We start from the raw sequence: 53,822 nt of genomic DNA on the forward strand, positions 1-53,822 counted from the left end.
ATATATATATGACCGGGGTTATGACCGAAGTCTTTTAATTACTAACACAGAATTTTTAAAGTTGGGCTGTTTAATATATCATAAATCTAGTCAGTGAGCTTGATCACTCCAAGCGACGGACATTAGTGCACGAGAAAGCAGAATGCATAATGAGATAATTAGAAAAAGAAACCACTTATGACCCTTCGAACTAATTGCGATCAATACATACGGTACATATTCGAATACACGAACTTGAAGCCGAGAGTTCACAAGGCATACCTACTTGAAACGATTTTCGAGGCTACAAAATGACGCACCGGGCGATGTTGGCTATTCCTCTCAAACATACATCGAGAGAATTATGACATCGTTTATTCAAGATCACACATTTCTGTCTATTTACAACACCCATTTCTTTTTCTCGTAAGCCGCATTCCCATCGCTTTTCTGGTAAGCTTATGTCCGTTAATGGCAATCAGATTCATTTGGCGCTGCCTGTTACATGGCTTCCTTCTTGCGTTCCCCCATTTCTTTGTTTTATTGGCTTCTTTGTAACGTATCTAAAAAGTACTTTTGATTGAAAATAGAGTACGAAAGGCTACCCTTAAGGGTCGTTCAATATATGAACATAAAAAATTAAATAATGTCATCGGGATAAACAGATATCTCAATACAATTCAATCCTGCTGTTTCACCTGCTAGAACCACGACCTTATTACAGCTCACGCTGTATTCGGGGACTCCGAACTGTTTTTGATCAGATGTAGTTCTTCAATGCGACATTGAAAGCACGTGTATGGTCACTGCGAGGGCGAAGCTTCTCTAGTTTTTTATTAAGTAGTTGAAGTAATTTACAAAGCTGAATACTTTAACCACTAAAGCAATGTCTGCGCAGGACTGCACCACTGTTTCATCCTGCATGCATTCTCACTTTTACGACAGATCTTTGAATCATGCGCCATCAGAAATGCATTCGCTTCATCTCTGACTTGTTTGGTGCACCATGCAGTAGTGTCACGACAAAGAAAGCGTTGTGTTGTGTCGTTGAGTGCAATAAGGGCAGCAAGAAACAATGTGGACAGGACAGACGCTTACCTACACAACATGATGCCCGAACTGGCGAAGAAGTCAACGTTTCTAAAGAAAGCATTGGCGCATTTGGGTAATACGCATACCACTTCAAGCCAAGGCATTACATGAGAAGTCCCATCTTTATTTTGAGATAAAAACAAACTGAAAATAAGTTAATTCGGGAAGTAACAATAACTTTCCCTAAGTGGGGATATTGTGTATCGCACAGTTGAGACCTTGTGGAAAGTCCACGGTGCAATCATTATCTGTTCGGATAAGTAGACAATAAAGTAGCCTACACTTGTTGGTTTCGCGAATTTTATGTTAAAGCCATGTAATGACAACCAACATTTTATGAACAAGGTATTAGTGTCATTGAAGATGACATTCAATGCACTATGTGTCTTTATTTTAGAATTCGAGGGAGGTCGTTGTATCCTTCACACAAGCAATAACGATACCGCTCGAGACGGGACGAATATTACGCAAAATGTCATGCAAAAGTAAAGGATCAATTTAGTTGAGGTGGCGATGTGTACTCAGTTCCCAAGTACGTAATTAATATGCGTGTCAGCCAAGATCATCTAAAGCTTCAGAGATATAGAAAGAAAGAGATAAGCGGAAGGGGGTTGCACAAGAAGCAGGGAGTTTAAGCGGACGCACTTCGAAATTTTCAAGAACCCGGGCTGCTCGTCAGCAAACCACACGGAAGTGCGAATACTGAAACAGATATGTCTCTTAAAATTCATATGTTTATGTCATATTAGCGTCCATAACCTAACAGAAATAGCGAAGGCACTGTACTGACTATAATTTTGCCAGTCCAGTTAAAGTTAGCGGCATCGTTCGTCCGTAATCATATGTCTCTGAACTTTCCGTGGAATAACACCTTTAAATACTCGACGGGGTGCCGTGAGTTGTATATCTATTTGAGAGATTAGATCCGAATTTAACACATTTTAGTACATGCTTATTGACAACCCCGGTACACTTTCGCTCAAACAATATATCCGTTGAGGACGAGCCATCTGTGGCCTCCGTGGTATTTCCTTGAAGCGTACAGTCTGCGAAAACTTTCCTTCCTTTACCACCAAAGATACCACGTAGCCGCTCAAATTTGCTGCCGCCCTCTTCCGCCGCTGCGTTCTGTCTAGGGACGCGCGCAAGACACTCCGCTTGCGGCCTTAACGACCTCTGCTTTCCACGTAACCCCGCAATCTGCCGGCCTTTCCACGGTCGTCCGACGTCTGCGGGGCCATTGCGACCCCTCGGCGAAACCCCCGGGGGGCGCCGCGCTCCGGCGGCCGATGCCCGCGTGTTGTGCGGATGCGCGTCGGCAGGGCGATTGGCGAGAGGATGAACGCCTGAGTGTACTTTTTGCCTCCTCTTCTCCCCCTCAATTTTGCAACGCGAATGCGCGTGTGTGTCTGCTTGCGGTTAGTGGCGGGCTGGTTTTCCGCGAATGCGAGCGCGCGCCTCGCGCCGGGCAAGAGTACTGCACGCGCTTTTGAAGGGCAGCGCTCGCTTTTGGCGGGAAAGGCGTTCGCACGTGCCGGATAACGCTCGCGACCGAAGCGGTCTGCAGCGGCCTCGGAACATCAAATTCCAAGTCGGGTGTGTTGGCGCGGGCTCAAGCTTCTTCCATTTGTCTCGGGTAAGCCTTTCTGTTTTTTTCATTGCGGTCTCGTAATTACGAAAAAGAAGAGAAAACTGACGGAAGAAGAGTACTATTTACAATAAGTGCGCATTTGCATTCTCGATGCCTTATAACGTGTTCTTCTGTATAATTATACTTTTTGATATATTTACTTTCTCGTTTGTTTTCTCTTACCAATGCGCTGATTTGTTTTTCTGCTACTATTTTTTTATTTTGCTGCTTTAACCCTCGTTTTGCTCAGATTTTTTTCTTCCTTTTAGAACCGAGGGTCCCGTTGCAGTCATTGACTTGGGGCCCTCGTCTTCATACTATTTGTTACCTACTCATCGTTATTGAAGGGAGAATAAGCTGAATTGAACTGGAGTCAACTGTCTCGCTGGAAAGGAAGTGCATGGTGGAAGGCTTGAAAACCCCTGTTGTCAATATTATACACCAATTCCTTCTTAACTTGGCCTTCAGACCAAGGACCTTTATCTAAGCGGCATGGTTTCTTAGGAAACTAAAATCATTTGAGACAAATCTGTGAGCAGAGACGGAACATTGAGTGAAAAGGAAAAAAAATGACTGTTTAAATAACAGTGCAAATTATAGAACACGTAAACGCTTCTAATAAATTTATAATTACCGTGCCCCAGCACAGGAGTTATAGGTGCTTGTGTATACTAAGTAATTCACCTAAACGACACATTAAAGCACATACCAAGTTACGAGAACATTTCTCTAAGTGTGTCCTGCATGTGAAGCTGCACCTCGGGCGCCTCACTACTATATAAGTGTGGTCGCCAGCAAGCATGCTTGTATAGACATGAATTAAACTTGAGAACAAACACGAAGACCACGTTAGCTCTTCCAAGGTACTGTATACGAATATATTTTCCGTTTTGGAGCTAACAAAAAGGAGGCAATTTCTCACTGTTTAATAGGCAAAATACCACGGTAGATTAGCGAATGACATTGTCGCAGTTGTTAATTTGGAGTGTCGACCTGGTTTGTTTTTGTCAGTAAAACGGCATGTGAGAGAATAAACAAGAAGACCGTAATATTCTTTCTTTATTTTCTTTGATCGACGACTCCTATATGCGTTGACCCCATATAAACGCACGCGCTTCAGGGAAGATGTTTAAATTTAAATTTCCACTCTTGTCCCATCCTATGTGATAACGGTATCAGAATATGGGCTGCTTTTCTGTAATGACGATATTGTCACGCGGCTACATTACGTGTGGCAAGTATTAGGCTCAGAAAGCAGCTGTCGCTGGTCAAGCGAAAATTAGTTATCTGATTGTCGAAGGGCATGCAGACAGGTGCCGGCATACTAGCACTTTTATTGTCAAATTATAAAATTTTTAAGCTTACACGACGTGTTTACCTTGTTTATTCACATGCTCATGTACACCACGTTTGCGTCCGCAGCTCGGCGGTTCCCTCGCAGAGCTGTTCAAATACTGGGAAAACATAAAAAGCAAGACATCATTTTTTTTAAAATAAGGTAGTTGTCGCCCGACAAGCTTGCTCCTTGGAGGCATTGTTAATGAGGAACAAATATTGTCTCCTCGGCAGCTACCGCAGAGTGGCATAAACGCCGCAGCAGTAGAAGAATTGCAACGTGTACTAAACTGTAGAAGAGTGGAATAAAGTGCAACGTCGTGCGAGAAATGACAACACAATGCCACTGCATGTTAAAGAGAGATTGGCAGCCAGCTTGCTTGATTACATTTATCAGGACCAATTGGTCACAAGCCACTCGAATCACAAGAATGGATTTTCGGCATGCGTAAAAATGAATTCGAGTGCAAACAAACAGACATTCTGAAGTCGTAAGCGACAGCATGTGCGAAGGTTAGAATGAGCGCTCTCCACTAGAATTGCCCCGAGGGGCTGACAATTGAAGGGTGTCAAAGAAACATGAGCAGGAAATAAGGACCGTAAAATAAAAATCCCATGTAAATCTTAAGAAACAGCATTCATTTTAGGTATAAAGATTCGGGGAAAAGCGGGTGCGGCTGATATTCGTGTTGAGAATGAGAAAGAAATAGAGTTTCGGCGGCCATGAATTCGGGATGGATGTTATGTTGTGGTTTTTTAATGTAGAGAGAGAGAGAGAGAAATATATTTAATTAAAGACTCATAAGTCTTCCAGCGTGTGCATAGTCGTGTCTATGCTAATCTGTGTGGAAAATGGATTAGGAATTCAAAGGCTCAAAGCCAGAGAGAGAGACAGAGGGCAGAAGCAAATAAAAGCGTGTAAAAATATGGACTTGATATATACCTAGAAAATTATGTTCACTGAGAGACATTATAAATTATGGCAATGAGAGAATGCAGTACGGTGGTTCTAAAGTGTATATACAGCATTTCATAAAGCTTGTCAAGCAAGCTTCTGGAAATGCACCGAAGATTAGGTAAACTTGTTTTGTCGTCGAGTATCGTAACAGAATGGGCACCAGAGGAAAGGGACACGCAGGGGAGTTCACGGCAATGTTTCATGACGGTAGTTTGATGAGATTAGGAAATTCGCGGGAATGACTTGAAGTCGACAGACACAAGACGGGACTAATCGGAGGTTGCTACTGTGACCTTCATCCTACGGTGGACATAAATCATGATGATAATTATGTTGATGATTCTCAAGTTGCTTAGCGCCCACTTAACTTTGTGTGCTGAGTTGCCAGCTCCAGAAAGTCTGATTTTCTTTGCCGCATCACGCAGTATATTTCTTTTATTACGTGAAAAATAACAGCTAAGTCCATTCAATATGCGCTGGTATTCTTTGTTCTTCTTAGTCACGGGCATATGCTTGAATTTACTTGTAGCATTCATAAAACGCAGCATCAGCGATTGACAATTTTCCTTGCGATGCGCAATACACTACCTTGTTATCGAAGTGATTGTACACACAATTCTTGGCCCATCCGCTAATGACCTTCTTGTGGCGACATTTGTATCGGCGAGGATATTGCCGATTCCAAAATTTTGTCATTAGGGCAGTGCCGGTGTCGCTTCTCTAGCATTGCCTAGGCATACTTAAGCTGCTATTATGAGCAATTGCCAGCTTCATTTGTATGTTCGTTATGTCGGCTTTATATTGTTATTGTGATTTACACTGCTTTACAGGGCCGAACGAGTTAACGATTTCCGATTTCCGGACGCAAAGGTTTAGCAGCAATGAACTGGAAATTTTTGTGCCTTGCCTTCTCTTCCGTCTACGTGGTTTTATGCGCCACGCGTGCATCAGACGCTGCTACGTTGCCGTCTTCGATTGTGCAAGCAGAGGAGCGTGTCAACGAGCTCGTCAAGATTCTCTCCGACATCAAAAGTAAGGATGCGCTCGTTTCATCTTGCACAGCATACTCCGCGAATATGGACGCTACCTTCATGTGAGAAGCATCGAGCGTAATTCATGCACTAGCTTTAACACTCACACAATGGTGCAGCACAAGTACATGACAAAGCGATACTTATAGGGTTGAGGCTCCAGGATCTCCCATGAGTAAAACAAACAGTTCTGATTATGTTTCTTCCTTACCTGTCATTCTGGCTATAGTGGCGTTTGGCATTGGGCTTGTAAGCCCGACGTCGCGAGTTTGGTCCGCGACCCCTAAGTGTGTACACATTTTGATGGCGGCGAAATCAAAAGCATTAGTTTACCATTCAAAGAGTGAACATTAAAGAACTCTACACTGCAAAAATGTTTACACCATTGAATGTGTTTTCTTGTCACACTGGTAACCCCCTTACCGTTAGGGCCTTACAAAAATTTATAGAGGACGACAACGAAGCTCTAGACTGACTTGCGAAAAAAAAAGACGTAGTTGAAAAGTGTGCAATCATTCTGACAGCCTTGAGCCGACAGAAATATCCAACAAGAGAATTTTATATGGAGCGATATGAAACTCTGCTTACTTGGCACAAAAGACAAATTTTGGCATCAGCCCACAACTTCCGTGCCACGTCTTGGTTTGTCAGCTTCTTTATTGACTCTCTTCGCAGAAAGCATACGGCCACAGAATTGCGCCGACCACCTGCACGGGGGTCAGACGACGACTGGTCTCTACAACGTCTTCCTTCGTGCGGATGACATCACAGGGAAGGTGGTTTACTGTGACATGGATACAGACGGAGGAGGTTGGACGGTGGGTGCGCGGCAATTTATTTTCTCTTGTGGGAGAATGCTGCTTTAAGTTAAAATATTAAAACAGAACGCTGTTTTTTAAATTTATGACGCATACCTTGGCTATGTTTAGCCGCCAAGTGGTTCATTTAACAGTTTCACGTGGGCCTGAATTTCTCTCAAATTTTTATGCCTTTTGCTCATTCTCGGCATCGTAACAATTTCTCTGAAATTCGAATATTCGCGCTCTTCCAGCAGAAATATGGGTGAAGCAGTCTTTATCATGCCGAAAGAGTGGAAATGCAAAGGTGATTTCAATTAGGTGCACTCACGTGTCCGAACCTATGGACCGTGAAGAGAATAAGCACCGCATTCATCATACTGTCATTTTCATGCTCTACAGTTTTATGACTCTGTAGGAATAGATCGGTATAGTCAGCCATTAACTAAGTATGCTTGAGGTTTTATTGAGTATGTATATTTTTTTTTATTTTATGGTATTTGGTGGGCGAGTTAAACTGAACGAACAAGGATAAAATACAGATCTCCGGTTGATGTCTTCTTTCCGTTTCTTGAGCAATGTTCAAAAAGTCGTCACTTCCTGTTAGCAGCGATTTTTTTTTCACATTATACCGTGATTAAGCAAAAATAAGACAGTTATATAATAGCAGCACTTCTATTTTCTGCTAACTTTGCACGTTACGCAGGTGATACAGCGGCGCGGGCAATTCGGGAACGGCGCCTACTACTTCTATCGAAACTGGACGGAATACGCCACAGGCTTTGGTGATCCAACTAAAGAATACTGGATCGGTAAGGACGCACAAGTGTTGACTACGCCGCATGTGTTGGAAATAGTCTCATTTATTTATTTTGTATGGTATATTTCTCCTTATTATTACCATATCTCCTTCATTGTGTACAACTGATCCATTCGGTAATATTTACTATATTCTTCTTTATCACAAGCTCTAGACATAAAACATGTATTGATGGGTTAATTTAAGCTGACGGAGGGGTTTTTAGCTAGGATTGCTAACTCTCGAGTGGATGAAAACGCCGTGACGTGGAGGGAAGGGGGAGGGGGGCTAGCGACAACCGACTCTTTGTCTACCAGGAGCTGTCAGTGTGTAATCCCAACAAATATGAGTATTTTTAGTCAAACCGCGCCGTGATTTACAATAAGAAAGGTAGAGATATAGGTGTCTCGCTACCACCACTAACAAAACGGATAGAAGTACAGTGGACCGTGGAAGTATAGATCACGAGCAGTTCCACAACAAAAACCAAACCACTTTATGTTTCTGACAATGTAACAGAACACAAAAAAGAAGAACGGGCGAGCGAGCTCTCATAACTACAAAAAAAAAAAGGAAATCTGGTTTAAATAATGTTATCCAGACAAAAAAAAGCTAAAGTCAGGGCGGTTGCCCCTTTTGACAAGGTCAAATCGGTAGAATGCACATACGGTCAAGTTTCGGGACGGTCCTGCTAAATTCGGGACGTTTGCCAACCTTATTCTGATCGTCTTTTACAATATGGCTGCCCATGTTGCACGTATTGGCCCTGGTAATCATGGCCACAAAATTAGTTAGTCGGCACTGCGGAGGCATGTGGTCCCATTTAGAGAAACAAGCAACGCACATTATGATGGCCATGGGGACAAATTATGATCCAGTTGGAAAGGGAACATTAGGGAATCAACATCATCACGCTTCTCGGTCAACTTGGTCTCTTCATGGCGAGTAAAGAACGCAGGCAAAAAAAAAATGTACCTCACCTTCCTTGACGAACATGTGCTAAGTAGCGATATTCACGCAATACACAAGTCTCAGATAACAGATATTTATTAGCATATGTAAGGGAAGGACGAAGAAAAGACGTAGACGTAAAAGATGCACACAGTCACTGTCGCCAAATGCGTGAGCTGCAGAGCGAAACAAGCAGAATCTTACTTCGTTAGTATAACTGCAGTATCAGCCAGTAAACATATTTTCTATTGTTGAAGACTGAAAATGAAAGTAAGAGTTGAACCGTGCTAAGCATTACGAAAAATAAATTCTTTGAAAACACATGATCTTAGAGTTAGGCAAGACACCGTGAAAGCCACGGAGAAGAGAGCGAACAGCAAAAGCAGTCGCGACCAACTGCTGTGTTTCAGGAGAAAGGAAAATAATCATTCATAGTCTGGGCATGCGCTGTTCTCTGTCCTGTCAGGTTTGTCGGCGCTACTTTAATTTATTTGGCATCATGACCCGACTTATCCAACAGCACGTCTCCATACAACATGTTTTATCCGTACGTAAAATTTGCAGCACACTTTGCTGAACCACTGCATCCACCTTTGGCTCACTATTAATTTGGCACGCTATTTCAGTATTATAAATGAAGCCCAGAGCGTTCCTTTGGTAACACCCATAAAAAAAGGCAACACAGTTTTCTGTTGTGTATTGCAGTTAGCCCTTCCGTGTTGTTGTTCTATTTATTATATTTTTCTACAAAAGCGACTAGAACAACGACACGATCCGTGTTCTCTGCAAAGACGACATCGCTTACACAGGCACTGAAGTAACATTTTAATTTTCCACATTCTCATTAACAGGCAACAAGGCGCTGCACTCTCTGACATCCGATTTCGACGACATGGAACTGAGGGTCGTCCTGAGGAACGATACGGGCGAAAGCGTTTCGATCGAATACGACAGTTTTGAGGTCGGTTCGGAGGAGGAGCACTTCAAGCTGGAGTTGGGAAACCTCCTCGGTCCACCTGGTACGTATAACAATCTATGTAGAGCAGGCAGTTCTAGTATAAGGACAGTGTTGCGTAGCGTTGTTCCGTATACATGTGTAAAACTGATTTTTAACTTATCCATAGAAATTGTCATGAAACGCCCCTAGCTAAAGATGCAAAACTGCTTAGGGACAAGACCATTAGGCTGATGTATAAATTCATTACCATGACCACAATTTAAAGGCATGCATGAAACTTTTATACGAACAATATATACTCAGTAACCTATACATATGCCTTTCTAGTGGTACATTCGCGTACATACCTTTCTTATGGGCTGCCACCTTCTTGAGGTGTTCCAATTAATCACATTCCGAGAATATATATATATGAAAGTTACAAGGGTTTCTGATTTAGGGTCATTGCTTCTTATTTAAACATATATATGCTAGTTTCAACGAATAACTATTGGTCAGCTACATTTGAGCATCAAAGTTAAAAAGCTACAAGTTATGGCAGCCTCTGAGAACCAACCCTCACAAATTCTGACAGCGAATATAACTTCTAGACTAGCAGCCAGCAATTTATTGCTATGACGGGAAAGCTCGACCCTTAACCTCTGTAACGACCTTATTTCTGAGGAATGTAGTGAGACATAACTATATCTGGACCAAGGGCCGAAATAATGTGCTGTTGCAGAGATCGAACAATGGGCTATACAGGGTGTTTTTTTTATAGAAAATACAGAGTTTCTATATAAACGCTATCAGAACATCGAACGTGTCGTTTTCGCAGACGTGTTCCCAATTGAGGCGGACATACTTTGCCGCTTATAGCGCCTGCTTCATAAGGCTACTTAAAAAATAATAACAAAATGCATCAATTACTTCTTTTAGTGCTTTAGGGGCAGTTTAAATGGTGATCTCGAAGGCTGTCGTACGTAAATGCGTCCTCATTTTTTTTTCAAAACCTTGAAATGCTCACCAAGTTCGAAATATTTATTATCGAACTTCAGCGTTAAAACCATGCGATCTCAAAACTGAGCGCCACATGTGGGCTGATAAGTTCGGCCCCGCTATCATATCACACTGCACCCCTCCGTGACGGCAAGCGCGAGGAAGATGGGAACCGAGCGTCTGGGTCAGTCGTGGCAGCTACTGATTACGGCACGCTTTGCATGCGAAGCACGTTCGGGTGCGTGTCGGTTCATGACTAGCCGCGGCATGCAATCATTCAAACTTCGCTCCCGCACTTCCTTAGGGCGCGCTGCCGTCTGACGCGCAGTGGGGGGTGCTCCATCTCGACATTGCCTGGATTGAGCTTTGGACTTTTCACCACGAATATCTCGAATTAGGTGCTATTTTCAAGCTACATGATATAGGTGTGCGTGAAAATGTCACAGCCTCTAAATCTCTTGTCTGACATCTGCGCCCAAGGCTCTTATGAAAACTTAGTTAACTAGCGTTTGTTAATTAATCTTCTGAAGCGCACGTAATCAGCGGCAAAGTATAGAAGTCTCGTCTAGAAACTGGAATGCAAGAACGCCACGTTCGCTGTACTTACTACTTCTTTTATGTGAGAAAATCTGTATTATTAAAAAAATACCCATCATAACGGATCTACGCGCTGAAAAATAGCATGTTGACATAATGGCCTGGAACGAAGTTGCTGCGTACGCGAGAGGTGCATTTTGCATATTACAGCACCGCGGTTTCGCAGCGTTGAAGGCGCAAACAATGTATGTTAGGAACGTAATAACAGTGCGGCTTATTTGTTTCTTTCTTTTTCTTTCGGGGGGGGAGGGGGGTGAACCAAGCAAATTGAGCATTCGACATATTTTTTCACCCTTGAAAATAAGAGTCACACACTAACTACAACTGAACATATCTCTGTTCGCATATGTGGTGGAGGTCATTTCTCTTAATCAGGAAAAATTACACAGGTGAATGTAATTTGTACCTTTGTATGGCCAGCAATCTACGCTGACTGCACACTGTGATTGTAAGAAAGTAGAACAGGGTCTGCTACCACGAGAGGTGGCCAGCAGCGCACCATAAGCGCTGGATACTACACAAACATATGAGGAATGATCCTATGTGCACAGCCACCTCCACTGCCATGACAGATGAGCTGGTTAACGGCAGTGTTTTCTAAGCAATTACGCAACGAAACAACAAGCGACACCCATGTATTCCTAATGTAACAAATACTCTCCCTCAAGCGCATAATTGCTTTAATAAGCGCTTTAAGTTTCCAGAAACGTTCAGGCCGTTCGGCTATTCGCCTGGATGGAAAATCATGGTCACTGCCTTCTCTATATATTCTTTATTTCTAAATCTTTTGTAGCTTGATTATTTAATAGAGAATCGTAGAGGATACATTTGTGGAAAATTAGATTATGTAGCCTTTGCTTTGCCACAATATGCCAATATGCAGCGTACTTGCGCCATGCTGCACACTCCCTCTTCCTTCGCCTCTCCCCCCCTCCTACAGACATGGCGTAATTGCACGGCAACAGTATAAAGTGACTAGGCTTCGCGCTAAAATGGATTTCAATTCCCTCGCTTACGATATACGGATGAACAAAAACGTGTGTTTCATAGAAGCTTCATAAATCTCCCACTGCCTGTTCTCCTAGCTGCAGTTAGATATGATGAAGGCACACTATCGATATGATAAGAATGATTAGGCAGACTCAACATGCAAGTTGCAATCTACATCAAGTTGAGTTTTGGTTAAAGGAGTAAGTAGGGGCGCTGTAACCTAAAGCCAGTCCAAACTTTGCTATTCCAGTTCTGAAATCAGCTCTTCACGATTGGCGGAAAATATTTTGGGCCACCCCCACTTCACCTGTCTGTCACGCGATGTCACGAAAAGCACGGAAACGCCTCATCTGAAATGTTGCATGCGCACTGATTATGCATCGTTAGGCCGAACGAAAGAGACATTACTATTTCTGATTTGACGCTTTTTTTGCCATTAGCCATCTGCTACTGTTCAAAAGTTTCGGACGGCGCCCACTTCGCCTTTCTAACACGCACGCCACAAAACCGCGATAGCTCGACACGTCATAGCGACGTCCACAAATTAAAGATGCTATATTATGCTGAAAAAAATTATTTTTCTGCTGTAGAGCCGGAGACTGCCCCGTTCCGAACGGAATAGAAAATGGCGGCCCACCGATCACTCAGACACCGTTGCTCGCCCCTGCCGGAGAGCATGGATTTATTTGCGTATAATAAAACTTCTTGCATGGCCGTGTAACGTTATCGAGCCCTTTCAGGAGGTATATTGCATCGTTCTGGCAACTCTTCTTTGCTGAGGATCCGCTTTAGCGGCATTTTTAACTGTCCGTTGCACGCAGCCGCGATTTTAGACAGGCCACCGCAAGCTAAAGCAAGGTGTAGCGGATAAATGGCAGACGCAGGTACCACCCTCTTCATCCGGTTGTCTATTTTCGCTGTGCTGGCTCAGCCCCATAGAAACTCTCTCCACTTGAGTGGGCTCTTCACCTCTTGTCAGCCAACTAGATAAGAAAAACCGCTCAATGCAAACAAATGTTAATCTCCACAGAGAAGAGTGCGTTTCATTGGGCTGTTAAGACAAAGCTGCGAGTCACTACTCGGTGCTTGCGTAAGGCAGTTACGTAAGTTTGACGTCAGGAGATTGGAATAAAAACAGATTGGAATGGTTTTACATTATAGGGTTCCAGGTGTTGTACAACACGTTTCGATGAGTGAACTTGTGTTTATATTTTGCTTTATGCAATATGTAACGCCAAGCGAGGCTTTTTTTCTGATCCACTAGGCCAATCACAAACTGAGCCGGAAGGTAACCTCCAAATAAGGCATGCTATATAATTAATTGCATTGCATACAGTTGTGTTTATTTTTCATGCTACGCCACATGGAATGCGTAAAAATAAAAGAAGAACCTGAATGTTATGCACTATTTTATATTGAAGTCCATGTGATCTGCAGATGCTTTTGTGTTGGCATAATATCTAAGTTTATTAAGTGGTTTACTGTTTTAAAACGCACTACAAAGGTGTGCTAGACTCACTGTACTGCCGGTCTTGGAGCATTGCTCTTGGGTATGACATGCGGTAAAACTACGCGAAATTGCAAGGAGGTGGGACAAAAAAATAAAGCTACGCTTTGGAAAAATCTTAAATCTCAAGGTTACCATTTACTGGCAACGCAGCTTTCTCCCAAGCTGAGCGCGTCAGTTTACAACAATATTACGTTGGAACACGCAGGCTGGGACTCTCTCAGGGACGGCCACAACTGCGCTTTCACAACTTTCGACCAGGACCACGACAACGCGCCGGACAACTGCGCCATAACATTCCGCGGCGCATGGTGGTACAACAAGTGCCACGCGGCCAACCTCAACGGGCTCAACATGAACGGCTGGCACGAGAGCTTCGCCGATGGCATCGAGTGGAGTCAACGTGGAACTCCCGGTCATCTGTACCACTACTCGTACCCGAGCGTCACTATGATGGTACGCCCCGCCGGAACGCAAATACAGAGGCGAACCAACGTGCTTGAGAGAGATGAGGGAGACGTTTAGCCTGTGTGGTTGGCAGAAATTTCGGATTCCCGCGGACGCGTCTGCCAGCCAGCTGGACTCGTCGAGCTAGTAGACCGACATAGCTGAGCAATGTTTACGCTCCACTCCGCTTAGGCTTTGCCATATCAGGCGCTGCTGATGCTGTTTTTTGAGAGCATGTCTAGTTATACCCGGGAGGAATATCTCGGACGCCTACCTCATCTACCTTTCCCCTATGCCCCTTCCCCTTTTCCATTTCATCCATATGACTTCCGTGAAGGAGCGATCACATTCCAAAAGAAAAGAATTTTGACAACCACCACCATCCGGCGGTAGAGATAAGCACGCTCGTTTAGGCGCCGCTCGGAGGCGGCTCTCAAAAGTTCAGAGCTGGAAGACCAGCACTAGGCCGTCCGGCAAGCCGAAGATGCCGCCCGAGTCTAAGGACTTCGAGCCGCCACCTCAGGCCATAACTGCAAAAACTGCCAGTCCATTCTTACTAATAAAGTTTTTCTTCTTTTTCACGTTTTCTATGACCGCAGACTCGAGCTTCGCTTCACGTTTTGTTTCTCGGAAACTGGAGCTGTGCAATGCAAGCTTGGTTGCAAAACAACAAGGAAACCAAGTTGATATTCGGGGAAAAAAATCAGTTTTGTTCGGAATATTGATGCATCTTTAACGTGTACACCCCATGTTGAGGCGTTAAAATCTCGCGGTTTTGTGACGTGAGCGTGACAGATAGGCGAAGTGGGCGCAGCCCGCATACTTTTCTCCCATAGCAGGAGGAGGAAGCAGGGACAGACGGAAAGACAGGTAGGTTTGACCAATAGCAGAGGGATAATGGCGAAAAGACGCCGAATCAGAAATACTTATTTTTCATCTGTTGAATGCATTCATGCCTAATCAGTGTGTACACGTCATATCAGATGGAGAGCTACCACGGTTTTCCTGACGTCGCGGGACAGAGAAGTGAAGTTGGGGTGGGTTGAACATTTCCTGACCAGTTGTGGAGGATTGGTTGCAGATTTGGAGTAGAAAAGTTTGGAATAGCTTTATGTTATAGCACCCAAGAATCGAGATTTGTTGAGACGTTTGGTTCCCAGTAGCTATGCCAGTAGTTGTGATTCGGTGCGCGTTTGTTCGCTTGCCCTGCCATGGTTCTGCTTGAATAGCGAGAGCACTAAAACCAACTGCGCAGTTTGACGTGTGATCTGGTGTTGGGCCACCAGGTTGGCTTCAAACGCGCTGCGGTATGCTCCCCCCCCCGCCTATCTTTTTCTTACCTCGATGCAAAGTGAAGTCTCTCGAGGCACGTTCGTGGCGTGGCATCGCAGCCAATGGGAATTTAGGTGCCGTATTACTGCTACAAGCACTGGCTTATTCGCTCAATAAACCATTAGACTGTTTCGCATCAAAGCAATTCATAATATCACGTTCGATTAGAAACGAAATTATGGGTACCGTTCTGTTTGAACATCACTCGTTCGAAGCAGTGTGCGCCTATTGCAGTTTTTTTTTATGTTGACAATTGACATTATTTGTAGGGATGCAATGAGGATGTTGTAAGAAAGAGCCAAACAACATGTGAAAGGGCCGTAAAGCAAAGACCGGGAAGAGACCGTGGTTTCGCTTGGATGTTCACTGTGCCGAGGCCAAATTAAACGAACCGAGATGAAATCCCACGTGTGAAGGACAGCTGCAGCACGAAGGACAATGAACAGGTTTCAAGTAGCTGCCATATGCCAGTGCTACTCTGTTTTCAGACTACTATAGGGAAGTGTGCAGGCTCACCAGACCTAATGTAGAGCCCGTTTCTTTAAAACAGTCATTGTAGTTCGTAATTTACTGTTCCCAACTGTTGTGCGAAAGAATAAAGTATACTAAGATAACTGAGATCCTACACACCATTGCATAGCAGTGTTGGCCCGCTGATGAGGAAAAGAACAAAACCAAATCTATCTCCCTGGTACCCGCCGTGGCGGCCTAGCGACTGTGGCTTTGCGCTGTAGTGCCCGAGGCTCCCGGATCAAATCCCAGCCGCAGCGGCTGCATTACGATTGGGGCGCAAAGCAAAAGCACCCGTGTACCGTGCATTGGGTGCTGGTTAATGAAACTGAGGTAGTCGAAATTAATCTGGCGTACCCCATTACGGCGTGCTTCATAACCATTTTTTGACTGTGACATGTGGAAACCAGGAATGTATTGTTTTGATTTGTTTTTCTTATTGGTCTGTTCCTAAGACGCAAAACAGGGGTTGTTTATCTATGCACAGCTATGCTATTGTAACGCGGCGGCGTAGGAGCATAGAATAAAAAATTGCAACTTTAGGGTGGGGATACTGCACTTTCCAAAGTGGTACGAAAATAAGAAGCGGTAGCGCATGCAACTTACCGGGGTGGTGCTGCTCAAACCGGAAGCGTAAATGCAAGCATAATTTTGTGCAATATCCAACATGGACGCTTTCTACCGGTATAGCTTACGCTGGTACGCGCCGTGCTCGCTCTGCTGGCTGTGCGGCATGCCTCATGGCCTGGGCTGCCAAGTAGCATGTGCGTTCTAATTGCGAGGAAACGAAAGGGACTCTGACGCCCGTACAAACATGCCACAAGTGAGTGAACAGGACGTGCGACTGCATTGGCTGAAGAAAAGCAGTGCACCTTCTCGTACAAAAGCACAAACAAAATGTCAATGTACGCTGTCAATACGCTGAAACAATGTCAATACGCTGAAATATGTCAATACGCTGAAACAATCTACGCGAGCTCGTAAACTGCTCACTTTCGTCGTTGCACACGTCGGTATGGTAACAAGCGAGAACCAGTGGCGCGAGTAGATTGGACAGTGTCTCGCCTGTTTGAACCAACAGTCGTCGTTGAAGATAACTTGCATTGCGTAGCAACGGGGTGACGCGGCATCTGCTGCCGCACCCAACAGAGCAACAGAGACTACCCGACATTCTAGCATTACCTCCTTTCCAACCTGCACGTTTCCTTTTGTTCCTTCGGAGCCGCTAATGCGTCGCACACACTTGGTGGGCCACTTGCTCTCAAGTGGTCAAGTGCTCTCAAGTGGTATGTACGTGGTCGGTTTTGTGGGAATCACCATTCCGCAGCCGCTTTTGCGGGCCTTACCACCCATGTAGCTGTCAAGTTCATACACTTCGGTTTCGACAGTAAGCTTGTATGCTAGTCCCCGTTCACGCCAAGTCACGACTGAGGAAGGCTACAAGCACTCTTTGCTCATGGCTACAGCGAGAAAGCACGAACACAGAGCACTAATCACGGTGCGTGTAAACAGGGAGTTTATGTCGCTGTGCGGACTGCAGGAGCAGGTGCATACCTCGAGAGACCGTTGCCCAATGCAACAGACCATGCCGCCACATACGAGCAGCGTAACGCGGCGACCACAGCCAAATACGACCGCAGCAAAACCAGATTCTGCAATCAATCACTTCAGTATATCTTGCGCAAAAGCCCAGGCTATCAAGCAAGTAGTGGAATCCTCAATTAGACCAGAAATTAAATATGGGAATGAGAAACTTTACACTCAAGAAAGAAAACACTCTACTCTACAAGCAATGAAGGCCAAAAACATTAAGAAAAGTCAAATGCTACATAGCACACGGTGCAAAGGTCAATGTAACACACATGCTGATGCCACATCAGTTAATTCAGGAGAGGTATTGCAGATGAGAACGTACACAAGAAAATACTGATAGACATATATTACGCTGCTAGACATTGACCGGTATGAAGTACGAGCAACGAATTCGTTGACCTTTATATTTGGATGAGGAAGATGAATCTAATATTCCTAAAAAGAGTGTGGAATGAAAAATATTTCACTCGTATCGAAAAATTTATACTCGGCACAAATTGACGTTGACACGATCAGGAAGCTAATTATGGAAGGGCAAACCGACGGAAATATTTTAGTCAGCGTCGTCCGTGCTTCTTCTTGGGCTGCAGGTGCTTCTGAATGTGAAAAAATTTCGTTAGTTGAGGCACCTCGATGACTCGCCAATATTCGTGCTGCTGGAATGATGGCTGCGCTCTTTCCAGTCTTGAGACAGTCCTCCGTAGACCTGATATCTCATGCGAATACTTCTGGAGCAGCTTCTTTGTACGTGGTGCAAAGTCTTACGAATTCGTGTCCAGCCCTTTCTAGTTGTATATGGGGGCTCCTGTGATGAGGAACAAGATATGCTCGTTGCACGCCCTGTTGGAGCAGAACACTAGCACATGAGATACTATACAGATTAGCCAAACTCATGTAGTCTTTTCTTTTATGTTTGAACCAATTAACACGACCCGTAAATATACACAATCATTCATATCATCTGCTGCAAACAAGTGACAGTTATCTCAATACTAGCAAGGCAACACAGCATATATCAAGCAAAATTATTTATGAACTCGCTGTTTACCTTGGAGCCGCAAAAATCCACAGAATGTGCTTGTTGTAGCAGGCAGTGGCTCAGTGTGTGGATCAGTGTGTGGTGTGTGTTGCTTTAACAGAAATTTTGACTGCATAAAAAATTGAAAAGAAGCACAATTTTGCAACGCGATAATGCAAAAAGCTGTGAAATTTATATTGTAATGGTTTGTCATTGCAAAACACATAGACGTTTACAATGTTTGTTGTAGGGTGTTTAAGCAGCTTGTTAATTAAATAATTATTGCAACTTTCCATCAAAATGATGTCGATCTAACTATACAATACTCTCAACAGCTTAGGTATTATTAGGCTCACAAATGAGATCATTTTTGCTCTCACTTATACATTAGAAGAGAGCACTCTGCCGGTTCCACAAGCAAATGCATGAAGAAGACGAAGCTACTAGAAATTATGCATTCTTTTTCTGCAGGAATGTGATGCACCGCTTCACTACTGCAAAAATAAATGTCTTAATAACTAAACTGAACAGCAAGAACATTTGGAACCAACAAGCAAGAAATATGGGTAAATCACCATGAGTGCAACTGATCAATACATTTAATTCAGAACTTTTACTTTGATTTTCGAAAGGCTGATTCGGTTTCTGTGGATAAAAGTTGGCGGCAGACTCGGAAAAGCATATATATCTATAGTGACGAGTTGACTCAGCCGCCCATCGCCACGGCTACGATATGGAAGATGTGATACGCACTCCAATATAGCTCTCTTTCGTGATTACGTGCACAAGGGCGGCGTCTCAACAAAAGGTTTATTTCGGAAACAGCAACGGAGGGTCGTGGCTGTACATGTACAAAGCAGGATCTAGTTCGTCAACGTGTCCCCGCCTTAAAGTTAACAAGAAAAATTCAACGAGACGAACAATGTTAAAAAACGTAATCCAACGATTCAAGCAGCGATGTTAAACGAGTCACCGGTATTGCTGTCCAGCAGAAAAAAAAGTTGAAACCGGCGCCCGTTTCGATGAAGACGTGTTTTGCACGGTTGACGGCCGAAACTTAGCGTTTGGGTTTGTATCTCCGCTCACGAAAAACATCACTTCAACTTTAGTTAAATAACGCGAGCGAACAAGGTACAATAAACTGGTTTGAGCACAAAGAAAACACCAAGCAATAAATGCGTGCCTGCGGTGCACGCTAATATAAAGATTTGAATCCAGGCCAGAGGTCACGTTGGTGGTCGATGATGCTGAGCAGTGTCTTGCGTTTATATATTTTCATACTTTCAAGGCCCAGGGGCATTAGAGAGAGGAGTGGTGATTATTACAAACAAATTCGTTAAGAATATTCTTGAAGTTTGGGGCGTCAGATATGGCAGTGATGGAGGCAGGGAGGTGGTTCCAGTCATTCGTCGTTTATAATGAAGAAAAAAACAAAGTACCGAAGAGTGCCATGTGATATTTAAGAATTCCATAGGAGTAAGAACCTTGTACCACTTGTACAATGTTATATATATATATATAGTTCTATACATATGTGTACAGAATAAAGGATCAGTGGTGTTGGGCTGCTGAGAACGAGGTCGCGGGATCGAATCCCGGCCATGGCGGCCGCATTTCAATGGGGCGAAATGCGAAAACACCCGTGTACTTAGATTTAGGTGCACTTTAAAGAACCCCAGGTAATCGAAATTTCCGGAGTCCCCCACTGCGGCGTGCCTCATAATCAGAAAGTGGTTTTGGCACGTAAAACCCCATAATTTAATTTTTTAATAAAGGATCAGGTATGACGGATACAAGGATGTGATTGATGCGGTGCCACCCAAATTGATGTCAGTTGTATTTTATCTAGGCATCGCTAAAGGTGTTCAGAATATTAGACATACTATCTCGTGTACAATCATTTGGTACTGTAGACCTGGTAAGTTATGTGTTTTATATCTATTCAAATAGGGCTTGCTGTTATTTTTTTGTGTCAAGCGCAATAAAAGATTAGATGTAATTCAAGGCTTCAAGTGCCTGGTAAGCTTTTCTTTCTGCACTTAATAATCGTAACAGATGATGGAAGCACATCAGTAACCAGGCTCTGAAATTGTGCAAAGGTGATTTTCGTATCGTATTTGGAAAGTACAGGCTTGCTGTTCATCTTTTGCTACTTTCGTGCGCTACGAAAACACCGCCGTTATGTTCCTGCTTACATCACAAGGAAAGTGTTGTCAAGGTCGGAGGGAAGTGTGCCCTTGATTTCTCAATTTTAAGTTCTGCTCCCAGCTGCTGCAGCTTAACCTAACAAAAGTCATGCAATGACCAAGCAGTGTCATCAAAAGTTTACGGGAAGACCATGTAGCGACCGTCCGTAACTTCCTTGTCCCCGCCATGGGGGTCATTGCCCCTTGCTCCGGAAATTCGGACTTCCTCTCTCCAACCTCCTTCCGGAAGTTGCGCGATATTCTGGGGCGCATAAATTTTCGCAGGCCCTTCATACCATTCTGTGCGCATGTTCTTCAGACGCTTACCGACCTGCTGCGCTGCGACTCCAAAGAAAAGAAAAACAGAAACGCCTACCCTCCACTGGTCCTCGGAACACGAACACATCTTCCAGGAAGCCTAAACGCGGTTGGCGACTGCAGTGTTGCTGATTCATCCGTTGTGGCCGCGCCAACTCTCCTTATGGTAGACGCGTCGACCACGGCAGTGGGTGCCGTACTCTAGCTGGACGATGACACAGACTGAAGGCTGCTTGGCTTCTCAAAGTGCCTACAATCTACAGAAGCTCACTACAGAACCTTCGGGAGGAAGATAGAAGTTGGCCATATAGTGCGCTGTCAAGGATTTCCGTTTTTTTTTTTCTTGAAGGCTGTAATTTTTACATTCTGGCAGATCACAAGCCGCTAAACTTCGTTTTCAAGAAGAACAGTTCCTCCTACTCAAAACGTAAGCTTAGGCATCTTTCCTATATCCCCGAATTTTCTACGGGCTTCCGCCATATATCTGGGACCGAAAATCAGACAGCTGACGCACTTTCGCGAATAGCTGCTGTGCCACTTCATTTGGGCCTAGTTGGTACATGAACTTACCGTTACAGCGCAAACACCTAAGACGATCCACAAAAAGAAAGACACGAAAGCGCGAGTGTTTGTCGTGTCTTTCTTTTTGTGGATCGTCTTACGTGTATGCGCTGTGACGTTAAGTTCAGAACTGTGCCTGCTGGCCCTGTGGATTTCGAAGCTCCAGCCACCGCCCAGCAAAACGACCACGAGCTGCAGCAATTGCGGCAGAAAGGGTCGTCGCTCCAGCTTGTGGGGGTGCCGCCTTCTCACATGGCAACATTGGTCCTGTACGAAGCATCTGAGGCAGCTCCTCGCCCATTCATGCCCCATTACTCTCAGCGGCCAAGATTGGATTGAGTGCACGCTTTCAGCCATTCCGGCACTAAAGCGACACAGCGGCTTATCACAAACCGCTTTGTCTGGCCAGACGAAGCGGTGTGTGGCACTTGTGTTCAACGATGCAGCCATTTTGACCACCAAAGAGGCGTTTTTATCCCGTACATTTAGGCTTGGTGGGGCCTCTTTCACCCTGCCAAGGTTTCAGGCCCCTCCTCACGCGTGTCAACCGGCAATCAAGGTGGCCGGATGCAACGCCTCTACAAGACATCACGGCCGACAGAGTGGTGGAAGCATTTCTTGCTAGGTGGGTTTGGCGGTACGGTTGCCCTTTGCGTATAACTACTGACCGAGGTCGACAATTCTAAAGCCCGTTTTTTTTTCTGCCCGGGCGAGACTGCTCGGCACGTGCCTTCATAACGCCACGGCTTACCACCCACAGAGCAATGACATGGTCGAGCGTCTCCTCCGACAACACAAGGCGTCATTGACCAACGCTCGACAGACAGCGCTGGGAGGAAAGGCTACCCATAGTACTTCTGGGGCTGCGAACAAGAATCAACGATGACCTCGGAGTCACGGCAGGCGAGATGCTCTATGCGTCGGCAATCCGCGTTCCAGGCCAGTTTTTCGGCACCTAGCAAGGCACTCCACCAGCAGCCGCGAAGCACTGGCTCGACTAGCTTCGAGCTATACCACCACGTATCGCCCGTGGGCAGCCTGTGTTCAGTTCCCCGACAATTTACGCAACCACGCACGTCTTTCTGCGACGTGACTCTATTAATCCACCATTGACTCCTTCCTATGAAGGTCGCTTTCGTGTGGTTTGGCGTTACGCGGAAACCTTGAAGATTGAAGTTCGCTGCAAAGAGAGACAGTGTAGTGCTACCACGTGAAAAAAGCCTATCTTAACATTAACACTTCATTCCTTCCGCCGTTCATAGCTAAGCCTTCGGCATTCTAAGAGGGGGGGGGGGGGGAAGTAGCCCTTGTAGCGACCGTCCATCACTTCGTTGTCCCCGCCATGGAGGTCATTTCCCCCTGCTTTTTTCTTGGAGCAGAAGAGAGGCTGCCCGACTGGATTGCCAGCACTGTCACTCGGTAAACCTGCTTTTACTTTTAAATAAAGCCAGTCGACTCTCTCTTCTCAAGGTTTCAAAACGTGTATTCCCTGCCTTCACCAAACCGAGCTTCGAACCACACGTGGCCTATAATTGCTTCCTGTTTCATTTTTGGCCATTGGAACGAATTAGTTACGCTATCTATATAAACAATACTATAAATTCGTACATTCGTAAATTCGTACATATACTATGCAATGAGCTGGTATAACTGAGTATATATTGGCTGCTTCGTAAATTGGGCGTTATGAACACGTTTGTTGGACAGTTTGCTTACGGTGTTCTACAATTCAGCATGGCTACCACCGTCTGGCAACACCATTATAATCCGCAAACTACTGTTCACGTGGACGACAAAGTGGGGTAATCTCTCAAGTAATCTTTATCCCATATTCAAGATAAGCTTAACAGCGGTGGTAGAGTAGTTGCTAGGGCATCGGGCTTCTAAGGTCGAGGGTGCGGGATGAAATGCTCCCGACCGCGGTGATAGCGTTTCGACAGGGGTTAAATGCAAAAAGGCCCTCTTGTCGTCGATTAGGTGCACGTTTAAGAAGCCTAGATGGCCAAATTGTTTCGGAGTCACCCGCTACAGCGTTCCACATAATCAAATCGCAGTTCTGGCATGTAAACCCCATAATTTATTTTGAAGGAACATTTAGCACGCAAGAATTGATACTAGTCAGATTTCAGCAATTCATAACACCAAGCATAAATTTTAAGGCTACCGTTACGATCAAAAACCACCTTTCTATTGTATTTCACCGTGCAAATTTTCCATTTATGCCGTGCGTTGAATGTGATGCAGGTTAGCGCATGCTCACATTAAATAGAGAAGGTTAGAACGGCAGACAACAAAGCAATTGGTAGGGATCTATTCTACGAAAGGACATCAGGCAAGGCACGGACGCCCGAGAAGAAGAAAATGAAAACTTATACATTGGTTGTTGGCCACCATTAATGTTGCGCGTTTGTTTTACTCTAGCTCTCACTCGAGAAAGTTTATTGTCAAAGTCGTCTTCCGAATACGTAGTACCTGTGTTCAATAAATTTAATGTTTATTTATTTAACCATTTCATAAACAATTTCGTAACTATTTGCTAGAGCACGAGAGGCCCTAGCAAGTCGCCGGAGGGCGCAGGTAAAATAAAAATTGTATCAGGCTACGCAGGACGCAGAACAGACGCTTCCGAGGACGATAGGCGCACTCCTGGCGTCTCTGCCACGCAGTCATGTTTTTCCACAATAGTAAAAAAAAAAAAAAATAAGCGGCCACTGGCGAGGTAATATGTTTTCCAGCTTAATGATACTGGTACAAGCTGCGAAATGTTTATTTTTAAAAAAAATCTATAAAGCAGGAAAAGGCGCGTTCCTCTGCGATTCCTGATCTAACGCAGCCTCTCAATGTTGCTTGTCTACGATGGAATACGAGGCTGATCAAATGCGAACAGTATTTGTGAAACAGAAATGTTGTCGATTAGCATTTAATTTAGACGTGTATATTCATTATTAGAAGAACTACTGCACCATGAAGTGTAACCACTGACTTTATACAGCGTCATAAAAGTGCAATATGTAGTCTGCGTGAAGATCTCGTATAGTTGTTGTACTTGAACACGACCATACGCGCTATTGAGGGTAGGGTATCTTGCAAGCGTCGAAATCCCGCCTAGCTTGTGCTGGCGCACGGCAAGACGCCGCCGCTCAGTTAAAGAGTCGCTATGTCGATGACACTATACCGGTGTGTTTACACACAGTGCTACCCTGTTCCCAAGCGGTGAACACCATCGCGCTGATACGTGTTACGTGCTAAATTGCTGTGAACAGAAATCAATGAAACGCCACCTATTGTGTGTTATTATTTCTCTGACAACAATTTCTCCGTGCTTGTGAAATAGAAGTAAGGAGAATATTGGTCTTCGGCTGAAGGGGGACGAACGTGTTTTGCGGTTCATTATTTCCGTCACTGGAAAAACTTCGATTTTCTACCCTACACAAGAACTTCCTGGCGCGCAATATAATGACCGACATGTCAAAAACCTGGAACATTCTAACCAGAAGAAAAGATAAATTCTTTACCTTGGGCCGCCATTTGACTGTTTCCTTTTTCTAAGCAACTCTACTGCACCAGAAAGTCGCTATTGATTACAATATTTTCTTGCCATGATTGCTTCGCACTTCTTGCACGAAAGCAGTTTCCCATGTGAAATCCTCATTCAGCCTGGGCTCACTAAGGTGGAAGCAGGCAATGGCAAGAGCTATGCAGAAATTTCACGAAGACAGATGTTTGCTTGGAACAAGGAGGTCCTAAATTCGCATGCATGCTCCCATAAACACCCAGTACTCGTGCGCTGCTGTTACTTTGCATAAAGCTGAAAAAGCAGAATAGCAAATACTCAAGGCTATAGATACAGTAATATTATATGGCTGAATCAAATTCAGCGTACTACAGTGCAAGTGAGGTATTGAAGTGCTTATAGAATAATCTAGTGCAGATATCATCCAAAACGCAGCACACAATTGCCAGCTCTTTCAACGGATGTTTAATCAATGTATTTAGAGCAGTTCATAATGGCTTGGTTTACTCACAAAAGGGATGGTTCTCGCGAACTGCTCATCGAAGTAGTGCGAGTGGAAAGGCATATGCCATTTAAATGTCATCTCGAGCGTAATGGACACAAATGTGTTCAATCACGCAGCAGCAACGCTGAAAGAATGCATAACATCGCGTGTAAGACCATAGAATTAAAGAAAATGTCGGTTGGCAGATTCAGTATGGCGGAGTTATTATTGGACAACGTAAGCTCATTAAGGAGATCTTGAAGTCAAGCTACACTATTTTACTTATCGCACTGAAATGTCACCTACTCGTTATTGTCGTGGGGAAAGCAGGTAACTTCATGTCGTCGATGTTTTGATGAAATTCAATCAGCAGTTGTTGTAAAAGTACACTAGAGTTATATTTCATTTTGTGAATCATGACTTATATCATTAAACACAATTTTCTACAATCGGTTTTCGGAAATTTGTAGCGGACTTAAAGTACGCTGCTGGATTTATAGACTGAAAGCCCCCGTTTCACTTGTGTGCATTGAAGGAACGATTCAGAGGCGTGGCGTAAATGGTATGGTATGGTAAAATTTTATTGAAGTCCTGCAGATCGTGAGTCTACATGAAACGGGCCGCTCCCACGTGGGAATCGGAAGGCCGAGCCTCTTGGCGGCATCGTCGGCCTGCAGGGCAGCCCAGAGTTGGTCAGCCAGAAAAGGGCTTCGGAGAACAGCCTCCCATCTGGCCGAGCTGTTATCGATGATAGAGCGTAACCGGGCACACCGCCAGAGCATGTGGTCTAACGTGCCTATTTCTCCACAATCGCGGCAAGTAGCATTGATGTAAGAGTCCGGATAGATTTTATGTATAAGACCGACGGATTCGGATACGTATTCGTTTGTAGTTGACGGAGCGTTAATGCTTGAGCTCTATTGAGCCGCAGATGAGGAACAAAGTAGTTTCGACGGCTGAGATAGCAGTGTTCAGTAATGTTGTAGGTGGAGGGCGTCTCCCTGTTCTCTGGGGAGTCGGCTTCCGATTGGTCGAGGGTAGCGTGGTGGGCAAGTTCACGCGCAGCCCTGTGACCCGACTCGAGGTTGGGAGGAGCACCCTTTATCTGACCCCGATGTGCGGGAAACCAATAAATGAAGTGATGCGTGATTTCCTTGCCCTCAAGAGGTATGAGGGCCTGTTTGGAAATGGTGCCTCTTTCAAATGCTCTGACTGCAGAACTTGAATCACTATAGATGACATCCCGTGAGCTATCCAGCAGGGCTAGTGCGATAGCCAAATTTTTCACCTAAAATATCCCGAAGGACATTCGACACTCGCTTGTACAGCCGCCGAAATAAGAATGTCTCTCATCTGCGGATAACAAAAGAGAAAGTAGGGTGACTTGTGCACATATAACTCATGGAGTGTTCGCAGCGCGATTCTTCGGAAACTATAGCCATACTATCATTCACTTATTGTGAACAACATTTCCATAAAGACTACGTCTTGCCCACAGCGAGCTAAATCGCCAGCACGGTAGCTGAAAACCATACCAAGGTGGCGTTCAGCACAGCATCAAGAAAGTTCTTATGCAAACCCAGTTATTTGGTTTCCTACTGGAGAGATTAGACACTTATATTAGGAGCATGCGGATTTTCGGCATGACGTAAAAAGTCGCGCGTGCTTCTTTTTTGCGGAAAGCACCGTCAAACCACAATCACACCACTATTGGAGGGATGGCCACCCGAGTGTACATTAGCAGGTATAGCTTATAGGAAATACAAATTTGGCGTTTCTTCACGTACAGTTGTGTAAGAGAAAATGTGCTCCTTCAAGACCATATTTTTTTTCCGTGTACAACACGATAACGATCATCGCAAATTTATTTCCAATGTGCTGGATGACACCAGATTCAATTTCACAGCAGTCCCCTACAAAGGAATTAAAGTGAACTGTACAGAAATTGAGAATTCAGATGATCGGTCCCTTTTGATGGCCATCAGTCATAAGATGCGAATCTATGTAGTCAGCATGCACTAATGGCGACCTGAGCAACACTAGCCAAATATTTAGAGCATTTGAAAATTCATGTTAATTCAGCATAAACATGATACACAAGAGTGACATGAGCGTAAATGATTGTGACAAGCTGCGAACGCTCTCTATTCACCTTTTATTCATTAGGCGCCGAGAAGCAATCCGATGGCATAAGCAAATGCGTCCGCGTTGAATAGATTTCATGAAGACGACATCCTCGTTAGGACAACGCCCCTTACACATCAGTGGCACCACGCCAAACGTGACCTCAGTTGGCACACACGTTGGCATCCAAACCAAGACTGGTTTTCCCACCCATGGCACAACACAAAACCTGCACAAAGATTAATGAGTGCAAAGACACGCCCCAAGAATCCACGTGCTGTCGTCAGCAGTGAGCACGAGCTCCTAGAGATAGGCCTAGCTGAAATCAAGAAGAGTGGAGAACACCGCCAGTACGTCATGTCTGTCTGTTGCACCTACCTCCAACTGCCAACGTGCGGCGCGTGTAAGAAACGAAAAGAAGCAAGAAAACGTGGCTGAAAGATAGGAGCGAAGACTTGCCTGACAAGCGTCTGCCGCCATTTATTGCTTCTGAAGGTTTAACCCGGCTTGAAACGTAATCTTGCGGCGCAGGCGTGCAACGCGCTTTCCTCCGTCCACTTTCCACGCGCTTTCAGTGCTTGTTTCCGTCTCTCTTTGCTTGCGGATAGCACGCGCAAAGTTTCTCCTGTCGTTGGCAGACACACGAGAAGGCTCGTGTTTTCCTGAGGATTGTGAAACATACGCAGGTTTATAGGCACATTTGCGAGCTTGGGAACAACCTGCGCATGAAGATAAATCTGCACACATCGCCCCCACAGCAAAGAAGTGTGCGTTGCTGCCCTGACAGCCGTCCTATGTTATAGCGGACTCGTAGAGCATTTAGAAGATTATCCTGTGAGTAGATAACATTTCCTCTTTTTTAATTGCCATAACAGAAATATGCTTGACCATTTCAAACAGCATATGCGCTTCTAGGCCATTTTCGCGCTCGTTCGCTTTGGTAAACGTCTTATGTCGCGATAACATGCTTTCCTAATATAGGGCACTGGTAAACTCGACGAGAAACCTTTATATAACTATAATAATAATAATATTTGGGGCTTTACGTGCCAAAACCATTTTCTGATTATGAGGCACGCCGTAGTGGAGGACTCCGGAAATTTTGACCACCTGGGGTTCTTTAACGTGCACCTAAATCTAAGCACACGGGTGTTTTCGCATTTCGCCCCCATCGAAATGCGGCCGCCGTGGCCGGGATTCGATCCCGCGACCTCGTGCTCAGCAGCCCAACACTATAGCCACTGAGCAACCACGGCGGGTGTTTTATATAACTATGACTCTGTTACAATTTCGCTTGTAATGGTTTGCCGCTGAGTCGCCCTTTCCCATCAAGCTTAAGCAATGAAAAAGAGGAGTATATATAGATGAATTTCTGCTGTTCTAATGTTCTAAGATGCTTCAGGCCAGTGTCGGAAACATCAAACACTCAGAGCCAGTGAAATACTTTAACATTTGACATAACGTGATGTATATGGGTGTGCGCGAATACCGAAAATCTTCAATATCAATCAAATCGAAAGACTGTGTCATTTGTATTTGATTCCATGATTTATTGTGGAAAGTTGTCGACTATTGTAACTGATAAAAATCCCGACATTCGTTAGTATATCACAAATATGTTATGTGTTTTCAATGTTATAAAGTCACGCAAGAAGTAAGAATTGCGGATACAGTTTACAAAGGACAAGACCAAAGCGAGCAGAGACTCTTCCTTATGGCTATACTGCAGTGAAGCCACTAATGTGCGGGGGCGCCACTTCCTCACAGATGGCGAAGAAAAATTTACTTCTGCATAATGTTTCGCGCTAATTAAGTTAGCCTGTTTTACTTTATGCAACGTAGAATTGTTAGGTAAGTATCACTTGGTCAATTTTACCATATTTGTATTCAATTTGAACGATTTACCGCGCTGGTAAACTTTTGCTCAGCACTTATTGCAATGCTCTATTACGTGCAACTGGGGGACATGCTATTTCTCTCATAACTGCCATCGCTATGGTGCACAAGGTACGATAACTTTTCAGTAGCAACACGCCGCGGTGGCGTAAAGACTGTGGTGTTGGGCGTGTTGGGCAGCTAATCACGAGGTCACGGGATCAACTTCCGGCTGCGGCGGCCGCATTTCGATGGGGGCGAAACGTAAAAACGCCAGTGTCTGGCTTATTGGGTGCACAATAATGGTCCACAGCTGGTCAAAATTAATCCGGACTGACCCACTATGGCGTGCCCCATATTCAAATCGTAGTTTTGACATGTACACCTTCAGAATTCATTCAACTTTTAGTAGCAAATGTTAAACGATCAAAAATGTGCGTTTGTGCGATAGGAAAACATTTTGAGCGGGTAAGACTTTACTGCTCTAACAGCGCGCATGTCTAGAGAAATCAGTTTTCTTATCTTTTAAAAGTAATGCATTAAGTTAACAATAAATAAAGACAGGGTTGAACGGTGCGCTTACTCGTTGGCCGAGGAAACTGGGAAATCTTTCTTTATGAATTAGGACAACAAGATGTGGGAAGTCATGACGTGATCTGTCTCTAGTATCTTTGTTGGGTTGTTAGGCCAATACTAGGCCAACGCGAGCCCGGTTCACTGATGTCAGGGTGCTTAGATCTTCTCCTCGTCTGACACCGGCTCGAGTTCTGGGAGCATTGCCGCGGCGCGGGTTCGTCGTTTTTGGCCTGTATATGACGGCTCGCCATAGGGCACCTTCTTTCCCGAGAAAGCCGGAGTATGCACAAGCTATCGCTAGATGCAGTGGGCAGCTGACCACTTTGTTGGGGAAGAGCTGACATGCCCGTTGCTCGTACATCGATTTTATTCGGGTGGCAATCGTGTGTGTTGCCTTTAGGCAGTCCGAGTGGAGTCTGTTGAAGAGAATGATCTGTTAAAGATGCTCTGGAGGTGAAAGCTGGGAGTAGTGTAGCGGTCTGGTTGCGCACGGAGAAGCAAAGAGCACGGAGAAAGCAAGTACCTCTGTATCAGGTTCGTTACGTTAAGCGAACAGAGGGAGGAGAGAAAGTCGCCTGCGGCGGCTACGCCATGAGTCAGGCTTGTTCATCGCTTTTGCGTGCCGGTATCAGCCTTCGTGGATGAGGCATGTTTACACTTTTGATTAGAATTCTAGTCGGCCTTGCAAGCACTGTCATGAGTTGCCGACATGTGCGTGTGGCATCACACGTGTCACGAAAGGAGGGGCTGACGCGCATTTAGTGGTACTTTCGTGTTACCATGATTAAGTGCCATGGACGCGAGTAGTGCTCCAGACGGCGAGTTAGTAAAGCCTGGGTGATGCATCTACGGACATCGCTCCTCTGTGGCACTGCTGCGGAGTTCTGAAAGGCGGTGCAAGTTGGAGCCGTCGCAATCGATTCATGCTGTTCTGTGAGCTCTGATGGGAGTGCGTCACGAAGGATAATCTGGTTGATGCGAGAGATCATCAAAACTTGTATGTCGAGATTGTGATGCCAGCCCATCTCTTTGTACGTACAGCGTGAGTGCTGTTGATAGTCGCCAATATTGAATTTATCAATGCAGTCGCCAGACGGGCTTGATGGCAAGTCGACTGAAGGAGAAGATGAGAGGCCTAGGGAAGGGAAGGAGAACGCTTCTGAAACTCCGTCGCTCTCGCCTAAGTGTCAGTCTCACCTACAGCATGGGGTTGAATGTCCTCAGCGTCCATGAGACAGACGGCACAGCCCAAACCGCAGACTGCAGCTTGGCAGGCGGCGTAGTGTGCCGGAGTAGGCACTCATCTAGTGTTGGGAGGTCGACGCGTGCGTCAGCACCAGTGTTGACGAGGCATCGTTCCTTGTTCATGCGGTCCGCGACGTGTGAAAGGCGGCCGGATGTCGGGTCTGTGGCTCCGACCACCTTCAGTGCATCACCAGAGACTATGAGCGCACCGACGTCGATGATCATGTAGGCTGCGAATCCCTCACGAGTCGAGGACACACTCAAGATCATGCTCACCTGCTGCGGCAGTGACGGCAAGAAGATTTCGCAATATATCGATGTGTCCAGGGAAGCAGTGGAGTCTCCAATTGCATGCATCATGCGACGCAGACGATCCCCAGGTTTTCAGTCACAGATTTCGTTCGCGGTTAACAGTTACTGAAACCGACGCTGTTATGAGTCGGTTGTGCAGTGTATGCGTTCCGGCTAACGATGGCCATGCAGGCGGAGAGCGGAGAATATTCCTGACAATTTCATTAACAGCAGATGACAGCGCGCCGATGAAGTGGTCGTATCTAGGTGTTTGTGACATCAGACGGCGTCGGCGGAAAAGTGGCTGGACGCTGTAAAACTACAGTTAGAGTCCGACTGCCAGAACACTGGTAACTTAAGAGCAGCGAGGACCGCCTCGGTTGCTGTGGCGTCCTCCATCGCAGCGTTGTCGGGGTCGGTCTCCATGTTTTCAGGAGTGCTTAGGCCTCGATGCATGATGAGGTTGCCGGCGACAAGAAGACCCGAGAATATCTGGTGTGAGCGCGCAAAGGAACGCGGCACGTTGCCATCCGGCGTCTGGGAGTCGGCCCTTGTGGGTTGCTTGGTTCGGAACTTTGCATATCTAGAAGTGTCCGAAGTCACCATTTATTGGAAAGTGTGAGGTGCTATGTTTCCAACGCAATTTTGGAGTGGTCGCCCGAATGTAGCCCACTGCGAGCCCGGTTCGCCGATGTTAAGATGCACGGTTGTTAACCTCGCTTGATAACCGGGAAGCACGTTACGGCGCAGCTACATCGTCTTCTGCCTGGCTATGACAGCTCACCTTTCAGAATGCCGTTTAAATGTTTCACATAATGCGTTAGTAGAATGAGTGCACTTTGCATCTGCAACAAAGAAATTACTGTAATTATTCTTAGCTAAGGCAGATGATATTTTCATCGTGTGTGTAGGTAATAACATGCACTGTTTACATTCATTGTTCTTTAGTTCTTTGGTCTATTCTAACCAAGATAGATGTACATAAAGAACTACCACATGGAGATCCGTTGACCTGTTGCTTCCTGAATGGCGGTAACACTGGTGAACTCCTGACACTTGCAATACTTTCTCTCACAGTTTCAAAGTGCCACGTGCATCAGTCAAGATGGAAAGATACGTTGCCTTTCTGTTCGTGTTTGTCACCGCTTCCGCCGTCGCCGTGCAGTCAGCAGCAGTTGTGAAGCCGGCTATCGAGCAAGCGGAGGAACGCGTACAGGAGCTCAGCCGGCTCCTGTACAACATTAAAAGTAAGAATGACTTTTTTTTCCTTCTTGCAGCATCGCTCAAATGTGCACGTATAGAAGTCTATCAATGGCCTTATCACGAGATTGTACTGTATCGCCCCATTATCTCTGCGTGTCCTTATCCTGGTCTCAGCCAGCCAAGTCTATATTGCCATGCTTTGGAAACGAACAGAGACAAGAAATGTGAACATAGTTGTGAACCGAAACATCACTACACCCTGAATACAAGGGTCAAGATTAAGACGCAGTAGTCTAGCATGCAACTCTCAGAACCACCGGTAGCGGTGGTTACGATAAACGTGCCGCTATGTTTAATGCAGGTGCCACACTTACTTGTGTTCATAAAAGAATAAAAAAAATTGTTGATTTCTTCACTAAAGAATAAAAAGCTTGAGTGGGCAACATGTCCAACTCCACAGTACTTCAAGAAAGAAGCAGACAACTGTTTTCATGTGGTTTCATCACTAGATTGTTTTATTTGTGTGTGGCGAACACAATTCAGCCGACGATCTGCGAAACTGTTTGGAATAATTGCGTCTAGTTCTCATTTTTTGTACTTCTTATCAACTTTCCTCCTTAAATAGTTAGCCATATTAAAATGTTTCTCTCTATCTAAGTAACTGACAAAAATTTATCTTTCCTTCAGATACCATTCAGCCTCGGCATTGCAGCGATCTTTTACATGCTGGTCAATCGAAGAGTGGCGTTTACACAGTATTCCATAAGGCCGCGGGACCTTCGGGGCAGGGCGTCTACTGTGACATGAAAACAGACGGCGGTGGTTGGACGGTGAGGCCACTTGCTCTTAATAGGGTTTTTCCGCACAGAATACAAATTGCACAGCTTGAAGGAGTGTCTCCTTATTTTATTTTTTTGTCTTACATAAATAACTCCCGCACTGCACGTGATATGCAGGGAGTAGGCTTCAATGTATATACAGGTATACAATACGAAAACTATTGCATATTAGAACGGAAGTGCAAATACGAAAACCCCTATGTCCCACGAAAAGAATATTACACACGTTGATTAAACAATAAATATGTGTGGAAAGAAATCCTTGCAAATGCCCACCTTGAATTAAATAGGCAATGTTACTTACGGCAACTTTCACTGTACTTCTGTCGTGTAGTTTGTCTATTTAGCCTACTAACACTAAATGTTCAAGTCGATTTCATTCCAATATTAAACCCACTTTGCAAATATCTCTGTCGAATGTACACTGTAGTAAAGTGCATGCATAACAATCGCTCACAAACGTTCACGACAAGAAGGTATACACAGATATATTTCGCAGTCATAACGATTCAACTACTCTGTTTGCTACGCTGCAAATATCAATTGGTTCAGCGGTGGCTGTTTCCATTCGCTTGCAGACATTTCGTTCTACCACTCGTCAAATGTACATCCGCTTTATTGCCATCTCTTTGTGTCTGCCTTCGTGGCAAGCGCTATTTGTTGGGTCCGTGTCCCCCGAAAATATGACGACACTTGTTTAAATGCCTTCTTGGTACTGGAGCTAGAATGACACATCGCCCATATAAAAGCATTCACATTTCTTCAAAAAGTGCATCATTTGAGGTCTGCGTGCGCTACAGATGGCAAGGGGTCCTGATGAATTAGGTGAAGCAGCATTTGTGGATTTGCGTTCAATTTATCGCACGTAACACAAAGAAAATCTCCTATCATTTATGGTGTGGCACGTAGTTTACACCAGTCTATGAGGAAATTTATTAACGCAGGTGATTCAAAGGCGAGGCCAGTTTGGAAAGAGCGTTTACCACTTCTACCGAAACTGGACAGATTATGTCAATGGCTTCGGTGATCCTGCTCAGGAGTACTGGATAGGTAAGTTGGCCCACCTGAACGCCAGGGAAAATTGACGTTCACTTCCTAACATCCCTCAGCACGGTATTGTGTAGTACTGATGAAATTTTTTTTTAGTTTCCATATATAAAGTAGAATCTCCCGAAGCGATGCTTCCTCATAAACTGGGCTATTATGGACTACATTGTAACATGCACATAGTCAGAGAAATAATAATTATTCTGTAGCTTTAGTGGTTACCTTTCGGCTATCTGAAACAATGTGCTTTCAGCAACACCTACTTTATGTATATTGGGTGCTCTTTTTTTACGTACACTAATTTTTTAGCAACTGCTTGTGGCAAATAGCACAGGTGTAAATCTTGAACTAAATTACTCGATGAGGAGTTCATTAGGAGTAATCGAAATGCTTGTTTGAATAAATAAACAAATCACACTTATCAGCTTTTTTTATAGCTACTTTCCGGCACTTACTTCTCTCTGCGTATTGCAGCTAGTGAGCGTGCACGACCTATGGACATAGAATGAACTCTTAGGATGGAACCGCCAAAGAAAGTACGCTGTCGTCTTTAAAAGCGAAAACCTTTTCAAACAAGGTCACTCTTCTGAAACATAATTTTTTAAACTGAAGCCCATTATGGTTAGGTTGGCATATTGCGGTGAAGTTGATCACTTGATCACCCGGTAGCCGCAGGGGCAATTCCAAGGTTTGCGGGTGTGCAAGTCGCGGTGACGTCACCTCAGTGTCAAATCTAGCCGGGTGTCTAAGCGAAGCGATTACGCACAATCAGAAATTTATGGTCAGGGAGTTTACAGCGGTCCTCCCGAAATATTGGCAGAGTAGAGTGCGCAATTAGGGCGGCAAAAGAAGCGAAATTTTACTGTACTAGTCGTCCCAGTAAAAAGGCTCAAAGCGGCGCGGATGAATGTACTGGGAAGAACTCACCCCGAATCAAACGGGCCAAGCGGCGGAATGTGCAAGCATGACGTTAACTTTTGTCATATATATGAATTATTGTAGGTGTGCTGACGAAAACGATACAATATTAAAGAGGCATAGCAAAAAAAAATCCGGCATATACAATCCCAAAATTACTCTCTGGGTTAATGCGATTAGCATTTAAGGGATGTAACCACACACACCACTTTGTCACCTCCGAAAGGCCTCTTGTATGAGAGTGCACTCCCGCCAGATTTATTTTGTCGCCCTTCCCTCTGCACTGGCCGCGCCAACTAGCGGCGCCGCCGGGAAGCCTGCGCTTGATGCGTGGCTCAATTTAAACCACAGAGTTTCGATTTCGCTAAGCAACAGATATATTTGGGGGGATATTCTTTCTTTTGTGCTTTATCAGCGGCACATAACCAATGACCTATCTTGGCGCTATATAATAATGATTTAATAGTGGCCCACATCCATTGGACCATAAAACAATTACCGAAGCGGGCGTGAATCAGGCTTATTTTTCCAGTCCCAGCGGCAGATATGCAGCGACCCATGTGGGTCACAAACATGCCGCAAAGTGAGTGAGGTTCCCAGTCAGTGGTAATCTCACTGAAGCCGTGCTCGGTTGGACCGCATGTCAGCCTCCGTTTCTCTAAATGAGAGATCAAAGCTGCTGACGCCGAAAGCAGATGTCTTCAGTGAGGAATATATATATATATATATATATATATATATATATATGTATATATATATATATATATATATATATATATATATATATATATATATATATATATATATATATATATATATATATATATATATACATTAGACCGTTTCTTTTTAATGGAAATATACGAAGCAAAATATTTGTTTATATTGCTTCAAATGATCTCGATCGCACGCGTAGTACTCCAACTCTTCTGCCTCCCACCACCTACAACCTGCAGAGAAAGTGCAACAAGTTCGTTTTCGTTAACAGGCATACCAGGTTGCATCTTTTGTTTGCTAAGCCGTAATCACGGCAAATACGAACTGATATATAACTGCGTGCACATAACGCTTGCGAATAAACTTACCTGACTGGCGACCTTTGCTCCTTTGTTTTTGTCTTGCTCAACTGAGAAAGCAACCATAAAAACCTGAGTTGATGAAGATTCTTGTGCGGGAGATGGCCGAAAGAAAGAAAGGTATATTTGTAAAATAGAAAATAATCCCGCCAGTTAACCTACACAGCTCTCATGTCTCAATTTCTTCGCTTGCGTTAGTACTAGTTTCCTTTGCGTGCTGAGATGCAGTAGTTACCAAAATGCAATATAATGACTATAGCTATGGATGATCTATGGCTCACTGAAATCGCTGTCGTCAGCGCAAAAGAAGTGGTTTCTGGCTCTATTCCTGTATAGGTAACATAAAATTTGTCTATAGCTTGTGTTGCGTGAGCGCAGTTGCAGAAGACAGCGTAGCTTTTCCAAGCCAAGAATTTTAGTTAAAATTTAGAAAATAATCAGTGATACCTAAATAACCAATGTAGATACTTAAAGATACATGTTCCCGTTCGCAAACACAAACTCACACGAATGCATTATTTGCGATAATATACATTTATTTGTACAACCAGTCACGAAATTTGTGTTCTGTTTATTGAATTTTGTGCACGCTGAGATTTGATAGCCTTCGCACAAAACATCGAAACATTGTGTTTGCAGGAAACAATGCTTTGCACGCGTTGACGTCCGGCGATGGAGACATGTCTCTTCGGGTGGTGCTGAAGAATAACACAGAAGATAGTGTTTCCGTCGACTACGAAAGCATTCGCGTCGGCAATGAAGACGACCTATACAAGCTGCACATAGGAAAGCTGGTAGGCCCAGAAGGTAAGTCTAATTCATGTGCCGCTCGTTCGAAGCTGTAAGTCGGACCGTAAATGCTAATAGCGGTGGTTATTGGGATTACCGAGACACAGAAGAGTGTCCAGGATGCAGAAACCATGACAAATATTACCGAAACGTTTTCTTTACCGCTTTCAGAAACCCTTGTCCTTGATGGGCTACCAGAGGCCCGTTGCAACGGCACTGCTATATCGGCCATTACTTTTATACAGGAGTGGCTCCATGTTTTCATCATCTATTTATTCAGCCTATTCTTTCTCACTGCTTGACGGCGGCCACTGGCGAAGATCTACGATTACCGCTTGCTTGCGTCAAAACACTTCTTTCAGTGCCTGCCAATTTTATTCCACCAAATACAATTCGGTCCGCCACAGCATTTATTGCTCCTTGAAACCCGCAGTATAAGCCTCACAGCTTACGGACTCTATACTTCTGATCAACACATTACGCACCCTGCGCGACTGTTAGCGTTATTCTAACCTCTGGAATTAAATTTGAAGTAGGTGTTTTCACCCCAGGGTCAGCTTTCACTCATAACAATGACTACGTTACAAAAACGCATTCTACAGCACATTGGTACGGTTTTCAATAAAAAAAAAAAGCTAGGAGCATGAAGTAGAACAGCAAGAAGTTCTTGCAGAAGAAAAAAAAATACTGACCCATTCCAATGTGTGAAAGAGGATTACCAGCGAAGCTGTTTAGTACACAAGACAGAGATGACACATAATTTCAAAGAAAGGTACGAACACATTCACTGTCTTTTATGGCTTCTATTGTAGTAGCATGGTGCTTGAGTGTTCTCGCGCATTCTCAGCTTAGGCATGCGTCGTTTTGTATGGCTTGCCGCACACGCTCGGCGTTTTCTCCACAATCTTCGGTGGTGTTTGTCGGCTGCCGGCGCCTTTGACATTCCTGTTGCTGTCCTCTTGGTCCTTCCTCGAAGGCATGTAAGACGTTGCTCTTTGGGAGTCCAAACTATCTTCGCCCTCGTAAGCCTACCGCGGAAAACGAATGGAATGCGCTGCTCGGGAGCTGCCAGTTTTATTACATGTTGTTCTGCACCGCTGATGGCTACCGCCTCCTCGGGGAGCGCGAAGGAACTATTCATGAGCGTGATCGGAGCGCGGAAAAAGAGAGGGCAGTGCGCGCATAGACATGGCCGAGGCCAGGCACACACCACTATATTGTAAGAGTGTGGAATGAGTTAAGATTTGGTGTCTAGCTATGCGTAGCCTTGCCATAGCAACTGCAGAAGGTAAAGTAAAGGCGCTCCGCAGCGGTATCCATTGCTTACAGGTGTATGAGCCATTATTTACGCGGGTATGAACCATTCACGTTAAAGGTTTCCGACATGATCTTGTGTATGCTGTATGCGTGACTAGAAAGCATGTAAGCACTGTGCGCTTCACTTTGCTGAGTGCTTGAAGCCTCTGTGTTTATCAGGCGTTTCATGTTTGATTGCTCACAGGGGAATGAGCCAGTGATGATTGTGGTTTTTTGTTGACGAACACAAAAAATTTACGGAAACCTAAACATATACAGCTTCACTGTAAATAATGGAGTCTGTCCAGGACAATCAGCCACATCAACATAGCATACGTGGTATCTGTAGAATGTTTGTTATTATTTATGCCTATGAGTAAAAAGTATAATGTTCATAGCACATGCTGCAATGCTAAAGCATAATTTAAAAAAAAAAAGTTCGTGCGCCTTTCAAATTAGCGTCGGCAAAATATTTCAAGCTAGAACCATCGGTATTCATGCATATGTTGGTTAGCGCTTCAAACATCGCGTTTCTGTGAGAAACGAGGCCAACCCAAAATCTTTAACAAGAGAAATAAAACTACATTAATGCACTTAGTGTGCCTCAAGGTGCTGAGCCTACACTGCCTGTGAAATTGTACCCATTTACGAAATCACAGCAATGTGTAATGTCCTTTATAGGAATGCATGATAGATGACTTCAGGACCGATCATTCTCGGAATAACGATGCCGTCAATTTTCCCAGCACTAAAGCTATGTTCTTGAAGTTATTTTCTTGCACCTACGCTGCATAATTTTGCCACAATTGTAGGTCGGCGGGTCATGATGGCTTGGAATGAAATACATCTTTTGCTTCATTAGAATGCCTTGAAATCCGACTCTTTTATTCAGCAGTCTTTTTCCTCCCTCCCAGGCTGGGACGCGATGGTTCACGGCAACGGTCACAACTTCTCCACCTTTGACCGCGACAACGATTCTGGTCCTGCCAACTGTGCGGCCATGTACCGAGGAGGTTGGTGGTACAGCCAGTGCCACGCGGCTAACCTTAATGGGCTCAACCTGAATGGACCGCATGACAGCTACGCAGACGGGATCGAGTGGAGCGTGAGAGGCCAACCAGGGCGCCTTTACCATTATTCTTATCCCGCTATTGAAATGATGATTCGCCCAGCCGGGTCCTTGCTTGACCGCCGAAGCCAGCTGCTGTCTCTCCCGTTATCCTAAATTTATAATGCGCATATCGGCGAACAAACACCTGACGTTGTGCGGCAGCTAGCCGACTCAGTCACCTACATAACTGTTGTAAGCAGTCCCTGATACAGCGTGACGAATACTTACGACAGGCTTCAGTGCCACTGTCACTGTGTTGGGCACAACACTAAAAAGCTTAAAGGTGCTCCTGAATATGTTCTGCAGGTAAGCTTGAAGGGAATGCACTTGACGTGAGTTTGTTGCTTCACGCGATGTATCATCGTATATAACTGCACACTGAAAAAGTTCTTCATAACAGTTTAACGTCTTTAGTTCGTCAAAGTTGCTTTATGGCCTAATTGCAACCAATATAGCAGCACATGGGGAATTACTGTGATAAGTATGAACATACATCGAACGTAAGCCACGATATAACACCCTTGCAGAAGATATCACAGAACGTTAAGACCTACTACAGGACAAGGTAGAAATATGTGGATGCTGACTTGCTCCACCTTCCATAGGGTAGTTCATTTGTAATGGAGCAACGTATCGCACACAAATTATGCATGATATGAAGGAAGACACAAAGCACTTGCTTGGAATTACATTCAACACGCGAGCATTCTGGTATGCAAACGCTGATAAATGAGTTGCCTTTGTTGCCCTCTTGCCGCCTACATCTCTCATACCACCCTTGTCAATGCTGGTGCTAAGCCGCAGCGAGCTTTATTTTTAAAGTATGAAAAGGCCTGTCACGTACGAGCCCCCCCCCCCCACTGTTATTCGTTAATAAACATAACTTACGCACACAAATCGAACGAAGGACAAGGGGCGAGCAACACGGACAAGCACCAAGTTCCGACTGACTAGGTTTGCCTAAAGTCCACTTGTGCCTCACATGTGTCACGTGTGCGCTGCTCTAAGGCGATGAAGCACCCCCTTGGCCATATCAGTGCTTCTTTGTGCTACCCAGTCTTCCATATCAACACAGTCATCATGCGGCTAAGTGCGTGTTATTGCTCAGTAACAAAGCCTGTAATTTCTATTGCGATGTAACATATGTTCATGAATAGAAACAAAATAGGCATGAAAAGCCACGAAGACAAGAAAGACGTTAAGATGAGAGCTCGTACTGGCGAGCTCCCTGTCTTCCAAAAGGTGAAGCGCCAATAGTGACGGCACACAAGAAGAAATAGACACAGGACAAGGCGCCTACCGCCTAGCCCCACAACTTGTATTACTGCAGTCCCTGTCTTCATTTTCAGTGCTAATTTTTTCACATTTATTACTTTGATTTATACTTGTCTTTCAAATCATCCTCATGATCATCAACACCATCAGCATAAGGTATTCACATACGTCCAAGATGAAGGCCTCTCCAAGTGATCTCCAATTAAATCCCTCTTCGGTCAGCTTGCTCCTCTGATATTATGATTTGTAATTTAATCACGCTACCTATTTACCATCCCTTGTCACCATTTCTCTTGATCTAATAGATCATCTCGTTGCATGTTCTGCGAAGTACATTGTCTCTGCAACTACAATACTTCCTCCTTAGCATAGCTATGCTATCTGCTACCCCCTTTTTCTTTCTAATAGGCACGGCTCTATTCCTGCATCTTAACGTTACTCCTAAGATTTTTTGTATCAGTGCTGATTGCGCGGTATTTATTTTTTTAAACAAGTGATTACATATACAAAGAATGCGATCATGTTATGCGTACAAGTAATGAAAGCGTGTCAGCCTATCATGCCATTAAAAAACTTCGTCTCTTTATCATTCAGAGAGATCGAAGACTGGCTCACACATGCGCCTGAGTTAAACTGCATAAAGTAAGCTTCTGCTATCTCACGGATCACTTGGTTTCCATTTTTATACAGTATTTCAGTGTTTTGAAAGAAAGGTTTCCAAGGGCTAATTCTGCAATGCGTGGCTATATTTGAGCCGTGCATTGGGTGGATGTTCAGCTGAGATTTTCAAGTTTTCGTAACAGCTAAATACCCTAACGAAGTCTGGCTTTCCAAATTCCATGGTTTTGCCGATTTGTGAAGGGATTGCAAAGAAAAAATAAAAGGGGATCAGCCGAGCAGCAAATCGAAACGGGAAGAAAGTATTCGCTCATTCCTCATGTACATCAAATAGGTTTAAATAAAGACAGCTATGAAGTGTGGTGTTCATGTTGTCTTTTCCGCTAAGAATTCGTTATACAAGACACGCACTATCGTTAACAGACCTAAGTGCGCGTCCAATGCCATTTGAAATATGTCAACCCAGGCGCATGTGTCAGCCACAATTCTATCTCTAAAGAAACCATATTTTTTTTTATATCCAGATAGGCTGACACCATTTCAACACTTATACGCATCCCACGATTCCATTCCGCGTATATTTAATCCCTTGTTTGAAATAAACCAGTTGTCGGTCTGCCCTCGTATCGTACGCTTCCTTTGTTCTTCGCGCGAGTTGCGCTGCGCATAGAAATATCTTCAGTCACCAATTCGCCCAGCTTGCTTTGTTAATGTGGCTTCTAACTTGGTCCGAACTTTCGTTATTCTCTTGCATACTTATGGCACTTACGGTATTATCTTTAGAATGTTATGCTTATACACGTTTCTTTCACAAATAACGGGAAGCTGAGAAATATCAGAATTAACACATGCTGTGTCGCTATCCGAAGTATCTTTATATGCGAGAAATAACAGGAGAGATTGAACTGCGTTGGTATGTAGCACTTGGGACTAAAATTTATGGCATTTATGTTTGCCTGGAAAATTTTTCTCAGTGTTAGTTGGCTTACCACCTTTCTATGGCGGTATCCGATGTATCTATAATCTGAATAAAGTTGTGAATTGAAAGTACGCTGCAAATAAATTTTTTGGAGTGGCGACTACTAAGTGGTGAGTGCTTTCTTTTCCATTACTTCTCCATTTCGGGCTCGTAAGCGCATACAAGAAAGTTGGTCCGACAAATTGCATTGTTAAAAAACAACTCTATCTTCGCAACGCCTTGCTCTCAAGAAGCACATACTTTCCCGATTCATGAGTACAAAAAAAAAACAGGTGTCGGTTTACGTGATCAAAATGCAACTACTCTGTAGGATGTCCTTTATTCTGCCACATCCACAAGAGACAGCCCGAGATTTGATTTAGCGCGCTCTTGGCAATCGGTACTAGCTGTTGGGCACCACGTGCCTGGGCTATACGGGGTCTTTACTCTTATGCTTTGCGGAAGTTTTAAAAACGGCCTACTGAGAAACTGCTATTGTACTCATTGGACTTGATTAACCATAAAGATGGATATTCATTGCGCTATAAATCAAAGCACATATTCAAGTAAATAAAAATATCCTCCTATTACTTTCTTAATTAGTTTAAAGCACACATTGCAATTTACGAAATGTAGACGGTGAGTATGCAAGGGATATCCTATTTTGAATGAGTTTCCGAAATGACACCAGGTTAGAGACATGCGCCCCTAAACTCGTGGTAAAGTAAAATCGTAGTGTTGTTCCACTTACCTTTTTCTTAATGCTATTTTAGGCACTAATGCACAGAAGTAACTGGAACGCCCACGTATCTCGGCCCACGCTTTGGGAAATAATTTCTCGAAACTGGTGGCAACCTGTAGGTAAATTTCAAGTGTGTACGTCTTGCAAATTCACCGGCTACAATTCGCAAATGCTGAAATATGAATTGCATCAAATATGTGGCAGTGAAACTTTCACATAGGGAGATAGCTCATTCTTGCATAAGAACGCAGCACGACTGAGACAAGGACAAGAAGAAACGCACAGCTACGATTCTCGTTCTAGTATGTCCACCTCTTCGAATAATACTGCTCAAGGACCAGAATAATGTGACCTGCTGCACGCAGTTATTACAGGTTCCCGGAAACTTAGGAATGTTTACCTTGTATGTTGAACCGGTAGCTTTCACTATTTATCTCCCGTCGAAGTATGCCACAAGTTGACATAAACCTTCTTGTATTGAGCACAGCATGATCGGGGAAATTCATTTCAACATTATTTTTTGTCCGTTGACAGCTCAAAGGCAATTATGAAGCACTTAAAGGCGTTATTTATTTCAACCAAATGAAGATATGAATTGAGACATAGGTGTCTTTACGTAGGTCTAGGGTATCAAGTAAAAAAATTGTGTTTTTTTATCACCGTGGCTAATTAAGTATAATGATCACCTTAGTGAAACGCGGCGTCTCACACTCAGTGCTATGTATGTCAGGCACTCATATTTTCCGTCACAGCTCACAAGTTTCCGGGAGGTAACACGCACAGTCTGCTGGGAATGTTGCCCTGACGTTACACTCGAAGCAGGAGTTCAGTTCTTTTGCAAACATAATTCTCGTACTTTGTCACACAGGGACATAATGTTCCGCTGAGCCTCTACTGCGGCTACGCTTTATTTTATCTCCTTCGGCATAGCCTTCAGGAAACGTCTTACAGCTTAGGATAACCCCTGATAGGTTGGAATTGGAATAGGCCTCAAGGTAAGTTTTCTTTTTCCGCCTATCTGTGAAACGTCAAAAAGGCTTTGCAAAAGTCTCGGGCCTCCCAGAAATATATCACAAAAAGATTTTCAAGAAGACCTAGTACGAGTGTCGACGCCAGGAGCGCAGTACCTTTCATTTCGGTACTCAACGCTGTTCTTTCCCAAGCAGTATGGCGACGCCGGTAGCGGCGCATCGCCTATGGCGTTGCGTTTCCTGGCTTCAATGTTGTGTTTCTTCATGCAGATAATTTAGTGTTGACCATTTAGACTCTCGCCCTTCTTTCGAAGAAAACATTTTAGGCACGTGGAGAAGAGTTGACCGTCACCAACGCACATTTACTTCACTCTTGAACTTTCTATGTGAGACTGCCTTAGAGGATCGTCCCTTGGAACGTGTGACGTGAATGCAGTGTGAAACATATTTGCGCGATGATGTTTTGCGCGGATAAGATTACCCCTGCGTGTAGTGTGTCTAAAGCGCACATCCGTGTATTGCACAGTCTGTATGGAGTAGTTCATTCCATACAATAACCGAATGACCTTCCACCTACCGATCCCTCTATGTCCTACTTTCCTGTAATGACATAGGGAGTAGCGCGCTAGCTACACGCTTTTCTGGCCGTCCTCTCCTCCTCTCTCTTCATCTAAATCTACTAGTCCTCCTCTTCCTCCTCCTCCTTCTTTCAGCGGGTATGGACGGGCGCTGTGGGCCACGCATAATTCCAGCTGCTGTTACTCTAGTAACGTTGGTTTCATTGCTCTACTTTGCTACACTGTACTAGATGGCTGTGCCTGGCTAAATTTTCTCTTATCCTAGAGGCATGGGTGGCACGTTTCATTTCAAACTTATCACTTTGGTAACCACACAATGTGTAGGCTAAAATGAAACGTCACCTTTCTCTTAATTCGCTTGTTTAAATACGTCATCAGTGGCACGTCGGTTCAACGATGGATGACCCTTTGCCGTCTCGTGTCGAAAGAATCCCTAACGCACCAAGCTTCGCCACTGACGGCGACGCACTTCGAAGATGTTCAACTCTGGAAGCAGAGGGCCTGTTCCCGCCGGATACGGACGCTCCGAGTCGCTGTAACTGTCGTGCCATGTCCAGCGCACGGCATCACGCAACATCGCGAAGTTTCCCGAATGTAAGGCGAATGTTGCCAATCGAACCAGTGACCTCGAGGAATTGACTTGCCACATAGCTACCGTGGCGTGCACGGAAGCTCTGATTTCGTGTGCGGCCACTTCCTTAGTGTCGTATACACAATACGGTAGCTAAATGCGGCGTAGCCGCACGTTCTATGTCAGTCGCCCGGTTGATGAATTTGCATGGTATTTATTTTTAATAAATTTAGTAAGACACAGTAGGGCTTGGCTATGATGCCCGTCATCTTATTTGTTCTAAACCTCCTGGCACGTCGTTGTCTTCGTTCAGAAATTTTCTATCTTCTTCACAACGTCCGCGAACACTCCACCTTCTTTGAATACACATCGCTCCTGGAATTATACATAAAGACCTTCCCAATGGCAGCAAACTCGAGCACGCCATCATCGTTGACGTAACCAACTCTATTGAGAACAACGTTTTGCACTACAGCGTACGCCACGCGATATGTTCCCATCTACGCCTGCTTCGTACACGGAATACTTTTTCGTACGAATACTACATCGTTCAGCTGCACACGAGGTATCCGCTTTTTGTGGTGGCGGTCGAAATATATCTTGATATCTTCGCAGTATCGCAGGTATGCTTCAGCAGTTTTCCGCTTCTGGCGCAATTTCAGGCGGTCAGCAATGCTCAGTTGATCAGTAAGAGCACCGGTGCCTTTCCAAACGCTGTGAAATACAGGCGACAGCCGATGCTCGCAGTGTGCGACCAATTGCGACTAGCTACAGCGGCCTCCAAGAAGCATTCGTCTTTGAAATTGGTTATCTGGAAATAAACTGTTTCAAGTCTCATTTGATTCTTTGTCATAGTCTCATATGTCATTTTCTGAAGAATGGTTGGGCGCACATCGCCGCAAGACGACTCCTCATTCCTTCGCCTACTCAGGCGAACGCTAGCTTACAAGTTCTGGTCCATTGTCTGTTATTACTATTTTAGTCTTCTTAAACATTTGTCGGCTCAAAAGAGCAAACACAATGATTGCGTCTTCCCACGGCGTGGCGGTACTCCCCGAGAACAAAGACTCCCCTTCCACGTACAAGGAGATCACGAACTATTACCTTCTTAATCGCAGGGTTTACGTTCTGCCGCATCCTAAACTAGACAGCGCTCAGGCACATACATTACGCTTATTACACACTGGTACTCATCCTTGCCCATGGAGGCTGAACATGTTTTATCCTGAGACGTATACAGAGCCTTATTGCCAGGATTGTGGTGCTTTAGCCATGCTCGAACACATGCTCTGGTCTTGCGACAGAATTGAAGACGTGCCGATCAAGGACTGCACTTCGCAGCCCTACATGGATGAGCAATTCTGGGCTGTCCAGCAGGCTGACGACGTGGCCATGAGGCTTGGCCTTCCGGTCACGACATGGGAGCGGCCCGCTTAGTGGTTAATTGTCACTACTTGCAGGACCAGACAATGTTTTCCACCCACCCATCCTTCCCGGTCATGCAGCCACTATTCTAGTGCACTGATCTATTGCCCCTAGGAAAGACTGTGTTTTGCTTACTCCTGCAGCCTTTTCTTGAGCTCCGCAAAATCCACATGGACGATTTCATGTGATATGTCAGAATGTTAGGGTAGGGCCATCTCGTGTGTTTTCTAAAAGTACTTGGCTTTGTGCACTTGACATTGATGGTGTTGCGACTCGGGGTTCGGAGACGTGGGTTCAACTTTTCTCGTGGAAGGGTAAGCGAACGTGAGGCTGGCTCCGATATTCAGGACGTTGGACAAACGCGTCCGCTGTGGACAAAAGGACTTTGTGAGGCGAAGGGAAGGTTGAAGTGTCTCGTCGATGGGTAGATGGTGTTACCCTGACTACTGAGCTACATCGTTGTAGCTGTTTATATTGTAAATACATCTATTTTCTCCTCGTAACCTTTTGGTGGACGTGCGGGGTACCTTCGCCACAAGCCAGCCCTGGATCCTCTCAGCAGGCGTCACATCGGTTCTGCTTTTATAGCGACTGACGCTGCCTCCACCGCTGACGCTGCCTCCGCCTCTCAGACACCGACGGTAGTGCAAACCCAGCTATGGCATCCGGGAACCTTCACCAGCACTGGCGAGGTCGACGTCGAAAATTGGCTGACGTCGTATGAACGCGTCGGTAAGCCCAACAAGTGGCCTGCCACACTTTTGTTGGCCAACGTGATCTTTTACTTCAGAGGAACCGTGAAGGTATTGTTCGAGAGGCATGACGCCGACCTTAGAAGTTGCGACTCCTGCAATGAAAGGCTGCGCGATCTCTTCGGAAGATGTGTGGAACGTCAAATGGAGGCAAAGCAAGAGCTAGCGTCTTGTGCCCAGACATAAACCGAATCGTACGTCGTGTATATTCAAGACTTTCTGGCTCTCTGCCGTAAAGCGAACGTGGACATGCTGGAAACCACTAAGGCTGGACACATCTTGAAGGGCATCGCGGACGATGCGTTCAACCTCCTGGAACTGCTCAATCGTTGAGTCCATCATTAAGGAATGCCGGAATTTTGAGCAAACGAAGATCAAACGCATCGCACAACGCTTCGACCGACTTCCGAATACGGCTGCCACTTCCTCCTGCAACGACCTTCTGGCGTCACATACCGACCCTCCGGCCTCACATCCCCTTACAACGCCAAGCTTGACAAAGGTCATCCGTCGCGAACTTGAGACTATGGCTCCAAGTTATCACTGCCCCCATACGCATCACAGCATGACCATCTCGCTCATTGAAGCTGTTGTGCGCCAATAAATTGCGAAGATGAACATCGTCTGCCATCCGCCCACGTCCTACCTCTACCATTCCTGTCATTGCCTCAGCTGCACCTCGACAGTTGTTCCCGAATCGCAATCGGAAGCCCTCTGAGTGACGAGCACCGATGACAGGCCAAATGGTATTGCTTGATCCGGGCCGCATTAGCCGCTGGTACTCCTCGCCTCGACCATATGCTGATCACCGCTTCGACCGAGACCCTCGGCCTCTGTCACCCCTCTCTCAACCATACCACGTCGGCCTTCCCTCTTGGAGGAACACCACTAGCCGCTCGGCCTCACCACAACGCCGTCACAACCGTTCGCCTACACCTAGACATCCCTCTTCCCCGTCGTACGCGAGCCACTTCTCGAGAAACTAAGCAATGCAGCCCCCGGGGGTGAGGCTACATTCACGGCTCGGACCGCAAAACCTCTGCTGACCCCTGCTGCTGGATGGAACCTTGTTGAATTTTTTGTTGATGATGTACCCGTTCAAGCCCTCGTCGATACTGGAGCTCAGGTGTCGGTTATGTGATCAGATCTTCCTAGCCCCCGTCTCCTTAAAGTCCTGAAAGCTGCCCAGTCGCCTGGCGTCCGAGTAGATAACGGCAGTAGAACAGCCGCGATGGCAATGTGCGCCGCCAGTGTTACCATTGCCTGTCGTCCAGTGTTAGTCCTGTTCAGTGTATTGGCCGAGCGTCTCCGCGAAGTCATTCTTGGAATCGAATTTCTGACCACCGATTCAGCCCTTATTGACTGTGGAAGCAGTCCCCTTCGCCTTGAACTGCCCCATTACTTTGCCGACGCGACCGACGACCACACGTCCCGACTTCGTTCTACTGAATTTGTTCTACTGCAACCTGATGCTGTGACTTACGTCCTCATGTCCCCTTCTCCATCACTGCGAGATAGCCTTTACGTGGTGTTCCCATTTCGCGACGTCCTCCTGGGCCGTAAAATAGCATTACCAAGCTAATTGTAACTATTTTCATCCATCAAGCGTGGTTTCCTCTTCAGAACTTTGCTTCCTGTCTGAAAGTACTTCCTTGGGGTGTATCTCCCGTTGTGCTGTCCCCTTTGCAAGACTCTGGAGTAGGTGCTCTTACATCCGAACCACGATTCGACACTACTGCAGCTTCTTCCCCTCCTACTTCACGCAACGGCATGTTTACGCTAATTATAGCTACTGATTTACGACCTGCTTATGCCGATGCCCTTTGCCGCATTCTGATGTCCGACATCTTTGACCTTTGAAAATTGCTCGCTAGGCCGAACCCGTGTCGTCACCCATCCAATCAACACAGGTGACGCTCCTCCTATACACCAGCGGCCCTACCGTGTGTCTGCGGCTGAACGCCAGGGGATCCAAATGGAGGTTGATAAAATGCTCTACAAAGATGTTATCGAGCCTCCCTGCAGTCCGTGGGGGTCACCTGTAATTTTGCTTTAAAAGAAGGACAATACCTGCAGATATTCTATCGATTACGGTCACCTCAATAAAATTACCAAAAGGTACCTGCTTGCCCGTATTGATGACGGTGCTGCACTTTTTACACCGTGCCAGTTATTTTTCGTCAATTTATTTGCGTTCTGGCTACTTGCAAATTGCAGCGGATGAACGAGATCACGAAAAGACCGCCGTTGTCACTCCAGATGGTCTCTACCATGTTGAGTTATGCCTTTCGGACTGTGCAGTGCCCCTGCTACCTTCGAGCGCATGATTGACTCTCTTCAGCTCAGATTCTAATGGACCACATGCCTCTGCTAGCTTGATGGCGTCATTCTTTTTTCACCGATGTTTGAGAGCCACCTCCATCGACTCTCAGCCATCCCTGCTGTGTTTCGACCAGCTGGCCTACAACTCAATTCTGTAAAATGCCATTTCGGCCCCCGCAAAATACGACTACTTGGTCCCTGGGTTGATGCTGCTGGCGTCCAGCCTGATCTTGACAAAGTTCGTGCCGTTGGTGAGTTTCCACTACCGCGTTCTTCTACCGAAGTTTCCTAGGGATGTGTACCTATTGTCGGCGATTTATCCAGAACTTTGCCGAAATCGCTCGTCCTCTCACAGACCTCCTCAAAAAGGACACCACTTTCCGTTAGGAACGCGACCAGGCTGCAGCATTTTCAGCACATATAAGTCGCCTTATCAATCCACCCGTGTTGGGTCATTTTGATCCGCATGCCTACACAGAAGTTCGCGCAGATGCAAGCTGCCATGGCACTGGCGCTATCTTGTCTCAATGACAGCGGGGGGGCACCAATCACGTGATCGCGTAAGCTAGCCGTCTTCTTTCAGCACCAGAGCACAACTACTCCATAACACAACATGACTACTTGGTCTTTCTATGGTACATTGCTAAGTACAGCCCTTACTTGTTCGGTCGGCATTTCACCGCTGTGACAGACCACCATGCCTTATGTTGGCTATCTTCAATCAGAGGCCCAATAGGCTCTCTTGGCCGCTGGGCTTTAGGCCTGCAAGAGTACACTTTTCTTTGTCCTACCAATCTGGGCGGCTGCATAAGGACGCCGACACCAAAACCGATACAGATACCTGCGTTTTGTCGATCTCTGACTTCTCAACCAACAGGCTTCAAGTAGCTGACATATGTCAATGCTACTCTGCTTTCAGACTGCTATAGAGAAGTCTGTAGCCTCACGAGACTTAATGCAGAGTCTGTTTCTTTAAATCAGTCATACTTGATTGATTGATTGATTGATTTGCTTCGTCACAGTACAGTGTAACAGGAGGTGGAGCGAAAAGCCGTTCAAATGACGGTTTGAGGGATCCTCCGCCCCCTTTGTGAACAATGGCAGCAGCTGAAGGACGTCACAATATCACAGCACTCTTTATTTTTTTTAAAGTGACACATTGTTTTAGTTCAAGATCAAGACATAAAGGAAAACTGAAAACATAGTTTATACATAGCTTATACAAAGAAGAAAACGGCTGCAATCTTCTGCACTTAAATAAATTCCTACATAGTTTACACAAAAAAAAAGATCGGCTAATTCTGCCACACTTAAATGAGACACATCTATACCTTTGCTAGTGTAATTATTTAGAATTCGCGAAAGAGTACATCGAAGCACCTGAACGCCATAATTAGTACGAAAGTAAGGGGAGTTCCACATTTCTGTATTTCTTGTTTCATAGGCCCTTTCCTTTAAGCAAAGATTCGCCATCACCATGAACAAAAAGGTTGAGTGTTTGCTGCTAAGACAATACTCTCTTAGTAGTCTGTATTGATATTGGTCATTCACTTTGATTATCATATACTTTTTTAATAGTGCGTCGCTAGGTGCTAGAACTATAGCGTTGTCTATCAGCCTCAATATTTTCTTCTGTATTCTCAGCAATTTCGTTAAGTTTGTTTCGGTAGTTGTTCCCCAAACCAAATAGCAGTAGTAAAGAAAAGAACTAAACAGCGATTTGTATATCAACAACCTCACTCAGTTGGGGCTAAGGTACCGGATACGGCTTAATATGCCAGTTATTCGGCTTAATTTTATTTGAATATTATTGACGTGGTCATCCCATTGCAAAGAACTAGAGAAATGTAACCCAAGTACTTTAACTGACATCACTAATTCTATATATGAGCCTCTAAATACAAGGTTATTCTGGAAGGTCACTTGTGGACGTTTCGAACTAAAAGCTACGGTTTTTGTTTTAGTTGCATTTATTTTTAACTTATTGTTACTTGTGCAGTTGTCTAACTTCTGTAAGACGTCATTAGCCTTACTAGAAAGAATAAAATCTGATGCTGAGGTGACGAATAGACTCCTGTCATCTGCATAGATAATGAACTTAACTTTTGGGGAGATATCGACTATGTCATTAATATATAAAGTGAACAATAAAGGACCAAGAATGCTCCCCTGAGAAACACCTGAAATTATCTTCTTCTTATCTGATACGAACTCATTTATAGAAACAAATTGACATCTATGAGCAAGATAGCTTTTAACTAACGCGAGTGGGAGCCCACGAATGCCATAATGGTTTAATTTTTCAAATGAAATGCCGTGATGAAAGTAGTCAAATGCTTGTGTGAAATCCACAAAAATTCCGACTGCATTAATTTTTTTGTTCAAACTGTTGTAGGATGTATTGTTTTTGATCCGTTAGGGCGAGTTCTGTAGACCTATGTTTTCGGAAGCCATATTGTGATTTTGGCAGGACATATTTGGTGCAAAAACTGGATAAGCGAGCAAAAATAATTTTTTCGAAACCTTTAGAAAATACGGGGAGAATATATATCGGTCGATGATTGGCAACGTTATGCTTGTTCCCCTTTTTGTAGAGAGCTATACGCGTGTCGTTTGCATTTTCGAAGGAAAAACCCCTGTGATTAAATGTGTGTTAGTGCTGGTCTATTCCGATCAATAACATATTTCACTGGTTTTATTTGCATGCCATCTGCGTCGCAGCTGCGACTGTTTCTTAAGCCAACGAATACTGTGCGGACTTCTGGTTAATAGTACCTGCTAAGAAAAACGTGTTTGTATTTTCTGAACCCAGAGTTCGGCAAGCAGCGGGTGATCTGTGGTTGAAGTATCTGTAAACGAAGTAATCATTATGAACATTGGTCATATCCTCTTCACTGACCAAATTTTCATCGTGGAGCACCTCCTTAATTTGTCCTGTTCTCGGATTTCGGCCCATCAAAGAGTTTATTTTACTCCATAAAACGTCTGCTCGTTTTGAGCACAAAGTAAATGCTTGTATGTGATACAGCTCCTTTGATTTCTTCATTTCTTTACTTAGGGCATTTCTCAACAGCTTGAAAGCAATTAGGTCCGCCTGGTCGCGCGTACCCATGAATTCCCGAAATAATCTGTCTTTTTTTGTCAATTTTACGTACGTGTTCGCGCTTCATCCAAGGTTCACGACAACCTTTAGTTTATTCCGTTGCTTATAAGGCAAGTGTCTTTTGTATATACAAAGAAAGGATCCTAAAAAAGCGTCATAGGCTGCGTTCACATCATTTGAGTTAAAAACTTTGTCCCAATCGAAAGTCCCAATATCTGAAAGGAAGGCATCTAAAGCAGCTGGCGAGACATGCTGAGTTAACGTAGGTGCACCTGTTTTTACAGAACAACATATCGCCATGTGATCAGTAATAGGATAAAATAATAATAATAAAAGACAGAGTAATTCTAGTGGGTCTATTTGTAATTTTTTCGCAACCGTTGCATGCAATACTAGTTTAAAAGTCACACTTTTTCGTGCCGTCATGCCCCATCTCAATATTGAAATCCCCACCCAATACAACGGTGTATTGGTGTTAATTTACAATTGTTAAGAAAACATCTAAAAATGCAAAAAATCAGGCAAGTTACCGTCAGGTGGCCGGTAACATAC

The 53,822-nt window shown here is 44.8% G+C and overlaps 2 protein-coding genes across 2 annotated transcripts; both read left to right on the plus strand.

Annotated features, from left to right (window-relative positions):
* The first annotated feature begins 2,479 nt into the window (after nt 1–2,479).
* On the plus strand, nt 2,480–14,628 carry LOC142576360 (techylectin-5A-like). Its single transcript, XM_075686461.1, has 6 exons — nt 2,480–2,707; nt 5,825–6,026; nt 6,701–6,843; nt 7,529–7,634; nt 9,424–9,591; nt 13,811–14,628. The coding sequence occupies exons 2-6, from the start codon at nt 5,876–5,878 to the stop codon at nt 14,125–14,127; spliced, it is 885 nt and encodes a 294-aa protein (XP_075542576.1). The 5' UTR covers nt 2,480–2,707; nt 5,825–5,875; the 3' UTR covers nt 14,128–14,628.
* Nucleotides 14,629–28,209: 13,581 nt separating this feature from the next.
* Nucleotides 28,210–42,875, plus strand: LOC142576361 (techylectin-5A-like). Its single transcript, XM_075686462.1, has 6 exons — nt 28,210–28,523; nt 32,754–32,923; nt 33,567–33,709; nt 34,663–34,768; nt 37,399–37,566; nt 39,759–42,875. Exons 2-6 carry the CDS (start codon nt 32,782–32,784, stop codon nt 40,067–40,069), a joined length of 870 nt encoding a protein of 289 aa, XP_075542577.1. The 5' UTR covers nt 28,210–28,523; nt 32,754–32,781; the 3' UTR covers nt 40,070–42,875.
* The last annotated feature ends 10,947 nt before the right edge of the window (nt 42,876–53,822 follow it).

This window comes from Dermacentor variabilis, chromosome 3 (genome assembly GCF_050947875.1).
Source record: "Dermacentor variabilis isolate Ectoservices chromosome 3, ASM5094787v1, whole genome shotgun sequence".
In the NCBI taxonomy this organism is placed as follows: domain Eukaryota; kingdom Metazoa; phylum Arthropoda; class Arachnida; order Ixodida; family Ixodidae; genus Dermacentor; species Dermacentor variabilis.

Coding starts and splice junctions, on each gene's coding strand:
- LOC142576360 (XM_075686461.1), top strand. CDS start 5,876: ATGAACTGGAAATTTTTGTGCCTTGCCTTCTCTTCCGTCTACGTGGTT. Junction 6,027..6,700: donor GATTCTCTCCGACATCAAAA/GTAAGGATGCGC, acceptor CTCTCTTCGCAG/AAAGCATACGGCCACAGAAT. Junction 7,635..9,423: donor AACTAAAGAATACTGGATCG/GTAAGGACGCAC, acceptor TCTCATTAACAG/GCAACAAGGCGCTGCACTCT.
- LOC142576361 (XM_075686462.1), top strand. CDS start 32,782: ATGGAAAGATACGTTGCCTTTCTGTTCGTGTTTGTCACCGCTTCCGCC. Junction 32,924..33,566: donor GCTCCTGTACAACATTAAAA/GTAAGAATGACT, acceptor TCTTTCCTTCAG/ATACCATTCAGCCTCGGCAT. Junction 33,710..34,662: donor CAGACGGCGGTGGTTGGACG/GTGAGGCCACTT, acceptor TTATTAACGCAG/GTGATTCAAAGGCGAGGCCA.